The 72,089-nt window shown below is 38.6% G+C and overlaps 1 protein-coding gene and 1 pseudogene across 2 annotated transcripts; one reads left to right on the top strand and one right to left on the bottom strand.

Moving 5' to 3' along the window:
• Positions 1-37,437: 37,437 nt before the first annotated feature.
• On the top strand, positions 37,438-43,953 carry LOC116252445 (phosphoenolpyruvate carboxykinase (ATP)). Of its 2 annotated transcripts, none has more exons than XM_031626711.2 (13): positions 37,438-37,576; positions 38,722-39,033; positions 39,435-39,607; positions 39,722-39,875; positions 39,985-40,069; positions 40,694-40,794; positions 41,463-41,761; positions 41,952-42,125; positions 42,335-42,400; positions 42,498-42,676; positions 42,778-42,947; positions 43,040-43,208; positions 43,593-43,953. In XM_031626711.2, the coding sequence occupies exons 2-13, from the start codon at positions 38,756-38,758 to the stop codon at positions 43,734-43,736; spliced, it is 1,992 nt and encodes a 663-aa protein (XP_031482571.1). In that variant the 5' UTR covers positions 37,438-37,576; positions 38,722-38,755; the 3' UTR covers positions 43,737-43,953. The 2 variants fall into 2 exon arrangements, with proteins under 2 accessions (XP_031482571.1, XP_031482572.1); XM_031626712.2 differs by having other exon boundaries at positions 38,728-39,033.
• A 2,879-nt stretch (positions 43,954-46,832) lies between these two features.
• On the bottom strand, positions 46,833-46,943 carry LOC116253774 (U6 spliceosomal RNA; annotated as a pseudogene).
• Positions 46,944-72,089: the final 25,146 nt, after the last annotated feature.

Below are 72,089 nucleotides of genomic sequence, written 5' to 3' on the forward strand. Positions count from 1 at the left end.
CTACTTTTTTAATACAATAGAAAGATTTGCACATAAATGAAAATTTCCAAAAGGGTACCTCAAAGCGCAGTTGTTTAGAAACTCACGTGATACACAAGATTTCACGCTTTTCTTCTTCTATTTTGTGGAAAACGCCCGTGTAAACCCAGAATACAGAGCAACAGGTCCGTTTTAAGGAGAACTATAAAGAAACACACGCAAGTTAATGATGCATATGAAAAGACGTCTAAAGTGTTAAATACATGGCAACCGATGCTGCTTGACTTCTTGAAAGTGATGATATTAGTAGTCACTGTATGGACACGTTACATATTGCGTCAATGACACCTACACATAGGGGTGAACTCCAGCCGAGTCGAGCCCGAGGTTGGTCAGTTTGAACTCAGCTCAACTTCTATTTTGCACAGCTCAAGTTCGAATCGAGTTATATAATGTCAACTCGAGCTCAGCTCGATGAAGCATGTCAGAGCTTGAACTTGAGCTCGATGTCATTTAACTTGTTTAGACATGTTGTAGTGTGGCAACAGAAGAAGATTGCAGTGTGCTTGTTGCTGCAGTGCTGCTATGGAGGGAGACGAATCACTTTATGAGAAATGGGAAATTTGAAATCATGAAACGACAAATGAGAAATCTGAAATTTTGTCTGAGAAATCTGAATTTCATCTGAAACCCTCGCTGAACGAGTGAAGGTTTTGGAACCCTCCCACGCCGAGCAAGGGTTCCATCTGAGAAATCTGAAACCCTCAGTGTTTGAGCGTGGGTTTCATTCATCTGCTGAGACCTGCAAGTTTCAAAACATTCTCTCTTTCATTCATATGCTGAAACCCTCACTCTCCAGTAAGCAAGGGTTTCAGGTTATGAAAAACCTGAAACCCTCGCACCCTCGCTCCAGTGGCAGCAAGGGTTAGATGAAACCCTCACTCCCTGGAGCGAGGGAACAAGCGAGGGCTCCTTTGCTCCAGCGAGCAATTCTAGTTCAAGGGACTTGAACTCAGCTCGACTAAAACAAGTGAGTTGAAAAATCAGCTCGAGTTGCTCGGCTCGTTGTTCACCCCTAACTACACAAGAACTTGCAGTTAGAATTCCACAATCTCATGATTATATATATATATATGTATAGGGAGAGGATAGAGAGAGAGATTGAAATCAGTGGGCCAATGTGGCAATGTCCGTTGATGGATGAGTAAAATAAAATTTTGTGAAGCTAAAAGTTGCTCTAAACAGTACACTTGGCAATGACAAATCATTGACCAAGTTTATAGCCATGGAATGCACCATATGCGGCAGTTTTAGATGGCAAAATTTAAAAACTTAACCACAATGGACATTGGTTGGTTGATTTCAATATATATATATATATAAGCATCATGAACTATTGCAATAAAATTCTTGTGGCAACAGTTTTTTAGCAATACATTTTTTATTTTAACCATAATATTCCAGACAACGCCCAGTATTCTGAAGGTTTCAAAATGATCGCATGACTTTGTGTTGGTGCCTTTAAGTGAATCCACAAATATTTATATCATCCAACAATATAGTGAAAGGTAAAGATAGCTCATCTGTAGAGTAGAGGGATCTAAAAATCCTTATATACCCTATAGTTGGTGTAATGAATTGTATGTAATTAAATAAATTTGGCACAAAAGGCCAAGGCCTCTCTTCCTTCCCTTTGCTCTTGGCTAAAAAAGTCATTATCAAATTTCCTTGAGTCTCAAAAGTGTGCCATATTACACTTTCATTTTTTCCAGCTTTACTTTTAAATTCAAATTCAAAAGATACTCCAGCACTAGCAACTTGTCCTGGTCTTTTTCTCTATCAAATTGTCATTTTCGTCATACGCAGCTTTCATTGTGTGTACCTTGCGATTACTATTTTCATGTCGATCTTCATCCATGATGGACATATGTCAAAGAATCAACTTATTTTTATTCATTATGTCCTCCATCAATCATGTTAATGATGGTAACGTAATGTTTGCACTTTAGTACCATCATCATTATTGGTCACAATCATCTAACAGCACTCGCGCCATCATAACCGTCTATCATTTACATCATCACCATTCATATGTGCTATAATGTTCATTTTTGTTCCATATTTTCAACATGGTAATCGACGATGAACACCATTAATTCTATACATCACTATCCAGCATTATTATTTGTCATGGCATCCATTATGACCATCTTTCTTCACTGGCGTCATTACTATCATAATGTCCATCAATCATAATATTATCTGGTAACCCTTTTGTTGAACGAAAAATAAAGGAACAGGAATGGATGGGAACAAAAATGACCTCCATTAAACACAAGTATGACAAAAAACCTGCATAGAAGAGGAGGCCGGACTAGATCACCATTACATCATGTTCCCTGGGACAAATAGCCGCACCATATCAAGTGTGGGGTTGTACCAGAGCAAGAACATCATGTGAGCGTTTGTCATCAACAAAGAAAATTCTCTTCCTGTTTGTGTGTGTTTTCTAATAGATTTCTGCAAATGGGATTTCCATCAGTGAGGGGCAGTTGCTGTGACAATCCTGTCAGGATATCGCGGAATTGCAAGCAGGAGATCACAAGTAATTGTTCCGCTTCTCCAGATAAGTCCCTCGGCATCTGTTTCGTCCATCTGCTTACTATGTCACTATTGCTGCTCTTAAGTATGTAGTCAAGGGTGGAGCCATATCTCCCTGCGACAATTGTTTGCAGAGTGAAGTCATGTTCATCAAAAGAGGGCCACTGGTCTGGCCTGATCACAGTGACCATCCAAAAACGTATCTCTTTTTTGTATTTAGAGGCGCCTAAGTAGCCAGTGATAATATTTTTGACATCTGCCCGTTTGAAGTGAGGAAGGATCCCAAAGAATCAATCTTTCTTTTAGTTGTTGAATCTCTGTTTGATTGATCAATGTGTGATATTCCGAGCGAGTGATGCCACGGTTGATTCTATCCTCTATGTCATGGCTGACTCTATTCCTTAGTTTCCATAGATGCCACATTGACATAAGAAAACACATGCGCCAACTTTGCCTCATCCACTTTGCTTTAAAGGACCTCCACCACCTGAAAGAAATGAGAGCACTAGAGAATATTTCTCACGTTACATTTACAATGAGCTATTACAAGTATATATACAGAAGAGATTTACAAGATCCACTATTTTTGGAGTGGATGAAGGATTACTTAAAAGGAAGATTATATCAGAATAAATCTGCCATGTCTCCCTTTTAAGTAATTTCAGTAATTTCAATTTTATCAATCTCCACAATGCCTTCCTTAATTTTCGTCTTTCCATTGATATCAAGATCCTCAACGTCTTCAGTGATTTCTTTGATCTTCAACACGTTCTTATTTTGAACATCCTTAAAATCATGTTTTGCTGATTTACTCTTATCAAGCCCCCTCAAACTGGGTGGTGGGTGAACGACACCCAGTTTGCCTCTAAGATTTTCAGTGGCAGATCTAGATAAGGCTTTTGTAAAAATATCGGCAACCTGTTGAGATGAAGGAACATATTGAGTAACTAAGGTCCCAACACCTACTCTCAATATGAACAGTCCATTTCAGCTTGTTTTCAACAAGGGGCCCGATTATGGATGCATGAGAGTCTTTGGAAGCCGATGTTTCCCTTATCTTTGAGATTATGCCAAGAACAAGTTGGAGCCTAGATCCTTACCCTGCATTTTTATAGGGTATAGCTCAGCACATAAAGGATATAAATGCTTATACCCACCAACGAATCAGATTTTCATATCTAGAAATGTTGTTTTTGATGAAAATGTATTCCCTTTTTAACAACCTGGGAGTTTATTTTCACCAATCTCTCATTCTCAGGAAGGTGTCACCTACAGGGCATGGCTTGATGACAACCAGCCAGTTGATGAAGTTTCTAAGTTTGGCTCTGACAATGAACTTGAAAATGACTCCATTAGGACTCGTTGTCACAATGACAACTGTGACTCGTCTTCAAGTAGCAATCTCCCAATTGCTACGGGTGCTAACTCTTCTCACGTTGATACAAATTCTAGCTCTTCTCAAGATGTTATCACTGATTTCATGTCACATCCTCAATTGGGTCCACAGCTACCATCTCTTATCAATTCTCACTCCATGGTCACCAGGGCAAAAGATGGCATCGTTAAACCAAATCCAAAGTACTTCATTGCCCTTCTGGTTCCTTTGGAACCTAAAACAGTTAAGGAAGCACTCAAGCATCCAGGATGGGTAAAAGCAATGGTGGAAGAAATAGAAGCATTCAATTTGTGCAAAACATGGACCCTAATACCCCGATCTGCCGATATGAATGTCATCTCCACCAGATGGGTCTTCAAAACTAAGCTGAAAAGCAATGGAACCTTGGATCGTCTAAAGGCTCGACTAGTGGCTCATGGGTTCAATCAAATTCCTGGAATTGACTTTATGGAAACTTTTTCACCAGTCATCAAAGCAGCCACAATTCGCATTGTATTGACTATCGCCTTATCTCGAATTGGGATATTAGGCAACTTGATGTCAAAAATGCTTTTTTACATGAAGATTATGTAGAGCAGCCACAAAGGATTTGAAGATCTTACCAAACCAGACCATGTATGCCGACTTCATAAAGCTCTCTATGGACTTCGACAAGCTCCAAGGGCATGGTATAATAGGTTTGGATTTTTTCTACTCTCTCAAGGTTTCTTTTGCAGCATTTCAGATTCTTCTCTCTATATTTGTCATCATAAAAGGGGAACCATCATTCTATTATTGTATATGGATGATATCATCTTGACCGGTAGCAATAATCTTTTCATTCAAGAATTCATCACTGAGCTAATAATGAGTTATTGATGAAGGATTTAGGAAGCTTGCATCACTTCCTTGGTATTGAGGTTCTCAATCAAAAGAAATGGTGCCCAACAAAAATGGCCTCAGTGGTTCAACTGTGTCTTCTCACAACTTGGCACAGCGCGTTTCCCTTCTGATTTTTTCCTGGGGCAGGTGGAAAACATTAGATTTTGGCTTCTCTCGTGGGCTGGTCCTCGCATCTGGCCACACCTTATGGAAAGTCTCACGTGGGCTGGTTTTCACGTCCTGCTAAAAGTGTCCCGATTGAATGTGTGCAGCCATTCGTTTTTCTCCTCCACCATGCGGGCTAATTCAAAGCAGTCCACTAATGTTTGTGGCTTCATCGCTTGGACTTCTATGCGTATTTCATCCTTCAATACTGCTAAGAATGTGCCGATGAGGGCTGTAAGGAGCCATCCACGCACCATATTCGTCAACGCCTCGAAATGTTCCTAGTATTCCAACACTGTACCCGATCGTTTAATGCTCGACAACTCTACATTGTAGTCGAGATATGCCGGCGGCCCAAAGCGCGACGTGAGCTCTTTTACCAAGATCACCCAGTCTGGTCTTCCTTGCTGCGACACCAACCAACGGTACCAGCATATCGCCGCTTGACGTACTCTTTCGTTGCCCACGATTCCTTGGCAATCGAAGTACTGTTCGGCGTGGGATACCCATCTGACGGGGTCGTCTCTAGAGAACCATGGACAATCCATCTTCGTTGGGTGCCACGCAAGATATTCCAAGTCTTTTTCTCAATCAAAAGCAGTATGCTTACAGCCTCTTAGAACATGTTGATCTAACAACTTGTAAACCAGTTGTAACCTCTCTAGTTCAGAATTTTCGGCCACCTTCTGAAGATCCACTGTTTGTCGATCCTACACTCTATCGCAGCTTGGTAGGCGGACTGCAATATTTCATGTTCACCTGTCCTGACATCACCTATAGTGTCAACTATGTCAACCAATATATGCAGCAGCCTACTCAAAGTCAATTTATGCTTGTTAAAAGAATACTTCGATATGTTCATGGGACTATTGAACTCGGCTGTATAATTTCACCTCAGTCAGTTTTTCGCTTGCATGCTTACTCTAATTCAGATTGGGCTGGGTGTCAAGAAACACGACGATCCACAACTGGTTTTTGCACATTCATTGGCACAAATGTTATCTCCTGGACAGCTAAGAAACAGTCAATGGTGGCTCGATCTACAATTGAAGCAGAATATAGATCGATGGCCTCTGCAGCAGTCGAATTAACATGGCTTTCCTTCATTCTCAAAGATATCCGCAGCTATACTGTGACAATATGTCTGTCTTACAAGTCAGCATTAAACCAGTGTTTCATTCAAGAATGAAACATGTTGCCATTGATTATCATTTGGCAGTCGATTTATTAACCACACAGCTGTAGAGAATGCTTCAACCCAAAATTTTGTTGGCATGCTAGCGTGAAACATCATAGCAAGTCCAAGTTCAACTATGGTTCGATGTCAACGTTCAACCATTCCATTCTGAGGAGGGGTTTTAGGACATGCCTTTAAGTGTTGGATACCACATTCACGCAGAAGCAAGGGTGTTACTATTAAATTCTCCACCTTCATCGGTTTGAAAAAATTTTATTCCTTTCCCAAATTGATTTTTCACAAATTTGTGAAAAATCTCACAAAATTTTGACTTGAACTTCATTGGATAAAACCAAATGAAATGGGTAGATTCATCAACAAAAATTGCATAATACTTATATTGTTGAGAGCCGATGATGGTAGCAGGTCCCCATAAATCACAGTGCACACGACCAAGAAATTCATCACAATGTTCTTCAACAGGAAGATATGGAAGACGACATGACTTAGTTAATTGACAGCTAGAACATAAAATTCTGCTACTAGATGAGCCAAGAATTTTGATGGCCTTTTTATTAACCAAAAACTCTATTACCTACTGATTAATGTGGCCAAGACGATGATGCCACACTTCTTTAAATGCTCCTCAAAATTTGACTGAGAAAAAAGCCTTGTGATCTCCTTGAAATTTTAACACAGCTTTTATATTTTCCAGCATGTAGAGACCATCTGGTCTAGTTCTGGACGCCACAATCTGCCGATTCCTCTTATCCTTTACAAGAAAACTATTAGCCGAGAATTCAAAAATATATGGCATGTCTGCTGTTAATTGACTGACTGAAATTAAATTCTTTTTCATTTCTGAAACCACCAAAACATTCTTGAGAAGAACAGAATTTTGCCCTTCATTAACAGTAGCATTTCCTACATGCGTGATGTCAAGTTTCTGACCATTGCCTACCATTATTTTTTTCTGAACCATAATATTTAGTTGAGATTTTAAGATTACATGCTTCCACTGTGACGTGGGCAGATGCTTCAGTATCCGAGAACGGTTGTTGATCTTGACCATCCGCAATCTTCATTGCAGCTAATGCCTGAGGAATTTGTTTGGGCTGGAGTGTTTGATTGAAGCGATGCCAACAATTAAGTGCGGAATGGTTTTTTGTATGGCAGATTTGGCACACGACTCCCTTTTGAGAGGCATTGGGCTGGTTATTATTTTCTCTTTTGTCAATGTTGAATGAAATACCTTGGCTGGCTTGACAAAACTCACATCCCTTAGAATCAAACGACTGATTTTTATATCCCTTATATCTCTGATTTTGAACACACTGATTCTTAAAGGCCACCTGAGTACCTGAAATGTCTCCATACATCGTTCTTACCGTCTCATGATTTTCAAGCTGGGCAATGACTTCCAAGTATGGTGGAGTTGGAGGACGCATATAGGTTGTTCTAAAAGACTCATATTCTGGGCCGAGACCAGTCAACAACCAGAAAACTTTAGATTGATCTGAAACTAGTTTTCCAATGACAGCAAGTTCATCGCATATAATTTTGAAATTTCTGGTGTATTCAACAATACTTAGATTGCCTTCCCGATTCATCTGAAGTCTTTGCATAAGGAGCATTTCTCGCTCTTGCGACTCATAAGCAAATCTGCGGTTTAGAGTATTCCATACCTGTTTGGAGGTTTTTAGGCCAACGACTAACCCCAATATTTCTTCAAATAGGATTCCTATAATCGATCCATGTAGCAACCGATCTGATCTTTGCCAAGCATTGAAATCTGAATTCAAAACTTGTTCAGCTACAATGACTTCGCTTCCATTATGGCTGTTGTTGGGAAAATATCTATCAAGCATGGGAGTTTCTCCATTGACAAAACTTGTCATATCTTGACTTTCAATTAGTCCTAGCACCTGCGTCTGCCATAGAAGAAAATTGAATTGGGTCAATTTGATGGAAACAAAATTGGCGACGTTCAGGTTGAAAGGATATGGATATTTTGTGGAGGCAGTCTGCGAGCTTTGTGAGGCCATAGAGTCGTATGGCTCTGATACCATGAAAGAAATGAGAGCACTAAAGAATATTTCTCACGTTACATTTACAATGATCTATTACAAGTATATATACAGAAGAGATTTACAGGATCCACGATTTTTGGAGTGGATGAAAGATTACTTAAAAGGAAGATTATATCGGAACAAATCTGCCGTGTCTCCCTTTTAAGTAATTTCAGTAATTTCAATTTTATCAATCTCCACAACGCCTTCCTTAATTTTCGTCTTTCTATTGATATCAAGATCCTCAACATCCTCCTTAATTCTCATCTTTCCATTGATATCAAGATCCTCAACATCTTCAGTGATTTCCTTGATCTTCAGCACGTTCTTATTTTGAATATCCCTCATATCATGTTTTGCTGATTTACTCTTACCACCACCACCACTGGATGGATTCCTACAGACTATTATTCCATTTGGTAATGTGTACGTCAAATTTTCCTTTCAGAAATTTTCAGCATCGAGTTGCCCAGTTAATGAATATGTGATATGCTGACTCTTCCTTAGATTCACACAGGTGACATCGGTTGGCAAGGAAGAGTCCAAGTTTCTGTAATCTGTCCCAGGACACAAGACAATTTTCAAGTGTTAAGGCATTATTCTTCCACACTTTGAGAAAATTAGGAGAAGCTCGCCTACGAAGTTTGATCTTCTCATATATTTCATGGCGCCCAATTTCCTCTATCCTTCTAATATCCAGCATAAGTATGTCCTCATTTTGGGAGAGCTCTATGTGATGGATAACCTGCTTAATCCATGATGATTGCACCTCCTTCGTTCTTGGGGAAGCACAAGTTCTTCCAACCAATGGGTAAATTTTCTTTTGAGAATCTATGTCGCCCCTTAAGAACATGTTGCTGAGTCTTTCAAGCATATTGATAACCTCTATTGGTAAGCAAAAAGCCATCATCCAATATCCAATGGTGGCCTGAATAAGAGGGTAGCTTGCTTTCTATAAAGCAAGTTTCTTTTCAACGTTGGTAATGAGATTGGCACAAACCTCCATGGTTTATTTTCTTAGGAATAGTGGGGGCCCAACATAGGAGACGGGGAGCGTGGCATTTCTCCATTCAAGAATCTGAGCTATCTCAAAAACGTTGGCTTCATCCACATGGAATGGGAGGAAGACGGACTTTTGATTATTGATTAGCAAGCCCGTTTGCCTTTCAATGTCCTTTAGAAACATGTTGATTTCAGAGTGGTCTTCCTGGTAGCCCTGCATATAACTATTATATCATCAAACATAATACAACTCTAGAAAGTGATTATGTATGCCTCTGAATTTAGGTATCTTCACTTTCTTTTGCAAAACCAGCCAGCGTAGGAGTCACAAGAAGATATCCATCACTGTTGTAATGAGATGGGGGGACAATAGATTGAAAAAAATGATGGTTAACAGCACAACACATATGATAAGGATGCCAACATTATGGAAATGATCGTTTGCAAAAATATGGTGGCAAAGATCAAGACGATAGATTATGGAAACAATTAATAATGAGCACAAATTAAGAAACTGTTATGTCGATAATGAATATCTTGTAACAACTCCTTAAAATAAGGAGTTATCACAGCTATAATGCCTATATATAAGAGATTGGCATACTTGATCAATTCCAAGTCCGATGGCCTTCCGTGGATAAATAAAATTACTCCACGTTAAAAAATTTTTATCTTTTATACTTTCAACATGGTATCAAAACATGATGCTTGACAAAGAAGAATGAAGCCCAAAGATGGCTTGCAGACGACCAAAGAGGTTGCTACCTTCTTCGCCAAAGCGAAGACTCGATCCTGTTAACAAAATCTTCAGGAATCAAACTTGGGATTTTTGAATTGCTGCCAGAGCACTATCTGCCTTCACAAAATCTTCTTGGCAAATTTGGACTTTATGAAACACCATTCAATTTGAGAGAAGATGAAAGAATGATAGTTAACCATACAACACATATGATAAGGATGCCAACATTATGGAAAGGATTGTTGCAAATAGGGTGGCAAAGATCAAGACGATGGATTATGGAAACAGTTAATAACGAGCACAAATCAAGGAACCATTGTGTCGATAATGAATATCTTGTAACAACTCCTTAAAATAAGGAGTTAACTCAGCTGTAATGCCTATATATAAGAGATTGGCATACTTGATCGATTTCAAGGACAATGGCCTTCCGGGGAAAAATAAAATTACTCCACCTTAAAATTTCTTTATCTTTTATGTTTTCGACATGGATCCTCCTATCGAATACATCGGAGGCTCTCAAAAAATTTCCCCTCAGTGCCGTTAATCAACAGAATGTAGCTCAACATTTCCACACATTTCATAATCTTTCCAACCCACTCATCACAGAATCCCAAGTGGCGCATAGCATTCTTCAAGAATGTCCACTTAACTCTATGGTAGGCCTTTGACATATCTAGATTAAGTAAAACCGATTGGGTTTTGTGGTTATGGAGGCTATTAACTATCTCATGACAAAGAAGTACTTGATCATGGATATCGTTCAGGCAAGAAAGCTCTCTGATCCCGATTCATAATCCTCGATAGCATTCCTTTCATTCTAGAGACCATAATTTTAGATATGATCTTGTAAACATTATTGGATAAGGCGATAGGTCCAAAATTGGTGATATTAGATGCATCTTGGTGCTCAGGGATTAGGAAAATATGTGACTGGTTAATTTTTCTTATGATCCTGCCCGTAGTGAAAAAATTTCTAACCGCCTCGCCAACCTCCCTCCTCACAGTGGTCCAGTACTTGAAGAATTCACCACAAAACCCATCAGGGTCGGGTCCCTTGTTGTTCCCCATCTGGTGAATAGCCACAAAAAAATCATCGACCTCAACTGGTTTGCACAAAATAGAATTTTCTTAGGATGAGATCAAAGAGCTTCCAATGAGATTGATTGGAAGACTACCACCATCCAAGGAATCACCATAGAAACTCCTAAAATACTCCACGCAAATCTCATGAATCCTTTAAGGGTCATCAGTCCAGGATTCATTCACCTGTATTTTGTAGAATCTATTTTTTCGGGCCCTATGTTCAAACTAAGATTGGAAATATTTGGTGTTCCAGTCCCCTTCTTAAAGCTATTGAATCTGATGGGACCTCGACTAGGACCGCCTAAGCTCGCTACCGAGTGTCGGACTCCCTTCCCAAGATCTCTTTGGGTAGACTTGGATAGGCTAAATTATCAAGGGCTTTGCAACTCTTTTCCTGTCGGACAGCAACCCTGGCTAAATTTTTCTCAATATGACTGAGATACAAGAAGGTTCCCCATACCCAAAGGCCAATTCCTACTACGATAGTGCTAGGAGGTTTGAGGCTTAATGCAACCGTGACGATACAATCAAGCCCTCACCTCACTCAGCAAGCAAACACATCCATGCATTCATTCCAAACCATCCATGGTTGGTCGTACAAACCATGCCCACAACCCCTGGGTGGTCAAACAGCTCGTAGGTGTGTCTTCGGCATATGTGCCTAAGAGGACCCCGCCGGTTGCAATGCCTCTATGGTAGGCTCGAAAACAAGAACTCTCGCCTCGTTCTATAGGGGGACAACAAACTCACCTACCTGGAGCTAGTCCAAGGCAACGCCAAGGCTGGAAATTCCACTATAGCCCTGGTAATCAGCAAGTGAATCGCCTCCCACGCGTCGCAGCTGAAGGTTCACGTCTCCCACAGGCTGGGAAAGTCTCTACTGGTGCACCTCAACGCCAAGTAGAGAGACAGGTTACTGTGAAGAAGATTACAGCAACAACTAGCAGAGTTGGAGGAGGAAATAAGTCACTTGATCGATCATTAAACCCCTTGTTGAATGTAATGTGAAGGGGCAAGCAGTCACCGGACGGGTGCCGGTGGTCACCCTTCTCCTCCAAAGATTCTGCTTGCTCCAGCCACAACCAACGCAGCTGGTTCCAGATTCTCTGTCGTAACAGAGGGATACTCCTCCCAAATCCACAGAAACAACACACGAATCACTCACAAGGATGAGAAACTCATATCATAGAGGCTAGGGGAACTGAAATCACTCGGGTAGGTACTACCCCCAAACTGTAAACGAGTTCGGGGAAGCAATGAAGCTCTGCCTCTGTTCGGATCTCAGGCACAAGGCAGTCACAGGCCTGACAGGGTTGGCGTCGTTCCAAAAATCGTAGAAAATCATAGACGCCTCCAAAACTTCTGAGATTTGGTCAGTAGCTAGAGCACACTTCAAGGATGGGACGCTCCAAGTTGGAGAAGAATCTGTTCAGTATCCAGGCAACTCGTTGAGCTTGAAGGAGGCAGGCTCCTCAATGAAAATGGCCTGTCGCAGCCTGTTCTGAGCTCGTCTGGCTCCTCTTCGCTCACCGATTTTTACAAAATCGAGAGACCTCCAAAAATCGCCAAAATCGGTCCAGATCATGCCAACATCATCAGGAAGGGACGCCCCAAGTTTGAGAGGAAACCAAGCACCAGCTGAGCTCGTTGAGGATGACGTTGGCCGGAATTCTGCATTTCTTCAGAAAAGCGCCGCCCCCATTCTCAGCAGTTCTTGATCTTCTGAGCTCCAATCCGCCTCCAAACGATGAAATCTAACAATGAAACCGATTGCAATAGGAAGATAATCAACTAAAGCACAAGATCAAGCAGATATTTCACCCGGTTAGGTTGTAATCCTAATATTCTAGAAGAAGATTGTGTCCTTGCCGCCACAGGTGGAATAACAATCAATCTCACCGTCGATTTCCGCTAGATTCTGATCATCGCCTCCAGAAACGCCGTCCATGGTCCGATCGACATCAAATTTGGTGGAGATGATTGCCAAGATGTCAAGAAGAGAATGGCACTGGAATCGACAAGATCCAATGGCCCGATCATCGAAAAAGTCACCGGGAACAGGAACAGGTCGGAAGTAAAGCTTGACAGAACTTGTGTCGCCTTCTTTCGCTCTGATCTCACTCGATACAATGCCGTTTGCAGTTATTCAAAGCTTGGGTGGAAGCTAACACACTAAGGATGCAAAGGGAATATAAATCCCCAAAAGTTACCGCGATTGAGCTGTCGATCAAAGCTTAAACAAACTCAGGCTTAGTTAGGCCTGAATGCGTCTGAGTCGTCCGAATGAGGCTCTGATCGTCGACTAACGGTGGTCTTTGCATCTCCTGAGGAGGGAGCCGTTGCTTAGACACTGCTCTGCCACCAGCAACGCCTTCCATGTAGCATAATGTGCTCTTGATCCTGTTGTGGTCTTCAAAATCTGCACGCATCTATTGTTTCATTAAGTCGGGAGGAAATATAGACAGAGGAAGAACCCGTCGACCCTTCCTGTCGATCCACCTCCGGGTTGAGAAGAACCAGTGGAGAGTTGCAGATGGCTGCTTAGGCCGCCATTAATGGAGTCAGATGAGCTAGAGAAGATGCTCGCAGAGGGGAAAGCTTCAGACGAAGGAGGAAGAAGAAACAGAGACGCGGAAGAAGGGTTGTCATAAACCATGGTATTTCATTATCAAAAAGTTAGGTTTCTACAGTTCATTAGGATGATTTATACTATAGCGCATCCCGGGACGGTCTCCGTCTCGTCCCGAGTCTGTACAATAACCGATACAGTACTCAAAATAAAACGAGACATAAAGGAAAATTGGAAACCGGGTTCGGTGAACCGGTTCGATCAAAAACTTGACCCGTCTCGGTACGTGACATCTCTGACTCGGTTTCGCTGAACCGGGTGGGTATAGATCCACGGGTCTGTATCTACTGTTCCCAGACCCGATTGGCTCTGAATGGGTTTGGGTCTGCGGGTCACTGCTTCAGGATCTGAAATACCTCCTGAACTGTTCTGGATCTGCAGGTCTGAATCTGCTGGTCCGAACATGTCTGTCTTGTGTCCAAGTGGGTCTGGATCTTAGAATCGTGATGACTTTCGGACCTGATCCGCTGCGCTACTCTGACTGGACTGAACTGGGTGTGGCCCATCTGAATGTATGGCTCGGTCAGCCTGGGCTGCAAGGGCTCGGCTGGCTGGGTCTGGGTGTCCCGATTAGCCTCCCTAGGAAATAAGTCGCCCGCTGAAGGAATGTTGCGTCCGCCGTTAACCTCCGTGAAGATTTCATCATCTGGCCCACGCGTTGTTGTCCCTGTCGCTGCTGCGTTAGCCTCCTTACAAGTCTGAAGTTGCTCGCTACTCAGCCCCTCCCACGTGTTAGCCTCACATCGCTTAAAGGCTTCCTCGGCACTGTGACCCCCGTGTGCCTGGTGCTCCTCGGCAGTGGTGACCACTCCTGCTCGGCAGTGCTCATCCCGTCCGTGTGCGGGCGCTCGTCTATGCCTACGGCGTCGGCCTATATGCGATGACCCTCGGCAGCTTGCTCGACCACGCCCGGCTGTTGCGACGTGTCTGCGGCCGGCAGTGGCTGGTCCCAAATGGCTGCACGGCGTGTTGCTGCGCCTTGTTTGGCGTTGCCTATGCTTTGATCTGCATCCACTACGGTTAGTATAGTCTTTCTTCTTCCATCACATCGTGGCCAAGTCTCTCCCTCACGAAGCCCCTCTTGCTTTCCTGGCGACAAAGGTTTCGCACAGGCAAGCTCCACGCTATCGGCCTTAGGCAGTTGGTGGGATTCGGCAGCGGTCATACCCAGTCCTGGCCTAGTCCTAGGTAGTCCTGTATCAGAATCTGAGCCTTTTGCCTCCAGAATACCTCCTCCTCCTTCAAAAAAGCCTCCAATTCTTTACGTAGAAATCATTCGTTGTCACTCTACACAAGTGGAGATCCATCCTCACACCATTGCACCCTTTCAATTTCATCTTTCAAGGATGTTATTTTCGCATGAATGTCAACCATATAGATGTGAGTTCCACCATGCTAGTCTCTCCATTTTGGTTAGCAAGCAAGTCATTGCGCAGCCCTCGTCTCCATTTCTCAGCTTTCCTTGATGATAACCTCACAATCTGGTCAAAGAACCTACAGTTATACATTCAAAAGTTTTTTCTACCAAAAACCCCCTCATTCCAAAAAGCACATAATAGAATAATGACATCATGGTCAGACGTAGTTCTGGGTTATACTGTCACTGAAAGCTAGAACTGGTTGTTAAGGTACCACGAACCACTCACTAGAACCCAATCAAGTCTGCATTTCACTCTTCTACTCTCCTATCGTTACACCACTTAAATCTGTCTATCCAGGGGGCAGAGGGAGGGGGGCCCACCTAGGCCATGGCCCCACCCCGGCGAATTGAAAAATAAAATACATTGAAAAAATTGAATTTTTTTAGTTGCACCATATATTGTTTGGATTCGAGTCCAGTTTGGTCCCACTCGGATCCAGAGGTTGGACTGTTTGGCTCACCCTTGAAAATAACCTGGGGCGGCCCTGTGTCTACCAGCCCTGCAATGTTCAAGTTGTTATCCAAATTAAGTGAGTTAAAATCTTGGGCAGGAAGTCCTGCTAGGGGTTCGTCCAGTTTTACCTTGTGTTGCCAATGAATTCTATTGGATTTCTAGTCTTTTGGATAGCATTTGATAGCGCTCTGAAGTACAATATAGGAATAAGATAGTTTGGGTGAAGGTAAACCTCAAAGACGGAGAAAGTGAAACCATTTCTCTTGATTTTGCAATCTGTTTTCAGCCAAAAAGGGTCGACAGATCCCACAGGAACACTGACCACAGTAGGGTTCCATCCTAAAATTATTTGGACCTAACTTTCTGGAGTCTCTCTCCATTCATAAAGTGCATCGCCCTTAAGTTTATTCTCCAGCTGAGCCAAAGACTGTCGCCCGATCAAGGGATCAAAGATGAAGAAGATCATTGGATGCACCTCCTGAAGCGTAAGAACCAGATCTCTCTGTGCTGCCTTTCTCACCGACCCTCTGATATTTCTTGACATGATCTGCATAAATGATCACCAAGAAGAAGCGTCCAACCTGATAGATTGAGTCACTTGTTGGTGAGGTTGGCGAGGATGCTCGGTCCTCTGGTTCTGTTTCTGACGGTTCACCATGATCAACTAAATCGTCTGTTTCCCATATATTTAGTCATAATCTTATGATTATCGGTATACCTATCCATTACGAACACCACATCTCATGTGCCATGAATTATCATTATCTTCGTTTACTACTACATCTGCCATCACCATCGTCAACATTATGATAATTAATTGTAATTACCATCTGACATGACTACGCAAAATCATTGTAATAATTTCTGTCACAACTAGCATCCACCATGAGCATCATATTTATCAATGTTTTCCAGCAACTACAAGTGATTATTAAGCATCCAACCTGACCAACATTTTTCGAATGAGTGGAAGCTGTTGGAAGAAGGGATGAAGTGTCCCATCTTTCCTTTGTTCTCAGGACTTAGGGTTATTGTGGGACTTGGCTGGATCCATGGTACATCCACCATCAACTATAGTGTGGTACTGCTATTGTTTAGAATAATACCCACAAGAATCAAATTGGTGACCAGACTCTCACCAGCCCGTCGGCTCAACCAGCTATGGTATGGCCTTGAGGGTGAACATGATCAACACAATTATCATCATCTTGGTTCACACCCTTGAGGGTGAACATGATCAACACTATTATCATCATCATGGTTCTCAAGCATTCGCACAATTGCCATAATCATAACATCCTGACTAGCGTGGAATTTTGACTTAAAGTTAGTTTTATAGTTCTCGAGAGGTATATGTGTCCATTAATTAACCACGAAAAAATGGGGCAGTGTGTTTTCAGAAATATAAAAATTTTAGGACTGTATTTTATTATTTCTAATTCTTCAACTGTGTAATTTTGAACATTTGGCCACATAAAACAGTGAATATAATAATGAAGCTTCATGATTATCCCTCAAGGAAGCAACAAGGCCCATGTACACCGGAGACCAAAAATGAAGGAAAATGACATCCCATACACCACCCAATAGCTCTACTTTACTTGATTCAATTCTCCAACTTTCTGTAAACGAATGGGATTTGGAGGAAGCGTCATACCGACGAAAATGGAGTGATTCCTTGGCCTTCCCCAGATGAGACCCAAATTAAGGCTCCACCAACTTTACGACTCAACCCTAAGCCTTTCATTTCTTTGCCCATCTTCACATTATATACTATGTCACCAAGATGCGGTGTGCGGGTGCCGGCGCGGCACATCTCAAAAAATTTAGGTGCGACGGTGCGCGAGAGTATTTGTTATTATTATTAATTTATTATTATAATATATTAATAATATCAAATTTATTTAAAAAACCCAAAAAATGAACTGAAATGAACATGGTGCGGTTTGGGTGCAAATATGGGTCGCACCCATACACCCATCGCGTCGACACGAGCGCGTTTTCTTTTCTGCCGCACCTCGATGACTGTGATTATATATATATATACGGTCATGGCACGAGCCACACGTTCCTTACAAGAGAGAGACCCAGTCGAGGCAGCTTACTGCTTTGGCTTTCCCCACTAGCCCCCCTCCACCGGTTCTTCACTTGCCGTCTTTCGTTACATTAAAGTGATTAGGAATGTCAATATATCTGATTTGAATCAGGTACTTGGTCTAACTATTCTGAAAAATTGGATAACTTTAGGCCAGCCGAGGCAGCTTTCTACTTCAGCAGTTCAATTTTCCCCCACTAGCCCCCTCCACCAGTTTTTCCCTTCTCCTCCCGTCTTTTGTTACATTGAACCGAGTAGGAACGTCAACATATCTAACTTGGATTGGATATTTGGCCTAACCATTTTGAAAAATCGGATATGCAAAAGAATTTAATATCTGAGTAAGATTGGATTCAGATTCGTACTCGAATATACATGAACATCTGATTGGGTTTTGATTCAGTTTTAAACAGATGTCTTATATCCAATACGATTATATTTTGAAAGTTGGCTGGATTCGGTTTAAAATTTGGATTTGGATTCATATGTGAGTTCAAATATCAGATTCGATTGTGAAATCAGATTTCAGATATGACTTTCTTCATTCGCATTTGAATCTGAACGTGTGAACGTTTGAAAAAAAACAGCTATGGTCAAGAACACGTACATTCGATTCAAACCCAATTTGTTGACGTCCCTAGAACTGATCCAAAAATATGGTCCTAATATGTCAACAAGCTGAACAGTAGATAAAGAAAGAAAATGATGAAAAGAACAGTAGAATTGATAAGATTTTGAGATCTAAGATGCTGCTGTTTCCGATTCGTGGTGTTGGACAAGAATTATAGAACAGTTGTTTTGTTTTTTTCCTCTTCACTTTTTGCCCTGAACGAAATCATCCCATGTTGAGAAACTTTGTTGCTTGACCAAAGCATAAAATTATCATGCCCCTGTGGTCCAAGATAGGTCGGCATGCAAGGACGAAGCTAGAATTTTTCATGCCGAAGCTAGAATTTTTTCATAAAAGGAATAAGCTATAGTTTCAAAATTTTGACAATAAATTTCTCCAAATTTTATGGCTGAATTGCTTGTCAGAAAGATGTCTGAACTACACACAAAGGCGGAGCCATAGCTGATGTGGGCAATTGCTCACACCAGTTCATAAAATTTATTTTATTTACATATAAAAAATTTATTAGTTTTCAGTTTTTGACATATAAGTGCCCCTTAAAGTTTGAAATTTAAACCTAGAGTGCCTCTCGTAGAAATTTTTGGCTCGGCCACTGGATACACAAAAATTTGTTAACCCATAGAACCAAAATCAGATTCTCCTCCTCTGACTATAGATCCATGAATCAAAAGCATTAGATAACAAAGTTTGAAAATGAAAAATTAAATTTTGCTATTTATTTTTTCCAAAATTTTCAATGGGCCGCTGTACTTGAAAATTATATAGTGTCCCCTTTAAAAAAAACAAAAAAAAAAAAGTCTCTGGCTCCACCAGGGAAATTTGGAAGCATTACTGGGATTCTATATTTCTAAGGTTTAGCTATCTTGAGTTACAAATTAATCATATATTTGAGGTGGAGTCCCTGAGTCCCTCGGATCTGAGATTCCGCGTAATCAAATGTGCCTTTGAAGTCGTCATCCTTCCCTGGCTAATTCATGTCCACGTTTAAAGCAAGTTTGTCATAATCTCTTTTCAACTTTCTATCAGAATATTAACACAGTACCATTGAGGAGGAAAGGACATATGAAGCCCTGACATTATAAGTTGTAGAAGAAGAAAATCCTCTGGTCTTCCACAGCATACTGGCCGATGGAAAGCAGTATATATATATATATTCATGTGCTTATATTAATTCCAGGTATGTACTATTTAGCCAAATGATTTTGTGATTACAATTTTCTTTCTTACGTTATTTTATTAGTTATAATATGGTTTGGTAAGTTGCCTTTGAATAGTTTGGAGGATGGTAATTAATCAAAGGAGAGCTACCCCTAAGCAGTGATTATTCATTATCACCAAATCCGCACAGCGCTGGTGGGGGGCAGCTAATCGAATATATGCTTTCGATTCCCTCTCCAAAATGCTGCATGCCAACTTTGACTTCATTAACTTTGCAGCGGCCAAGATGAGAGAAGCTCCTTGCCTTGCCTTTTCCCTGCAGTAGCACTAAGAGGGAGACAGGGACGACTGAGTTGCTTTCATCAGGCATATATGCAACAGTTGCTGCCATGATTTTGTAAGGTCTAAGATAAGGGTATTAATTCCTCTTCCTCCTTTTCAACGAAAGAATAAATATAAGATGAATTGAATGAAGTGGGAAGCTGACGAACGATGCTAATCTTCATATTCGATACGTGATGAAGCATTAATCAATCAAGTCAACATTATATTTCAGATGCCCTGCATGTCACAACCGCCATCGCCCACCTCGACAGTTCTGCTGAAAGTGTGGAGCACCATCGTCAGCTTGCCTAGCTCAAACCCTTTTGCCCTCACTAAAGTAAGAACAATAATATCTATAGCACCCGATCACCAATTTTTACAAAACTAAGTTTCAACTTGGGAATAAGATATGAGACTTATGGCTTGCTTTTATTTGCTCATTTAATGCCCATTAATGACGCTTTTGACTTTGTACGCTACAGGTACGGGCATTCAATAAAATTTACTGATATATTATGATCTTAGTAATCTCTTTTGATAATATGAAGATCTTAAGTGGTTCATGGATTTCATTACTCCCTTTCGGGGTTTGTATGATCTTCCTTTTCCTTTTCTTTTTTTTTTTTGTTTAGGATGAGTAGTTATTTTTTCACTACCCTAAAGAGAGGTTGTACCCCCTCTTTGTCCCTTGCAATTGGAGTTCACAAAGCATGCTTTGAGAATTTTTTTATGGTCCAGAAGAGCAGCGCATTGGGTCTTGACAGTCGTTATGGGTTTCATAACACAAACCCCTTTGGAGCGAGAGCGAATCGCCTTGCAGCTCAGCACGCTGCAGCCCTCGGGAGTAGGGTTTGTATGAACTCATCAAGGTTTGGAAACATTCAAATTCAAGAGTTTGAAATTAACTAAACTTTTTTTTTATCACATTCAATGAGAAAACAATCTGGTCTTGTTATGAACTTGGTGGATTGCCTTTCACATCCTTAATGTGGTAGCCAAGTTTTTGGAATCTAATTAAGCTGGAAACTATGTTCAGTATCTCCATAACTTATCAAGAATGAGGCTTTCAAAAATCTAAAATAGGGTTAGTATTGAAGCCATCAATCTGAAAGAACTTGAAGACAAAAAAAATTATATCTTCATGATCATCAAATCCAATTGTATTTTAGGGTTTACATGAAGATTACGATTTTGCCCTCCTCAAAAAAGAAACCAAAAGAATAGCATATATTTGCTTCGCAACCCTGCCACTTGTGTGGGCTTTGTTTGTCGTCAACTTAAGATCAGTGTAGGCTTGCAGCAACGTGCCCTTCCTGCCAGTGCATTGCACCAAACATGTCAGCAAATGACGTGCACACATTGAAATCAAAATAAAGAGTGTTCAGGTTTGTACTTTGATGCGTTGTGAGCTGTTGACCTTTTGTGTTCTCGTTGTGTATTTTTAAGTAATGTGTTGCAAAGATTATTATTTACTAAAAAATTTATGTGGATCACATCCACCTAACATACGCTTAGAAGAAACACAAGCTTACACAGAATGGTGTAATTACCATGTTTATTGCCTATATATATATATAGTGTACGTGTGTGTGCAGGATTTGTAGATTTTTTTGTCCGAGTTTGGATGAAGAAATCTTTTGGCCTCTCACAGTACCCTATGCATTCCATTGGGTGGTATGTTTAATCACTTCCAGCCGATGCATTGAACAGGGCTGTCGAGATTAGACATGTTCATATATATATATATATATATATATATATATATATATATATATATATATATATATATATATAGTGGGTGTGAGTGTCTTTAAAATTCCAGTTATGTACTATTTGGACATATGATTTTGTGATTAATTGTTCTTTTGAACATTATTTTATTGGTTATGATATTGTTTGGTAGTCCCCTTTGAATAGCTTGGAGTATGCTAACTAATCAATTGAGAACTACCTCTAACTAGTGATTTTTTTTTATTACCAAATTTGAACCAGGAAGTCCTAAGGCTGCACAAGGAATCGAGCAAGCTTGAGCTCAATTTGAAGTTCCTCATCAATACTTGACTCGTTTAAAAACGACTTGAGCTCAAACTCAAACGTATGCTTGAAATGTTAAATTTGTCAAGTTCGAGTTCTAAGAACATGACTCGTTTAAACTGGATTAAGCTTGACAACGTCATGAATGATGAAATATAATGAGAGAATAGTTAAAAGAATAGCAACGAAACAAGTTAAAAAAAATGATACAGACTTAGCATAAACGAGTTAATCGAGCTCGAGTTCGACGTTGTTTCATCAAGTTGAACTCCAGCCTGTTTTATAGAGCGCAACTTAAGTTTAAGCCAAGTTCGAACTTTAAGTTTTTTGAGTCAGTCCAGCAATAGCAGCAATAGCTATAAGAGAGACAGAAATGACTGGATTACTTTTTTCAGGTATATATAAAACATTTGCTGCCATGATTATGTAGGTTCTATGACAAGGGATTAATTCCTTTTCATCCAAAGAATATATATGTGATAAATGAGTGAGTTGGAAGCTGACGACGATGCTAATCTTCGTATTCGATACGTGATGCCATCAATCAATGCACCACATTATATTTCAGATGCCCTGCATGTCACAATGGTCATCGTCCTCCTCGACAAGGCTGCTGAAAAGATGGAGCACCATCGTCAGCTCGCCTAATTCAACCTCCTTTGCCTCCTCTAAAGTGCACCCGATCATCGATTTTTACACAACTAAGTTTTAACTTGAGAGTAAGATCTGAGACTTATTGGCTTGGTTTTATTTTTCTTATTCAATGCCCATTAATTCACTTTTTGACTTTGTAGAGTACAAGTACAAAATTCAATAAAAGTACTAATATATTATGCTCTTAATAATCTCTTTTAATAATTTGAAGATTTTAACTGGTAGGATCCTTTCATTACTCCCCTTTGGGGTGTGTGTGAACTTTCTTCGCAAGTTGTTATTTTCTCACCACCTTAAAGAGAGGCAGGAGAGGGCTGCACATGAGCCGAGTGGAGCCCGAGCTTGGCCAGCTCGAACTTAAGTCAACCCAAAAAACTCGAGCTCGAGCTCGGCTCGAACTCGAGTCGAGCTCCTTATAGCAAGCTCGAGCTCGACTCGACTACACAAAATCGAGCTTGAACTCGACTTGTTTAACCCATTTAACTAGTTTGGCATTAACACATTTAGGTGTTAACTAGTTTAGATTTAACTCATGTAAGCATTAACTTGTTTAACTCATGTAAGCGTTAACTCATGTAACTCGCTTAACTCGTGTAACTTGTGAAAATTTGTTTTTACCCTAAAAGTCAAAATTAGTGATTTGGTGAACCGGTTTTGGCAATGTTATATATAATACCGGTTTGCGAGTCAAGTCGAATATAAACGAATCAAGTTCCTGAAACTCGAACTCGACTCGTTTGTCGTTTTGATTATCTTTGTAAGCTTGAACTCGACTCGTTTATAAACGAGTCGAGCATGAGCCAAGTTTTTTTGAGCGATTTCAAGTCAAGCCCGAGTTGGCTCGACTCATTGTGTAGCCCTAGGCAGCAGCAACAACCCAACCCCTAGTGCCCCTTGTATCCTGGGTTTATAGAACATACTTTGAGGGGCCTTTTTAAGATCTATGAGAATAATTCGTGAGGGCCGTGGCAGGAACTATGGGTTTCCTACCACTGGCACCTTTTGGAATGGACGTCTTGCTGCTCGGTACACTACATGTCTAGGAACCCCATATAAAAAGGAATAGCATGTATTTTCCTCTCAATGGTCCCACTAGTGTGGTCATTGTTTGTAGTCTACCTAAGATCAGTGTAGACTCGTGCCTGCCCTGCTCTAGTACATGGCACCACAGATGCTCAGCAAATGACGTCCGCACAAGGAAATCAAAATAAAGGGCGTTCAAGTCTCTACTTCGATACGTTGTGGACTGTTGACCTTTTGTGTTCTTGTTGTATACGTTAAAAATAATGTGCTCCAAAGATTATTACTTATTAAAAATTTCTCTGGATTACATCCATCAAACATATGCATGTAGGACACATAAGCCCATACATAGAAAATGGTGTAATTACCATGTTCTAGTGCACTCTAGACTAACAGACAAAAGATTATCTGAGGCTGGATAAAGATATCTTCTAGTCTCTCACAGCACACATGCAGGGGCAAAACTAGGATTTTTTTCATCATAGAGGAATAACTATAGCTTCAAAATTTTAACAAGGAAAGAAATATAATTTTCAAAATTTTTTATGCAGGTTAAATTAAAATTTTCAAAAACTTCAGCGGATAGAGCTCAAGATGGCCCGAGGATTTCAGTTTACAGCATACATGTCAGTCAGTGGCGGAGCCAGCGTGGGGCAGGTGTGGGCGCCTGCCCACGCCAGCTCAAGAAAACTCCATATGAAATGGAGTCTCAACCCAACTTCACCCCTGTGTTGCCCACGCCAATATTTGCTTTATTTTTAAAATAACAGAAAATTTTTTCACAAACTATGTACTAGTGCCCCATAGCCAAAAATTTCTGGCTCCGCCACTGATGTCAGTGTTTGTCATTGTGGTCAGAGAGAGAGAGAGAGAGAGAGAGAGAGAGAGGGAGGGTGGGAAGTCAACTTGAATTGCGTCATATATATAGTGTTCAAAACCGTTTGCTTCCATGGCCAATTCAAGTTTTGATGTATAATTGAAAAGGCCTTTTTTAGTTATTTCCTAAATATTCTCCCTTTTTTTTCAAATGACTGTTTTAACATTTTGCCTAAATCAAAATTGACCCACATGAATAAGTGAATAATAATACTAGAAAAGTAAATGATGAAAATCAAATAGTATGTAACAATCTGGCTCACTCTCACATCGGCCTCGGACTTACTGTTTGGCGAATCCCAACCTACCTTCTAATAAATTTGATTCCAACTTAAAAGAAAAAGTTGGAGGACAGGTTAAGATCGATCAATCGAGGAGTTCAAGCTCGTTGTGTGAGTGGGTCAGGAATCACAGTGATGTTAGAGATAGCTCAACACATAGACCTAGGGTTGCCATGTGTAGACATGTATGCACATGTATGCTTCAGATGAGTGGATTGAAATACCTCAAAGTTTAATCATGTCTTTAAAATTATGAAAAATCTTAAACAACATAAAAGGGGTCAGGTAAGTGATAAATTGCTCTGGTTCTTTACATTTTTAGGGTTAAAAGTAGGTTACTAGTACTACCACTTTCCATGCAACTAGTACTATATGTAAGAGTCAAACTAAATCAAAAAACTTATAATCAAAACACATAGTTTTAGTTCACACATAACGTGTAAAGTTTACCTGGAATACGTAAACTGAGCATATATGAGGAATATGCGGACATATTACTGTAAGGGATTTGATTAATTTGATTGATTATTAAAACGAGTTACATAATCATAGATGACAAGAAAGTAACTTTGCTTGTGCCATTTGTCATGCTAATCGTCCGCTCATAAATCAATTCGCATAGACCCCATTTTATACGTACCTGATTAAACCACCGTTTGTTTGTCTATATGCTGACCTGAAATTGATTGGGTGACTGTTCTCGTTGAGATATTCCGAAGTGGCCACTCTCTTTCTTTTTCCCTATCCTTAGGGTTCAAGTTTGCTTCAGGACATAGCTGGGGAGCGGAACACCCGACAAGTCGAATGTCACGCATTCATCATTTACAGTTTAAAAGTGTGACATATAAACCAGGTACCCTATGCTCCTAATTACTAGAGGGGCTGTGAAAAGATGGTGAAATAAAAACCTATTAAAAATAGTTAATTATTTGTAATCCCCATCAATTTACGACCGCCTGACTAATTTTACCCAATTTAACCATATGCAAGTGATCTCCTTGCTGATATACTTAAAATTGAGTAGCTGACTTAGAAATGTTTTAGGTAATAGTATATGAACTAAAAAGATATTTTTTTAGTTGATATTCATTTTAGAAAATTTATTTTATAAAATTATAAATAATTTGATGTCAACTCTTTAGGCCCTTCACCTTTGAACATGAAAAGTCACATTACAAAGCCATTTTTGTGAAATATGACCTCAAACTATGGCTTTGAATTCAAAATGTTTGACTCGCTATTCACAATAATAGCTTTCTCTAAATAAAATAAAGATTCTATTTAATTTTTCAAGATTGACAAAGATTTGTATAAAAATTATTGCTTCTCCTTAACAGGGAGAAAACCGTTGAAAAAACTCTAATAATATTCAAAAGAAAAAACGTCTTTTTTTTTCTCTTTTCTTCTTTTTTTTTTTTCTCCCTTTCATGTTAAAGGTGTTCACCCCTTACCACCTTGAGACACTGAAAATAAGTTTTCTACTTTAACGGGACAATGGGTTGGGTGGGCGCTTTGGCCTTTTGTCAAGCAGTGGGTCTTCTCTCTGCTGAACTCTCATTTGGGTAAATTCTTCTTCCTTTTTTAGGTCCTTTGTTCTACCATATTCTAAATAACACCCAGAAAAATGTCTTTACCCCCATACAAATTGGGTAGCTTTGAATCCATAACTCATCTGATTGCATGCTAAAATCAGACCTTAACGCTTGCATCCTTAAATCAGACCTTAACGCTGCAGGAAGATCTGGTTCATCAAGTGTGAGTTTGATTTCAACCTCAATAGGAGGTGTTTAATTACTTTGGATTAAAATCTGTGGATCTCATGTGGCATACTTTTGCTGACATAACAAAATATCTACAACAAAATCCTTGGTTAGTCAAACTAAGGATCTTAGGTCAGACCTAAGATCTACACTTGAAATCCTTATTTTGCCTTTTTGCATTGAAAAAATGTCAAATTTAAGATTGAAGGGTGAGGGTCTGATCTAGGAACCTAGATCAGGGGCAGCCAAATGCCAGTCAAAAAAAAAAATCAAATTATGTTGGATCTAACAAAGCATGAACTAAAAGCAGTCTGAATATACATCCCTAAGCTGTAAACCAATTGGTCCACTTCTTAGTAGAAGTACTAATATGCACTAAGATGAAATTTTCAGAACTGCAATATTATATAGGCCAGAGTTTATTTTGATTAAGTGAATGGATCCCAACACTTAAGCAAGAGGTGAAACCTCCCATTTTTCTCTTTGTCTTGAGGGTCCAGGGCTGCTATGGTGCCATAACGATGCACCTATGCTGCATGCCAACTAATGCATTGCCTCATTTGGAACATAAAAACAAAGGTGGAGGTAGGTGGGGGCTCCATGGGGCGTATACCCCATGGACTCCATTTTTTAAAAGCTTAATTTAATAGTTAAATTTTGGTCTATCCAGGTTCCTCTATATATGACAGACCCACGAGATCCAGGTTACTTTCTCATGGCTAATTGAAAATTAATTAATTGTATATTTAGTACGCTCCCCCCAAAAAAAAAAAAAAAAAAAAGGCTCCAACCCTGCATAAAACCAAGGGCATAGATTGCTGGAACTCTTGACGCCTTATGCAGCTCAATCTGAAACTTTGAATTTACATGTTAGATTTTAATTGACCTAGATCCAGCTATTTGGAGCAGCTTAACTGAAAATTTGTTAAATATATATTTAATGCCCTACGGATTGTAGGTTCCACCGTGGATGCTTTCACCTGTACGACGACCCATTGATCTGCCAACTTATTGACCAGTTCTACCCTAGCCAACAGCCCATTGATTAATAACTGACATGTTGGCCCAAGTCCTTTCAATCAAGTTGTTTTTATGAAAAATGTTGATTTTTTTATTATCAAAATATAAATGTTGTGGGAGCTGTTCATTTTTTTTTATTGTAAAAACACTATTAAAACTCAAAAAAACACCTCAAATATCATATTTAATGAGTTCAGTTTTTGTTCTTGTTGCTACCAATCACTCAATATATATATATATATATATATATATATATACCAAAAGATTAACATTTTTTCTAAAATACGATGTTGCAAAGACAGGATAATGTTTTTCCATGAAATGATGAAAGACCGATAAACTTTTTTGGTGGTGCAATGAGACCAAAGTTCCTTGTTAGAACATAACAGAGCAGGGCGCGTCAGGGGTAGAGGCAGTTGTGCAAAGTCCTATATATATATATATATATATATATATATATATATATATATTTTATTTATTTATTTATTTACTTATAATGATATCTTAAAGAAATATTAACTAAATAATATTAAAAAATAAATTATGAAATTGACTCGGATCAACTCGGAGCTGAGAATACCCAAGTGTAAATCTCAAACCCCAACCGGACTCAAACCAAGTACAAAAGTACCCATTGGTGTCCGACCCAATACCCAACCCTAGGCATTCATTGACCATTGACTCACGCACCAAAGCTTCATTTTCAACATCAGAGGAAGAGGAGACCAATTTGACAGCAGCTTTGGGCGTGGGACCCACGTGAGGGAATTTGCTCCTCTTCGAGGGCCTTTCCCCTTTCTTTGTTTGGATCCACGACGTGACCACATTGACGCCGTGTGTGTGTGTGTGTTTGGACGCATGCACGTTCCGATTGAACTGATCAAGAAGAAAATAGGAAAAATACAAATCTTACTTTTTATGCGACAGACTAAACTACCTTTAATAAATCATAAAATACTGTAAAATAAGAAGGAAAATGCCGACTTTAGTCTTTTGCACTAGTCTTGTTTACGAGAATACTTGTGTTTGTGCAGTGACAAACTTACATTTATGAAAATAATGCTAGTACGCACTATTTCATACAGGGAACTTAATTAAACAAATCTATTATATTGTTGGGTAGGTAAACTGCTCATCAAACCTGGTGGAGGAGTCCTTTATAAATTTTATTAATCCAATAGTGCTAAAAAGACAACATATATACAAGAGAACTAACAAAAAATGTTGCAACTTGTACAAGAGAAAACAATGAACCTCAAACTAAGGGCAGCAAGGAAAGAGTTTGCACATCTGGATTTTCGTTTGTAATGCGGAATAGTTGAACTTTGTTAGCCACGATTTGGGGAGCAGTTCTATTTCCCCTTCTACCTGTAATAAGAGAGCTAAGCCAGAATTTCCATTTCCAAATTTCTTGTAGTTAGCACTGATGATTATGATGGAGCAACCATTGAAGTCAAAGTGAAGAAGCGTCTAAGCTAACATCTCTATCTCAAGGAAAGGAGATACTGATATGCAGCAGAAAAGATTGTCCACATTAATAACATCTTTGGCTTCATTTACCTTAACCGCAACCCAACAAGCACCATTAGTTTTTCTAGATGCTATTTGAATAATTCCATGATTAGGATAAGTGGTTAACCATTTGCCCGGCAGAATGCCGAAACTGGTCCAAAACTACATTTTCAAAAGTTCCGCAGGCCGGCTATCAAGAACGGCAGCAAATTAAAAGGGTTTATTTTTTAAAGTACTTTTAATTAATTTAAAAACACGTAGGGGAAGGGGGTGACCTTTCAACCAATTTATAGCGAGTAGACAGTCTTTAAGGTGTGCTGAGTTCAACATGATGAATCATTTTGTGAAGGCCAGGTTTCATAATTTATAAAAAAAAAAACACTTTTTAACTAGACTTTCAAAAGGAATCATGTTATTCATACTTTTTTGAAAACATCATTTTCTCAAAATCGGGTCTTTACAAATTCAATTTTACTGTTAGCTATACATGCCTTGAAAGCTACTTTAGAGCCAAAACGGTATTTCTCTTCCAGACCAGCTTTTAGGAGTACTGTGGAAACATACCCTCAAAATATAGTCTAGTCTTTTAGGGGTCATTTGGCAACAAGAACATTTTGTGAGTGTTTTTTGAATTTGTCTCAATTTTTTTGACAGGTTCATTGAACCTAGGGCAACTCGTCCGAAAAACTAAAAGGGTTTGTTTGATTACTCCATAGTTGAAATCTATAAATTTGATGTAGAAGTGGCGTGACATGCTTTTGTTGATGTGGCAAAAGATCCATAGTAAAATATATGGTTCATCGAAACTAAAGATCATAGGTTAGACCTAATATCCATGCTTAAATCCTTATTTTACTTCTTTACATTGAGAACAAATCGGATTTAAAATCGAAGAGGGAATGATCTGATATTAAATCCACAATTATCAAATTATAAGGATCTTAAAATTAAGGTTAAACATCCCCTGAAAGAAAGTACCAACAAACTAAGAATGCTTTCTTTATTTACAGAAACAACTTTAATTTTATTAGCTTATTAAAATTAAGGGGTGGAAAGAGTTAAAGCAGCTAATTCATTCACTTACTTGCCATTTAAGTCAAGATGCAGCTGATTTTTTTTAAGTAATTGGATAATCCCTTAGAACTCATCTATTAAGGGATTATGGCAACTAGTGGTTGAAAGTTTGTAACAACTTCCTGGTTTCATTAAATACTCTACAAAAATAGCAACTGAAAAATTGTTTAAGTTGTACCTTATGGTAGGTAGTTATATTTACAAATGGTCAAGCACTTACATTTTAAGACTGAACTGTTCCCATTTTCTTTTCTCTCTTTTCTCTTTTTTTCCTTTTCTTTTTCTACAACCTTCCTCCTTAATACAGGACAAGTGGATCTAGAAAGACACTAAAAAAAACAAATCAACAGGAAAATTGAGATATGATATTTCACTCATCTACCATTAGTTAACGACTTTTTTTCTTGATACCTAAGAATCACCTACCTCTCTCTCTTTCTCTCTCTCTCTCTCTCTCTATATATATATATATATATATATATATATGTGTGTGTGTGTGTGTGTGTGTGTACACACAACCGGATCTATATATGCCAGATATGATGAGAATCACCCAAGTCATGGATTTCTAAGTGGATCAGATGACAGAGATTAAGTTGAAAATATGAAAACCAAGCTACTTTTTTAAGAGATAGAAAGGCACTTAGGTAGGAAACTGGTTTGTTTTCCCTTGTTTTTCACATACACACTTTCTCTCTGCCTTGAGGGATATTTGAGTCCCTTATGAAAAAAAACTTAGGTTTAATATTTTCAAATTAATCTCGACCATCTGATATATATATATATATATATAAGTCATCCATCCTGACATGGATGCTGTGAGAAATGAATGGCCGGAGGAATAAAAAAATGAATATATTATTGTTAGCTGAATGCTACAAAACAAAAAGCAGCCACTATGCATATAATAGAATGCACATAGAACCCACACAAAAATATAACGCATTTCCATCAAAAATTGGCATGTTGGGGGCTCCACAGCTTCTTTTATAGCCATTGGCTGTATGAGTCATGAAATGGATCAGTTTTTTTTTTCATTTTTTATTTTGTAATTATGCCTTTTTTTTTAAAGCTTGAGCATCAATGAGGAATTGCTTCCTCATCAGCCTGCTTTCCAAGTGGTTGGCAGCATATCAAGTGGCATAGTTTTTCTCTTGCTCTTTTATAGAATCTCACTAATTGCTGCACTGGTAGGTTGTTGGGATAAGGCTGTGTATGTAGTAGGGACAACAACAGCCTGCCCATGCACTATCTGTTTGAGATATCCAAATTAAGTTTCCCTTCTTTCCTTTGAGTTTGTTTAAAGCCCACCAATTTAACTACAGCCCAAGACGAGGAAAGGCCAACCACATTCAAAGGAGCTAAGAACAAAATATCAAACTTATTGAAAGTTATCGACGTCACTGGTTTCGGATTCGATCTTGTATTCATATCTTTTAAAAACCACACATTCATACAGCACAGTGGCATGGACCCTAGCTATCAATCAAAATTAAAATTGAGGCCATATAGCCCCCATAGTAGCCCACAAATGAAAGCCGGAGCACTGTCGGCAACCCCAACTCAAAAAAAAAAAAAAAAAAAAGTTTCTTATGAGGTCCCACTCAGAGGTAGAGCTAGAAACTTTTCATGAGGGGGGTTGAATTAAAGTTTTTAAATTTTAATTTAGGGTCAAAATATCATTTTTCAAAATTTTTATATAAGACAAGTAAAATTTTTTAAAATTTACATGTATTTTTTTTTTAAATGAAAAAAATTGAAGTTGGGCGAGGGCCTATGTAGACTCTACCTTGCCTCCGCCCCTGGTCCCATCTACTAAAGAAGATTCAATCCGACAGTCGGTCTATGGCCTAGCTGAGAGCTGAAGACCCCACCCTTCCCTCTATCCCCCTAAGGACCAAGCCCCGTCGGAGTGAACTTCATGAAAATGACAAAAGAAGCTCCCACATAAGGACAAGATCAAAAAATGAAAATGTATTTTCTGCAAAAGATAACTTTGCCCTTGACACAATGGAAAATACCACGAAATGAACACCAAAATATCCCTTTTGTATGGAGAAACCCTTGGATCGGTCTCTTGCAATTTTTCACCGTCGTGGTAACTTGATATATGGTTCATGCATGCTTCTAGTAAATCAAAAGTGGCCCAGGACCTTGGGAGAATGGAGAAAGGGGGTAGGCTTCAGCCTTTACTCGGGGGCAATGAGATTAGCCTCTTGCAAGAACAGAAGAACTAAGAGAGTAATTTGGTCCGCCAAAGTATATGAAAAGGTGTTCATATATGCCAAATTAAGAAGAACGTCGTGTTTGCACATGTTCCAAGATTATCATGTTCTTGCGGCATTTGGTTAATGAACAATATCCAATCACATAATTGTTTATAAAACACAAAACATGGTGCTACTAAAATATGCGTCCTTGGAAACAAATGTTATAAGAACATAACTTTCTTCTCACCAAATGCCTTGCTATGATCATGGGGCCATGAAAACCAAACATTTTAATACCCTAGGACCAAAACGGTAACATTTAACCCTAAGCTGGTAAAATGACCTTATACAACTCATTATATATATATATATATATATAATCAAATTTCTGTGGCGTTATCAATGTACTGCACATGCAGGCAAGTGAATAGTTGAAATCGATGGGTGACTCACCCATGATGCAACCTTATATCCCTATTCTGTTTTGTGAGTGCACCAAATTTGACCTGGGCTAAATTTAGCTTGACATTGAAGCTATTGTTTCTCAATTAACAAAGTAAAATGAGGACTACTTCGTAAGGAGGTCCGTATAAGGGATGGGATATGAGCCAGTACGTGGTCAGTTTTCGTCTTGAACACTTATAACGTTAACTTTCTATGTTATAAAAAAAAAAAAGCACCAATATACAAGTTCAATCATATTTAAGGCATCACCCTTAAGGCCGCACAACGAACCAAACCGACTCGGGTTCGACTCAAACTTGCTAGAAAAAACTCGGCTCGTGCTCGACTTGTTTATAAACGAACTGAGTTCGAGCTTATAAAGATACTCGAAACAATAAACAAGTCAAGTTCGAATTACAGGAACCCGACTCGACTATACTCACAAACCGACACTCTATATAATATTGCCAAAGCCAGTTCACTGAATCACTGGTTTTAACTTGTAGGGTAAAAACAAATTTTCACAAGTTACATGAGTTAACGCTTGTACGAGTTAATGCTTGCACGAGTTAAACGAGTCGAGTTCGAGTTGGATTATGTGTAGCCGAGTCGAGCTCAAGCTTACTATATGGAGCTCGAGTTTTTTGAGCCGAGTTAGCTTGTGTGTAGCCCTAATTACCCATCAGCAATGAAAACAGGCATAGTACCCTTGGAGAACGAAATGTGTAGGCAATAGAATGAAATATCCCTCCTACTCCTACTCACTCGAAACCAAAATAATGAGGATCCACCGTAAATTTACCTTCAAAGCTCCTCTTATTGTTCTCTTTTTTTAGATCTAAAGTCAATTACGGCTTTCAAAAGACAGCACACAATTTTAAATGCACACGTTGAAGTTCTTTATGATATAACAGAGAATCGCAATTCTTTACCTTTAGCTTATTATATTTAATGGCAGAGTCTACTAAACATTTGCCAAGAAATGGTAACCATTGAACATATACAAACCATTATATTTAACATATAGATATCTCTACGCTACCACGGAAGGGTACTTGGCTCAATTATTTATGAAATCAAAGGCCGAGACTTGCATGGTCAAAACCGCCTTGCAAAGATTCATTGATTGAATATGTTATATTTGATGCTGATGATATCAGCTTAAAAGAAAATCGTGTGGGCTCTCGGAGCTCTATTTCCGTGCAGGCTTCCTCTAAAAGTCACCAAGTTGACTCCGTGTACGGATGCAAACGGTTCGGACCGATCCGGCTAATCCAATTTAATTTGAAAACAGATCCGTGGAGCGACAAACGTTGAAGGCAGGGTTTTCGCATGACCTTGATCCAGATCTTTGTTTCGGATCCGATTGTTAATCAGATCGTCCTACTTCCGTTGCCAAATTCGTGTTCGGATCATTAGATAAGGATCCAACCCGTTTCGCATAACCTTGATCCAGATCTTGGTTTCAGATCCGATTGTTAATCAGATAATCCTACTTCCGATGCTAAATTCATGTTCGGAACATTCCGTAAAGATCCAACCCGTTTCACATAACCTAATTCGGATCTTGGTTTTGAATCCGACTGTTTGTCTTACTTCCGTTGTCAAATTTGTGTTCGGATCATTAGATAAAGATCCAACCCGTTGACCGGGACGTCAATGGCTTGGAAAAGTTGGGTGCTGATCTCTGCATTGAAGAAATGTGGTATGCTAAGCCAATTAACTTAGTCAAGCAGACATTTTTTTCATTTTTTCCCCTTTGGTCGTAGAGCCTTTAATAATAATAATTAAAAAAAAAGTTCAAAGAACCCACCATGTTCGATGACTTTGCGTACGAAGCCGATCTAGAACCATCTTCATTGTAATGGACGCCTGGGTTCGGGCTAGCTGTTGACCACGAGTCCGGGCCCTCCTTCAGTTGGCTTTGATCGGTTGACCAAGACCTAAAACCATGATTTAGCTTGGGTGGGGTTGGGTTCTTAAATGTTAATCGTCCTTGAATATTTAAAACTTATTACTAGTGCTCTTTAATCAAAAATTCCTATTACTGCTTTTGTCGTTTCATATTTATGTTTTTGAGAGTTAATACTTATAAGTTTATTTGGATGTTCTCAATCTCACTGTTTTCCCTTCTTTTCAAAGGGTAATTACAAGTTAGGGCATACCATTGATGATTCGTTTGTGCCATTTTACCATCGTTGGCATACACTAGGCATCGACGTAGTCCTTAATTTTAACGGTAAACGGAAAAAAGAGGTGCTTCCCTCATTATCAAGAGACACGCAACCTACCACTCGAAGAAGGCTCGAAAGCTCCCATTTTTTCTGCCTCTAAAGTTTATGTTATGTCGAGACTTAGTGGACAACGTTATATCTTTCAACTTGAATGTTAAGTTTTTACTTTTAACGGTTTAAGAGAGTACCATGTTCTCACTTTTAATGGTTTAAAAGGGTACCATCCACACTAATCAAACAAGTGATGCCAATACCAGTCTCTCTTCAAAAATTTAACGCAACATAGTTAGTTTATTTACATATTTAAAAATTATAAAACAGTGGACGCTTATAAAGTGCAAGCCATCATTTAAAAATGGTTAACAAGCAAAAAAAAATAAATCTCCAGGAGCATGACGGAGCTCCTAAAAGTTAGGTACTGTTAGAATAGGGACTTGTGCCCGGTCAGCGTCCATCGTAAGTTGCTGTGTCAGCATTGTTCCGGGACCGTCGCTCTAGGGCTTCAAACAGATCGGATCCACTTTCTGACCATTGGTTTCTGATCGCTCCGGTCCGCAAACTTGAACGTTTCAGCTCAACCAAATCCAAGTCAGACGACGCACCCGGGTCTTGGATATGGGTTCAGATCCGGATCCAAATCGTGATGTGATAAAGATTACGGATGCCTGCACGCACATGGAACCGAACCGCTATCGGTTGGTAGCCTTTTTTTTGGACGCCCTTCCAGATAACTATGTGATGTGGCAATGAGAGAGCAGTCTCCTCCTTTCCTTCCTTCTCATTTGTAACCTTTCCCCACAATTTGCGGCGTCTTCTTCCTCTATTTTTAAACACTTCTTTTCCGTCCAAACGGGGATGCTCACGTAATGGATCCAGCTTGTCTTGATCGCCCAGTTAGATCTCTATTGATTTTTAGATTGGAATTCAATTGCCGAGTTAGTAGCGCAGTGAGTCACCTCTTAATTGTTTAAATCTTAAAGTAATCACAGTCACGTCTAATGCGCTTTTTTGTTCGAAAAATGTTTTGTGAACCTTAGAAGTCGAGGGTACAGAAAGAGACGACGGTCTTTCAATAAATCACTCACCCTTAACAAAGAAAATTAAAAAAAAAAGTGCATAATAAAATCAGATTAGTAATGAATCCGAGTAAATGAATTTAAAATCCAAATTGTTACGTTAATGTATCCGAGTATTACTCCGATCCATTTGTTCCATTGGATATAAAAAACCACCAGATATGTTGTTGGCACGTTTTTAAACAAAGTTGTTGACAAGTCTTTTTAGTTTTTCATTACCTCCATCTCATCAGCTATGCTATGCTCCTTGAGGCTTATGACCTTTATTGGTATGAACAAAGTTTTTTTTTTTTGTCCTTCTTTGAAAAAATTATTCTAATTTAACCTTCTTGGCTCGACTTTTATAAGTTTGAATTCGGGTAGCTTGTCAAAGCATGCAGTTATTAGCCTTGTTTATGAAATAATGCACCTTTTTCCAAAATAATCAAGAAGATAATTAAATTAATTAAATTAAGAAGAATCACAATCTACACTGTGGGGCAACTTAAATTCAACCTTATGACAACATAGCTTCTTGAAACCAAGAATGTGGAGCCCTAGGGATTGAATTATTGAATTTAGTTGCGGGTTCAACTTTGTTTAGGGTTTAGACCCATTAGATAGATAAGCTTGTCATTCTAGCTCTCTTTCTCTGGTAACTCCAAACCCCAAACAACCCTGAGACTTAGGGAAAAGGGAAAGGAGCTTCGGCCTCTTTCGAGTTCTATATATGTATATATATACCATTTGGTTATGAAGATGTGGACTCAAAATAAGTAAGGAAAGCTTGATACTTGGTTAAAAGCGACAGCCAAAGCATGAACAAAAAGGAAAATGAAACATATAGAACTTAAAACATGCAAAGAAGAAAAAAAATACAAAAATAGTTTAGAATCTTGTTTTAGTCATGTTTTCTCGAAAAGAAGGTGAGGCCGACCATAAGAAGAAACAAAAAGCTAGATTCATCATTTCATGACATTTTCCCTCAAAATCATGAGGTTATTTATTTAACTAACGCCCAAGTAGTGTTTCACTTCTCATTAAAGTAAAGAAAAAAAAAAAACCCAACTTGAGATATTTTTCTTTCCTTGATAACGTTACTTTATATAATTAATTTGGTTGCAATTTGCCATTTTTGTTTACAGAATATTCTCAAATTACGATACTTTTTTTGCATGAACATTTAAATATTAGTACCCATCGGAGAATATGTCAACAAAGGATTAGACACGATCATATTTAATTCCCTTCAGAAATTTGCTTTTTTTTTTGTTTGTGCGAACCGGCGGACTCCAAATTAATGGTTAAATGGAGTTGAATGGGCTTTACGAATTCCGCGCAAGACGCCTCCCCGTGATGGCGATTGCGTTGGCGTGTGCGGACTCCAACTGGCTGATTAAGCGGATTGGATTCGCGACCTGAGGTTCACCACCGTGGTTAGGGGCTTGACCGCGGTTAAGTAGCCTTTAAAAGGCACTGCCTTGGCAGCTCCTTCTTCCCCATCCTTTTCCTCCCTTTCTTTATCAGGCTGTCTTCTGATTGGAACTCTGATTGTAGGGAGGCCCCTTCTTTTCGTTCTTTAGTAGCTCCTTTCTCTTATCCTTTTGTGTCAGGTTTCTCCCTCTTCCTCCTTCCTGTGATCCATTTTAAGATCTTCAGATTTTTGTTCTTTGTTCAAAAGAATTTTCTTCTGTTCCTGTAATGTGAGATGTGGGATCGCTTTGGTCGTTAAATTTTGGAGGTGCCGACCTTGTTTTGCTGTAATGGGTTTTCTTTTTCCTTTTTGGTTACCTTTTTTGCTTCGCTGGTTCTTCAATGGGGTTATTTCGGTGGTTACCAGCTTTTATCAATCAAGTATCTGCGTCCTTTTGAAAATCTCTTGGTGACTATTGAAGCAGTCGATCGAAACTGAGAAGGGCACGATGTTTCCAAGTTATGTGGAAAAGTTCACACAAGTTTTTTATTGCGATTAGTACAGTAAAGTCTAGTTTTTTATTGTTTTCGAGATTTTCATCCTCTCATTTATGGCTTTTTGTCCCGAAATTTTATCCTTTGTTTCCCTCCAAATATCGAGTGAATGTCGTGTGAATTGCACTCTTTTACATTTTATGTGTTTGTGTTAATTTTCTTGTTGACCTTTGGGGTTGTGTGGACGAGTCGCCGCATCTTTAGTTTTATGAAAAATGGGTTCGGCGTCCCTGACATTTCTGTGAACCTCTGATGGTTGCAGCTCCTTGATATTCTCTGTGTTAATCTTTTCGTCTGATCTTTTGACAAGTCTTCCATTGAATGACGTTTAAAATAGCAAACATGTTAATAAACAATCTAAAACTTAGAAAAGCTTCATAATATTTCTGCCATGTGGAATATGAGGTCGCTCATAGTCGGAAAATGGCGAACGATGAGAGAGAGGAACCATGTAAAGAAAGATCGCTTACGACTCTATAAATCTAACCGATGATGGCATTGATGGCATCAGCGTTTCACAGTAATAATGCTCCCCGTAAACGAAGCGTGTCGAATCCCAAAACTTTCTCGCCTAAAAAATGGTTTTTTTTTTCGAGAAGGGCGACTGGTTCAGCCTGTGAACCAAGGCAAGGATGGATGAAGATTTGTTGTTTATTTTTCATTTTTTTGGGGGGAATCTCTCTTTTTTGGTTTTCTATAGAACTTATGTAGATATTTATATTTCTACCTAGATTTGGCTTAGTTAAGTGGTGCGATTTTTTTATATCTTTCTACATTTCGCTTTGTTAAGTAACAGGGAAGACAAGGGAGAGGGAAGGAGGACGATGGCAGACAATGGAGATTTCAGCTTCGCCAATGGTGGAGCGCCGCAGTCGCCAGTCGGGCGCAACGGCCTGGCGAGGATCCAGACGAACAAGAGAGAGAACGGCATCTGCCACGACGATAGCACCCCTCCCGTGAAGGCGCAGACCCTCCACGAACTCCACTCGCTCCAGAAGAAGAGGTCGGCCCCGACCACGCCGATCAAGGGTGCGCAGAGCGCCTTGGCTCCTTCGGTCGTCTCCGACGAAGAACGCCAAAAGCAACAGCTCCAGTCCATCAGGTATATATTACCAGTCCTGATAAGAAAAAAGAAAAAAGAACAGTAAAGCAGTCATAAATAAATCTACTCCAGAAAGATGAGACAAAAAAGCAAGAGAGAATATAGACCACGGAAGAATCTCAGAGTCCAACAAAGATTAGCATTCTTCTCCATTAAATTACTAGCCTTTCTGCGCTCGGAGGAATGGAAAATATCTTCACTGATCTTACCATTATAACCTTTGTTGTTGTTATGGGAGGCCTCCAGGCTCCAGAGTACCAAAAGTTCTCCTGCCAAAACTCAAGATAAAATCATTTGATCGTTTCGTAGATGAAATCTCTAAACCCATTATAAGTTGCTCGATATATGTTTAAAGGTCGGATCATTTTGCCTTTTCTTGATTGTTGGTGGGTCTTCTACAGCGCCTCTCTAGCATCATTGACAAGGGAAACGGGCCCAAAGGTGGTGAAGGGGGACCCCGCCAAGAGCGTGCCAGCACCAAAAGTCGAGCACCACCATCTCACAACCCCTACCATCTGCGTCAGCGACAGCTCCCTCAAGTTCACCCATGTCCTCTACAATCTCTCCCCCGCCGGTGAGTCTCTTACCTTAAGGCGATGTCGATTTCTCAGGATTTGGGATGCTTGCAGTGGTTAATGGTTTACGTGTTGATTTTGCTAACGTTTTTGGGTTTTAATGTCGTCGACAGAACTGTACGAGCAAGCCATCAAGCACGAAAGGGGCTCTTTCATCACGTCGACAGGTGCCCTGGCGACGCTGTCCGGCGCGAAGACGGGCCGTTCTCCCAGAGACAAGCGCGTCGTCATGGATGAGACCACGACAGAAGAGTTGTGGTGGGGAAAGTGAGTGCCTTGTCTAGTTGCTCCGATGCTGGTCGCCTCTCCTGCTTTTCAGTTCCCACTTCCGTTCTTTTCTCTAACTTGAGAGTCGGCTTCCCTTTGGTTATGTTAGGGGCTCCCCAAATATTGAGATCGACGATCACACCTTTATGGTCAACAGAGAGAGAGCCGTCGACTATCTGAATTCGCTTGATAAGGTATACACTGCAAACCTTCAAAATATCTCCTTTGTGAAAAAGAAACCAGTAATTGCAGTAGAGATGCTTTATGTGGGTGAGATCCTGAACTAAGTCCAGTTTTATACCATCTTTCTAAGTGGTAGTTTGTGCATACTGGAGGAAAATGAACGGCGTCATTTCAAACGCTAAGTGACTCATTCCAACAAACGAAACCAACCTTTTTCGTTTAGATCAGTCATGTGGTTGTAGACGAACGACCCGAGCTTTGTTTTGTCTCCCTTTACATCTCTCCATTCTGGTTTTCTTAACTATTTATTTCCTTCCCCATGACTCTTGGAAGGCAGTGCGTTCTTTGATTTTTTTATTTTTCTTTGGGGAAAGCGTCCGTTTCCGTAAGAATTATTTTATTGTACATTTTTGGGTCCTACTGAGCCTGATGGTGGAGTTTGGCGTCGGTTTTGACGAAATGCATTGCTGGTGGGTCATAGGTCCTTTCCAGTGAAAAGGAAAACATAAATGATTTCCTCCAACAACCCCACCCTCTTCCCCAAAACAACCCCCACCACTCCTCTCTCTGTCTCTCTGACTCTCTCTCTCTCTCTCTCTGCTTTCCATCTAACTAGAATTTGTTCATGGTTTCAGGTCTTCGTGAATGATCAATTTCTCAACTGGGACCCTGAGCACAGGCTTAAAGTAAGGATCGTGTCAGCAAGAGCTTACCATGCCCTATTCATGCATAACATGTAAGTAGAATGATAGATATTACCCTTCTCCGTCTTTCTCCTTCAAGCGACCTTCAAGCTGCAAGATAAGTCCTCGCCAACGTTCTTCATGCCCCTTTTCAAATGACTGCTTCTACTCTGACTTCTTTGCTTTTGGTGCTCAAGTGTATCAACAACGAGAGACCCTGAGTTTCAAAGTTCTGTTTTGAGTTTCTTCTCTTTTCTGCTAATTGCGAAAAATTGTCAGCTGGAATCTTCGGCAGAACCGTTGAAATTTTATTCTTTTGCATTTGCCGTTGTCAGTGATGGAAATGCTTATCGTTTCTTTTCCGAAGATTGATTGCAATTTTCTTTCTTAAAGCTGTTGCGCGCCTTCTTTCGCTTGAAAATTGGAAAGTACAGTTAAATGGTCGGTTTTGTGCTATGCACCCTAGGTACTGAACGAAGAAGCTGACGTTTTAGAAGCTACTTGAATCCCTTTCGCTCAAATAAATGATAATGTCTTTATACGTCTGAAAACCTACTGGGTCTCTCTTATTTATATTTTTTCTCTTCACTTCTATAAGAAATTAATAATAAATAGGGGTATTGTTGGTGAATATTCCAGGAATGCAGAAAAGGTGAGTTAAAAGTTTTTTGAATGAGATCATAATAAGAGGAAAATAGTGGTAGTAACATATGGGTGGCAGGTGCATACGGCCCACCCTTGAAGAATTGGAGGAATTTGGTACCCCGGATTTCACAATTTACAATGCCGGGCAGTTCCCCTGTAATCGATACACTCATTATATGACATCATCGACTAGCGTAGACATTAATCTTGCTAGAAGAGAAATGGTGATCCTTGGTACCCAGTATGCCGGTGAGATGAAGAAGGGTTTGTTCAGCGTGATGCACTACCTTATGCCCAAGAAACAAATCCTTTCTCTGCATTCCGGCTGCAATATGGGAAAAGATGGCGATGTTGCCCTCTTCTTTGGATTATCAGGTATGGTGGGAGGAGACCAATCCTTTTGCAGGCTCTCCCACCCTCGTCAGAATTGCAGGCCTATTTTATTTTATTTTGTTTTTGCTGTCCGTTAGAATGCATGCTTAGGTTTCGCTTTACTCTCTTTTGGTTGCAGAATTTTGTCCCATTAGTCATCCATCACTCACGTGGCTTTGCTTCTGATCAACAGGAACAGGTAAGACCACCCTTTCCACCGACCATAACCGCTACCTGATTGGAGATGATGAGCATTGCTGGAGTGACAATGGTGTCTCAAACATCGAAGGTGGCTGCTATGCCAAATGTATTGATCTGTCTCGGGAAAAGGAGCCTGACATCTGGAATGCCATTAAATTTGGAACTGGTAAGGATGAACCCTTGGAAGGCAAACAACAATATATAGCGAATCATTTGATTTACCCACAGTTTGGAGCTCTTCTGGGCTCGTATTTGCTTCTCATCGAATCAATTAACATTTATGTTAGCTGGATGGTTTTCAACTTGCATCTGGCTCTGTTGAAGTTAATGTTGGGACGCTGTTAAAATTACATATTGATTGTTTTCATTTTGCAGTGCTGGAAAATATAGTTTTTGACGAGCACACCAGGGAGGTTGATTATGCAGACAAATCAGTCACAGGTGTTGCTCCTTGCGACCTTTTTGTCTTTCAACGTGGAATTGGACTATTAGTTCTCAATTTGTTAAGGCTGGATGCTTATTGATGTTGTCTGTTCAGAGAACACAAGAGCTGCTTATCCTATTGAGTACATCCCAAATGCAAAGATTCCCTGTGTTGGCCCTCATCCCAAGAATGTGATATTGTTGGCTTGTGATGCATTTGGTGTGCTCCCGCCAGTTAGCAAACTCACTTTGCCTCAGACCATGTACCATTTCATCAGCGGCTACACTGCCCTGGTATGATTAAGCTAGTTCTATTTTAGAGTATGGATTTGACAAATTAATTCTGACCCTTCTCGTCTGAGTCATAAGGTTCTAATCCATGCCATCTGAACTAGGTGGCGGGTACAGAAGAAGGAGTGAAAGAACCTCAGGCTACATTTTCTGCCTGCTTTGGAGCTGCTTTTATAATGCTTCATCCCACTAAGTATGCAGCCATGCTAGCTGATAAGATGCAGAAACATGGTGCAACTGGCTGGCTTGTCAACACAGGGTGGTCTGGTGGCAGGTAAAATGATAATGCCATCAAGGGTGGAAGGTTCATTCGAGATGAATAAGATTTCTGGTTTATGATGCAGAGCTAACAGTATTTGCTTGCAGGTATGGTGTTGGCAGCCGAATAAAACTAGCATACACTCGGAAAATTATCAATGCTATTCATTCAGGCAGTCTTTTGGATGCTAAGTACTCCAAGACTGAAGTATTTGGGCTTGAGATACCTGACCAAGTCGAAGGCGTGCCTGCAGACATTCTGAATCCCATTAACACTGTTAGTGGACTTAATTTCTGTCTTTTCACCGTAATTTTATCATTAGCACCTCCCACATGAGCTCTATCACAGTCAAATTCATGTCAAAATATGCAGGCTGGAAATGGCCTTTGCCGAGTCCAATAAGGCAGACAGCTCTAGCTAATTGCAGCCAGAGATATGCATATAATATGCTCCACTGCCCTAGCTACGTGGTTTTTTGTTTTTCACTCGGGATTGAATCTAATGTAAAAAAACTGCACTGAAAATTTTTAGCGTTTCAAACCATATGGTGAAACAGAGATGGTATTCCTCTCTCTTTCGGCATTTGGAATGGCTTGGCATTTAGCAGCCTAGAAAAGTTTGAAATGCTATACTTTGTCTAATTCCTTCACTTTATTGCAGTGGGCGGACAAGGATGCATATAGGGAGACCCTCTTGAAGTTGGCGGGTTTGTTCCAGAAGAACTTTGAGGTCTTCTTGAACTATAAGATTGGGAAAGACAACAGCTTGACTGAAGATATTTTGGCAGCAGGACCCATCTTTTGATTGACTGATACAACCTGATAAAGTATGGTGGCCGAAAGAGCAGGGTGATGAGACAAGTTAATGAATAAATGGGATCATCTTAACGTTAAGTGGGGAATAGACGGTCTTTGCTTCTTCGTCCGTCATATATGTGGAAGTGATCTGATTTGTGGTTCTGTTCATGTTTCATGTATGTGTTGTTTGCTAATATCAAGCTATGCATGTCTTTCTTCTGTAAGTAGTATTTCTAGCCCCTCCAATATCTCCTATACCTTGAACTCTTCGCTGGGGAAGTCTTCGTGATGGTGTTTGTCTATGCAATAATCGTACACCACTCTGTTAAATTGGATCTCGACCAACTCTTTGGTAAATTAGGTCTATGTGATATGTCTGTTGAATTATGACCCGTGCACATCTCAAGCAGGTTCTGGGGCCAGGGACTGCCAAACTTTTGCAACTAAATTGGTGTAAAAACCATCATAGGTGGTGAGCAGGTGCTATAAGGGGCGAATATGAGTTTGTGGAGTGGTCAGTCTTTGCCATTTTGTTGTTTTGTCATCTCTATAGTGTCATTGTCATCTGGTGCTGCCTGACTTTTGCCATACTGTTGCGCTGGTAAGGATACATATCAACTAAGGTGGGCACCTTTATCCAACTTAGCCGTTGGCCGCACTGGTTTAAACTACCACATCACTAACAGTGTTAAAAGCCGCTTGAGCCATAGCAACCTTCATTGGAGGGAGCCTCGCAAGACTCTGCACCGCAAGAAAAACGCCAAAACATGTTTTGAACCCATAACCAGCCGTCTACTGTCTTCGCGCTCACCAATTTCACGATGAAAAAGGACTTCCAGTATATTTAATGGCAGATTTGGAAAGAGAAGAGACACAACTTCCATTCCATAGGTTACTAAGAGAAGACAGATGTTCATCTCGTGTTATGTATCGAGCCTGACTAGCTCTCTCTCTCTCTCTCCCTTTTCTTTTGCCCTTGTGTACCCTTTCTTTTTGTATTATTTCTTTCTTAGTTTTGACCTTGTTTTTTGTACACTTGATGACAACTTGTCACCCTACTTTGTTATAAAAATTTTCATTTCATCGGCTCCCCTTCTCTCTCTCTCAACAACAAAGTCATATATCATGATTCTTTCAAGTAAAACTCATCTCATGTTCGAGTAATTCTAGCTTTACTTTTCAGAATATCAGTTAACTTTCCATTTAAAAACTTGGAAACTTGCTCGTGCACACGCAATTGAGTGGTGTTGTCCGTAGCAAGTTTTGTGTCTACAACATGGATGGGATTTTAGTAGTCAAAATATTATCAAATTGAAAATATGTGGTGATTTTGAATCAAAGTTCTTGACACGATGTAACACCGCATTGAAAAGTTTAGTCTCATATTTAAAATTGTGAAAAATCTTGAGAAACTTATAAGATGGTTGGCTACATTGATAAATTGTCCTGTGCCATAACCTTTTTGGGACGAAATCAGTGCTATTAGGGAGCAAGTTAGGATAGTGGTTTGATTCGTTAGGCAAGAAGCATTAAAAATCTAAATGAGTTCCCAAAATTTAACAACTATGTGAAACATACTTGTTCAAACAAAACAATAGGAATTTGACCGACACAACGGCCACTTGGATTAGTGATTTATGTGAAAGTACATCACATTCTACGATTTTTTTAAATAAAAGAAATCCAAGCTTAAATTTCATTGAAATTGATGAAATTTATGGATCACGTGGAGAAAGGTGGATCAGATACATGATACAATAGCACGTCGTAATGAGATCCTATTAGAAATCAAATTTTAAGTCTTTTTAAAATGGCATGTATCAAACGAACAAGTATCTTCATAACAAACACATTGTATGGATCATGTAGAACAAGTAGAATCAAATACCAATTCTGACCCTCTCTCCCTTCATTCCCCTAGGGTTTCTCGACTCTCGAGTCCTAGCTTCATTTGTGCGGTTGCCCTCTTGCCCCAAACTCGGGGAGTCAACAAATAGAGGAGTTTCCCAAGTTGGTAGAAAAGAGGGGACATGAGTGATGGAAATGAGGCTGACAGGTGTGAACTAGGAAGCCCTCTGGATCCCTCTCAATCATGAGCAGCAGTAGCGGAGCTAGTGTGACTGGCATGGGCAACTGCCCACGCCGGCCCCCGAAATCTTGCATTGTGATTAAGTTGGACCTATGTTCAGCTAGGTCCAGCCGCATGTGGTGCCCACAGCAAACCTGAGTCTGTGCCCTAAAATCACTGATTCTCCTAAGCAAGAGATCGGTTAGTGCTCCTCAACCAAAACTTTCTAGCTCTGCCACTGGTGGGCAGCTATGGTTTCTTATGGGGGGAGCTTCTATAGAGTTCAAATATCACCCATTTATTGTGGAAAAGCAGGATGGACAAATTAAAATCTTCATTTCTGAGGAAGATTATGAAGAATGAACCACTCCTTCAAGTGGGTAGCAGTGGCTTGCCTTGTTGGTGCCTCGCCGTATCATCTACTCGGTGGCATTTTTGGATCTCATCCATCAGTGGGTAGGCACGTAAGGCCAATCCCAAGTTCACCATTAGTGGGAACAGACGTTTTCCGATTCTAGTGAAGAGCAGTTTTGGATGCATCCTTCAAAAAAGAGCTGCCCATCCATTCGGCTCCTCTATGGATTTGTCTCCCATATTTTCTGTTGAACAGAAAGGTTATGGAGCCTTCTCTCCTGTGAGCTTGTTGCGGCCAAATACCAATTCTGATTATCATATTTCAATTGAACTTAGGTTAAAGCAACAAAATAGATAAGTAGACTAAGTAAGATATACGAGATGCACAACATGTGAGGTGTACTAGAATATCTTCTCATATGCCAATGATCCCAATTAGTATATGGGGGCACTTGTTACTTTTGGGAATAAGAATGCGAAGAGTACACTAATGCAAAGGAGCAAAAGAAGTCAAGGTAGAACCAATTTTGGATTTTGCCTATAGACCAGGTGGTTTCAAATACTTTTATGGATCAGAACTAATGTGTGGTAATCCATAAGAAAGAATATGTGAATCTTCTAAAGGTAGTGAGATGGCAATAGTAGTAGGCTTTCTATAGAAGATATATGTTGATGCAACCCAAAATTGTCCCTTGTACTCTCGCTTTGTTAATGTCATCCTTGTGCAGGGGCGGTGTCAATCTTCTTTGTGTTATTCCCCAGTGAGACAAATTTCTTACAACCAACTTTAAATTGTACCAAAAGGCTAACGAGAAAACAAACTTAATTGCATAGTCGCAGATATTGCTAACAGATTTTAAAAGTCAGTTTTTCTCAAGCATTTTTTAGCAAAGCTGAAAATCTCAATAACTTTTTAGAAAAGAAAAATGCTAAATAGGAAAAAGTGAAACAGATGAGAAACTAACAAGGAAACATAAAAAATAATTTGATCAAATGATAAAAATAATGTTGTGGTAATGACAAACTGAAAATAAACATGAACTTCAAAGCAAAAATTATAACGAGGCCTATCCATTACCATATATTTCATACAAATATAGTGCAACACATGTAATGTATGCATTTGGCGAATAACACGACTTGTCCCTATGACAAAATATAAAAACAGCCAGCATGATTGGCGCATGGCTCAACCTGTCCTGTTCAGATATGTGCTCTACTCTATCAAAGTGACGGGTTAGTGGGTGTAATGTGCAAAACACATGTAGTGTGTGTAATAATAGCCCATAGCCCTAGCATAGTAACTATACAAAGAGCAACACTCTACAAGATGATATGCACATAACACAATCAAAATGGGCAACGATTAGCATCAGTCACACTACCCAAGGATCACCCTCTATTCTAACAGCTTCACGGTCACGAGACGCCACCCTCTTCAAGGTGAGTACTTGAAACCAAATAACAATAAGAGTCAGAGACAACTCTAAGTATGGCATATCCCTGAGACCTACACATACATCGTCCGTTCATACGTAAATAGCATAGGTAGAACAATAGAGACGCCAACGTGCCAAGCATTCCCTCTTAGCAATAAATGGTAAACACAACATTCAAATGCATAACTTTAAGCACTGAGTGAAAACTTAGCTTTTGAATGGAATGTAGGGGCTCCACAAGACTGTTGCATAGCTTACAGTCATCACACACAATAGTTGAGTCACTGGGAATTCGTAGAACGTAGGGTAACCCTACCCTGCCGTGACTCTCAACAAGGTTGGCCTTAACTATAGCTACTGCAGCAACACGCGACTTACTCTATGTGGGGATGGGCTCCTTGCTAGTAGGCTGGGTAATGACCACTTCACAATATAGTCCATTCTCGGCAAGTCCGTTCTCAGAACCCAGCCCCCTACGCCGCCCACCTAAACCCTTTTACATTAGGCTCGACTGATATTCAGTCGGTATGGTCCATTCACATTAAATCCGACCCTAGGCCGTTGCCTCATGCTCAGACCCTCAATATCATATCATTAACAACAAACTAGCAATAAGACAACACATATTCAAAACACACACACACACATATATATATATATATATATTATCATCTTAGGCCTTTTTGTTCTTCACCAAAATTATGAAGAAAACTGACATATGCAATAAAATATCAAATCAGTCGTGCAAAAGTTGAAATTTGAAACATTTATTGTCAAATATGAATCAGCAAAAACATTGACTGATTTATTGTCAAAGATAATCATTTGATTATTAGAAAACCTTAATAAAGAAAAAACAATTAGGCACTGTTTGGGTGGCACCTCAAAACGGGGTCTCTTAGCCGAAACCAAAACCAGGTTTTGGCTCCCAAAACCCCATTTTAGGGACGTTTGGACGACAGCAAAACTCAGTTTCGCTCAAAACCTAGTTTAAAAGTATTCGCAAACTAATAACATAAAGAATATTTCAATCAATTTGCCGCCAATTTGATTCCAATTGACCGACTTAGCCTGATTTTTTTCCAACACTAATCAAACTAAGTGTGTCATTATAAGGGACATAAAGCCAAAAAGATGTGCCAACCGGCTGCTTTAGCAACAGATTTTCTTGTAACATGAGAACAAAGATAAAGTGGTAGCAGGGCAAAAGATTCAGCTGCTTTTCTTCCTTCAAAGTTCATTCCCTGTGGTTGACGAAGTGGGTCAAGAATCACGAGCTCATTGATCACTTGACCAAACCAAGCAGGAGCAGCTACTTGATTTTGATTCCCATGGACCCCAATTAGGCCCACTTTTGGATTGTTTGATTCACGTGAACCCATAACAGGGCACCTAATGGCCTGATACTGCTGAGAATTAATAGGTATCATTATCATACCAGTAGTCTTTGTGTGCTTAGCTTGGGATCCATAGACCTAGTCTGGGCCATGAAAATGACCCAATATTCCTTTGTTTCTTCTAGCCCTTCATTTGGTACTAGACCCATCACTAGGCCCGGCGCCCTGGTACCGGGTCAATCGGCCCGGTCGATGTCATGATGATGGAAAGCTTAACAATCGATCTCATGTTTGATTTCTCTTCTCTCTAGATCTGAAGTTTTGAATAGACTTGAAATAGTGTTCAAATTTCTTTTGTCATAAGCCTGCCATAAACCTTTTTTTTTTTCTTTTGTAGACAGAGATGAGATCAAAGTTGGCTAGTGGACAGACATTAGATCTGTTTACATGAGGTGTTCGGGCCAATTTTGGGTTGGGTCGTTACAGTTGATATCGAAGTCAATTCGGTATCTCCTGATTTGCTGTTATAGGGAGGAAAGTCCAGTATGGATTTGAGTTTAACTCCTAACTTTTCTCCACTGTGAGAATACATCTTTGGACTTTCAGTCTTTCAGCATTACAAGAGGCAAGAATAGTGAAGTTTCAACCTATAGAATGCCTCTAAAGTAACTGATAAACTTTCACTTTGTCTTGAATACATGTGTTTTGAAGACTGGGTGCAGTCCCCAGCTCAGGCTTGGGCTCAGCCCGCTCAATCTAAAATCCGGGTTCGAATTGCTTGGCTCGGCTCGGCTCGGCTGGGCTCAAGCGCAGCCAATGTGTGCAGGGTCCCAACGATCAGATTGGTGGGATATGATATAATTAATGGTAACAAGTGGACCATTCGGCTTTTGCAAATGGGAAACTAATTAAATGCTCAAGTAGTCCAAGCCGGGCGAGCACTTTTTGTATGGGAGAATGTTGTCCTCCTTGCAATAATGATATTGGATGCAAGCTTTTATTCCTGCAATTTGATCTTATTTGACAATAAATGAAGACATGTTCGTTTATATAGGGTTCGAGATCCAAGGTGATCTGAGATCATTGAGAACCTTAGATATCAGAAACTGAGGTTCGGCCCACTTCCTCTCTCGGTTGGACCCTGGATCTGAGGATTTTTCTTTTCAATATAAATTAGACCCGAAATCTACTATTTGTTTAAGGAGTGGGTTCCACAAACAGTGGATTTGAAATCACTCGCAGATCTTAGATCCGAGGCTATGAAAGATACCTTAAGAATGTTTAACAGCCCTGAAGTTGCATGGAGATCACAGATCTTATATACTAAAGCTTGAGATTCCTGAAACTATATGCTGCCAACGTGCGCGTATGTGGACGCATGCACATACACATATATTAATCATTTAGACATATGGCTGTCACTCTAGCATGATCCATGCCAACCTTATTAGGGTAATACTTAATTGGAATAAATTACTCTCATGATAATATACTAAGATTATCTTGATTGCCAAAGCAACTGCAGATCTATCAATAGGATACTTAGCCTATAAAAATATTTAGGGTGTGTTTGATATGTAGCCTTGGATTTGAGATCTGAGGATGATCTAAAATCACTTTTATGTGGGATCCATAATGTAAGCAAACACTGGATTTTATCATTATATATAAAAAAAGAGGATTTGAGTTCTTTAGTTTATAGCCAAAACCTCATATTTGAACTCGAATGAAAGAGTGGTTTAACCTTAAATCTATGGACCTCATATTCCTAATGATCTCAAATCACCTTGGATCTCCGATCCGACGCTACCAAATGTCTCTGAAGAAACATGTAACAGAGAGAAGGTGGTGCTTGATGGTTCCTAGAATTGAAGTGAACAAGGGACAAAATGTCACAGAGGCGAATGTACTGTGTCTGTGTGCGCATCTTTGTTACCAAGACAGTCATCCCTAGGTTTTGGCTTGTCTCATGGGCCTAGGTCTGTGACTCACCAGGAATATATTTTTTGGAACCATTTGTTCTTTGTCAAAAAGTCATCCTCTAGGGCCGAGGGCAACCGTTTCTTCTTAGGCGTGACAAGACCAAGAAGAATCAAACGTACGATTTTATCATTATTCCATGGCATTGTCTCTCAACATCTGCCTCATTCTAGAAAAACAAATCAGAAAAGGCTCCTAATAATTTATTGAAATTGTAAAATTAGTTCACTAGTCCTGAAATGACTTTATATCTTACCTAGTTGGAAGCCAGTAATTCATTAAGGCTGCGTTTGCATCCCCTCGGATTTGGGATCTCAAATCCATGATGTGCATGAAATCTGCGGTTTAAACAAACAAACAGTAGATTTCAGCTTCTCAAAGAGCCTAGTGGGGTTTGGTCGTCAAGCTAAGAAGAAATTAACTCTGAGTCTTAACTCAAAGGTAAACAAATGTGGCCTAAACTTCATCTCATGTAAAAAGTAGGACGCAGAGCAGCTGAAATAATCTGAAGAAGACAAAAGACATTTTCAAAATCATCTTCTTCACTTATGTTCATGGCGGAGCCAAAAAAAAAAAACTCTAGAGGGCCACACATTCACAGGTTTCGATATATATATATAACAGATTAAATATTTGAAGATGTTATCGTGAAAATGAAAAAACATTGAGGAGCTGGTGTGTACAACTAGGTGTCTCTGCCACTGACTTACCATATCCAAAACTTACCACTCTTGTTCAAATACGCTTAACTTTAACATTTTACTAACGAGACATTTCTTAATGATGACTCAAACATGCTTAACCTTGAGGTTTTTATAATGAGACACGTCTTAATGCTGGCAGAATCTTATCTTATTCCGGATTAATTGTCTCGTATTGACTTAAAGAGATGCCGAACTTTCACATGACTCGATAACAATGTGTCAAACATTTGATATCATTCCTTGTCGACGTTTAAGTTTCAAAAATAAGATATCGTAAGGAAATCTCTTACCATTAATTTGGAGCCATCGAAGTGGAAAAAATAGTCGCTGAATTGGCAGGAGAGTTCAATCCATATTCCCACAATTGATCAAACAAGGAAGCTGAAAATAATTGAGAGTGACAAAAAATCCACGCTAGCTAGCTAGTAAGGATATCTGCTAGTTGTTCTCCACCCTGCCTTAACTTTTCGTCTAGTCGGCGACAAACTCTCTCGCTTTTCCCTTCACTCACCGATTTGGGCAGCATCAGCTGGCCAATTATATTACTCCATCGAGGCGTTACCGTTTGCTTTCACGCATCAAACAAGTGCGCAGTCTGCTTCATGAGAAAGGATGGTAAATTTTTTCCCACTCACAAACAACAAACAATCCCCCGATTGAGTTTTTATAGTAAATTTTGTACGCATGCCCTTGAAAGTCGTGCCATGCATGCATTTTATATCTTAACTTACCTTTCAAATCCACAAAGCAAGATCTAACTAAAGTAACTTCTTGAGCCATAAGATGCGCCGGTGCCCCAGGGTCCTTTCACAAGTGTCACTTGTTTCTTGAAGCGCGTACATGAAAAGAGTTATCATCAGTATTACACGTAACATGAAAAGCATTCCAATTGGTCTATATATATATATATATATATATATCACACTATTTAGGCCCGTATGCCGGAAATCATAATCATGTAGCCACAAGCTAAACCTGTCTATATGCCCGCCTCTTCTAGAGGACCAACCCACCTTCTGGCATGCACAACAAAACCCCAAATGAAACAAGGTGCACCTTAGGAAGTGAAAACATGGTGAGCTTACAGCCAGTGGTGGTGCTTGACCACTGTGGTCTAACCGTTCCTGGGCCATGGCCGACCAACGCTGGCCGGCAGCGGGCAGCCACTGGCCACCGACAAAATGGCTTGTGCACTACAGAAACTACTCGGGCTATGTATCTTTTGACATGCAGAACGCATTCGTGAGGTCAATTCCTCAAAAAAACAAGCCCCCAAAAGGTTATTTCACAAACTGGTTGACCATGGGTTTGTAAAATATCACAATCCAGGCCGTTTTTCGTCAAACCGAAGATGACAGTACGTAAAGCACTAGACAAGGCCCAATTCCTAGAATAATATGACACAAAATTACGTGCTAAACGATTCAAAATCAATTCCAAAAACAAAATGGAAAACCCCAAGGCACCATTCTTGAATTAAACTCTGATTTTTAACGATTTGGCCATTCAAAACGTTAGATCACCACTCCTGAAGTCACTGGCTTCTCCTCTTCTCTTGGCCAACACCCCTTCCTAACTCTCTCTCCCCCCTCTCTTTTCTCTCTCTCTTCTCTTCCTTTCTCTCCCTCTTTCTCATGGTGGACAATGGAGACTCGACCTCCCCTTGATTTTTTTTCCAATTTTATGCAATTTTTTTAGCTTTTACATTCAAACTAAAAAATTTTAGTAAATTCTAACCATGGTGTGGTTGTATTTAAATGCAATTTAATTAAGGTTAATCCATACTTAAGTCATATTAAATCTTAAGATCGCTAATCTCTTGATTAACCAATTTACTAATTCACTCACTATTTGTTAAGAGTACCTAAAATTTAAAAAATAAGCAGCTCACCAATTCTTAAAAACTGCATTTACATTTTTCAAAATTTTCTAAAGAACTCGAACTTCTGCAGACCAATTCTTCACCACATAATCTAATTTCAGCATAGTTTACAACATTGAAAAGCTAATCATGTGCTCTATTCACTTGTACTAGTCTCATCTGGAGACTCCAATCCATGAGAAAGTTGACCACTAAAATTAGCAACGTATACGAAAGGTACCTACAGTCTAGGGCATTACAAAGATAATGAAAAAAATTAAAAAGAAATACGATAAAACTGAAAAAAAAAATCTTTTTGGAGATTCGTTAAGAAAAAGACAAAGGCAGGTTTTTTTTTTTCATTTTCGTTTTCATTGCCATACAAAAAAAGATGTGTTTTATATTATTATGCTTGGCACGTTAATATAGCCGCTCAAGATATCTCAAACATGTTCAATTTAGCCTTTTATTAAGATCTTCACACATATAGCGTGTTTTAGGCTAATAGGAAGCATATGGAGTTTGTTCTATTTTGAGTCTCCAAAATTATGGACGTATCTTTAAGATTTGAGATTTAAATAGAGAGGAAAGTTCTGCTCCTGATTAGATCAATACTTTAATCTCATTCTCGAAATATGGGAGATGGAGGGTAGCAGACATGTACTCATTGGGCACAAGGAGCGAGGAATTAAAGAGGAAAAATTGGAGGTTTTATCAATATTAGTGCCTCAACAGTTCACCTTCTCATTCCAACACATGATTTTTGAGTTGCCAGACATAGCAAGTCATTTTAGTGGCTCGTTGTTGGAAGTAATCAGTACATGAACTCAAGCTATAGGGATAATGTTGTTTTCTAGAATCTGGTAGCTTCCTCAAGTAATTAATTTCATTAGGGAGGAGAAACTCCAAGCGAAAGAAGAGATATGTTGCTGTATAAACTAGAGTATGAAATATCGATTATGTTTTGTGTTATTGCACTTAGGGCTGTTTGGCAACAGTAATAAGCTGACAATTATCCATGAACCTGCCTAGAAATCAAGGTAGATTCACGGAACACCATAATCCTGGGTAGGTTAATGGAATAGTAACAGTTTTTTATTGTTAACAAAGAAACCCTTAATGTAATGTTATGTATTGTCTTCATTGTTAACAAAATAAAACATCTAAATTAGCTGGAGATAAAAGGAGAAAAGGGTGAGAAAGGCAAAGATGTAAATGACCATTCATCAATTAATCCGTTGATCTAAATGAAGACGACAAGTGGTCAAGAATGGTCGTTCATAAAAATCAAAGTAAAAGAAGTGCATGAAGCAACCACGATGAATGGCATTGACCAGTCCAGTTTGTTTCATGACCAAGAATGGCCATTGATTATGAAATACTTTTGAGTAAAATGTTTCACATGCATGAAGCTCATACGACATCAACTAAAAGGATTAATCATTAAATTAACAAGATGTTGGAACTGTAGAAAGAAAGGAGATCAAGGAAGATACAAGATTTAACGTGGTTTGGTCTACTCAGACCTACATCCATGGCAAAAGCTTGACACCTCGTTGTGTTGTTTTTCATTATTTCGGGCCAAAGATAATACACATTATATGAGAACTTCCACCAGAATATGTAACGAACAAAGAAGGCTCTCTAATCTCTAACAAAGCAATACAATTAATAATGGAAGGATGAAGAAAGAAACTATGATAGTTTTTAAAACATACACACAGGGCTGAATGGCTATATGCCCAATGGGTGAAAAAAGGAATGGCAACTCCATTCATCAACACGCCCCCTCAAGTGGGGTGTAAATATTCGTACAGCCCCACTTGATGAGGTTCTTGCAATGTTGATCTCGATTTAAGCCTTTAGTAAGACCATTGCTAGTTGATCTGTGTGTAGACAGTTCTCCTTTTTGCACTTTCTCGTGAATATAATGACAATCAATTTCTATATGTTTAGTCATTTCATGAAAAACAGGACTCGCCACAATGAAAATTGCAGCTTGATTGCCACAATGCAAGAGAATAATATCAACTTGTAATTCAATTTCTGACACAAGAGTTTTAATCCATGTAAGCTCACTTGTTGCTGTAGCCATAGCCCGATATTCTGCCTCAGCACTGGATCTGAACACTACACTCTATTTTTTACTTTTCCAAGACACAATATTTTCTCCAACAAACACATAATAACCAATTGTGGATTTTCTGTCTGAATTACTAGCCCAATCAGCATCAGTGTAACTATACATTTGATGATGACATTACTTTTGTACCATATACCTTGTCATGGAGTCTTCTTTAGATATTGCAATATACGATTAACGATTTTTCAATGGTGCTCAGTAGGAGCATGCATGCACTAACTAGCAACACTGACTGCATATGTTATGTTAGGCCTCGTAATAGTCAAACAAATAAGCTTTTGTTCGCATCCCCAAAATTTCTTTTTTATTGGAGAAAAGGACTCGTCCGTCGATATGAGGATCAACCGTTCCCGGCGCCTTTAGCGAGGAAAATCAACCCAATGGCTATGTTTATCATTGATGTATTTTGTTTAACTCAAACATCTTTTTGATTCTATATGCGGTGTAGAAAAATATTGAAAGTTTGATGTTTCAAACTTTTGAAAAGACTCTTGAAGAGTTGCTTGAGAATGTAAAACTTTTTGGGGACACTAAAATTGAAAAATATCATTTGAAAAGTTGAAGAAACCATTTTGAAATCATTTTAGTGTTCTCTTAAGACTTTAAGTAGTTTTGAGATTTTGCTCTAATTCGGTTACCACCTGTTAAGAGTTTCATCTCGTCCTGCTTAAGTTCTTTTAAAGATGTGTTTATGATCATAAGTGATATTGAGTGAAGGTGAAGGTATGGATGCATTCATCCTATATGATTAGAAGAATGTAAAGCATTCCTACCATAACATTCATCTAAATTCATTCCTACCACAACATACATCTAATAGTTTTCTTTTGTTAGTTATTGTATATAAGAAGGAAAAGTTTTTGAAAATAGATTGGGGTTGTAAACCATCGAGCATGATTCCAATATTGAAACATTACTTGGTTTATGGTCTTAGAGAAGTTGGTAAATAAAAAGATCACGAGAAGAAAATATTAAAAAAATACAAGAGATAAAACACTCTTATGAAAAGAAAGAGAGAGCGATAGAAAAAACATTCATATATGTGTATATACCATCACATATACACATATATGAAAGCTTAAGAGAAAAAGATGTATTGATTTGAAGAGAAATAGATGATTTAGAGGAAAAGAAAAATATAAACACGTATGTATGATTGTGTATAAGAAATTTCATAAAGGAAGATATTTGTCTTGAAAAGATGAATAAATTATTCGAAAGAGAGAAAATAGAACACATGTGCATACACATTCATGCGCATATGAAAATTTGTAAAATGAAAAGTGAAAACATAAAGAGAGAAAGATGAGGAGATCATCATGTGTGTATAGATGTATATAACATGTATATACATACATGCCTTCACAAGATTAGAAATCAATGAATAACTTAAAATTACCAACTTAAAGTTTAATGTGGGCCAAAGGGGAGCTTGGACTCATGCAAGAGTCTAAGCTAAGTCTCCAAGGCCGCGTTAGAAAGTTTCTTCTGAAAATGTTTTGGAAAATATTATTTACATATAAACATTGAATGTTATTACTTAGTTTATTACAAGGAAAAATCTTCCACCGTTGGGTATGAAAGAAAATCAATCATAACGAGGCACTCGTTAGGGTTTCTCATTGGGTGATTAAGAAGGAAATTAATATATATGATAATGCATTTTTAACATGTACATATTTGTAAAGGTTTCCCCGGGTTGGACAAGTCCCAACCTCAAAAATTAATATGAAGATAAAAAATGAAAAACCCCAAGCCACACTCTCATTCTCATCATACATTCACATATAAACAGAAAACCAAACAACTACGCATGGGTGATACATAGACAATATTCAAACAAGGAGAGAGAGAGAGAGAGAGAGAGAGAGAGGATAATGGAAAGAAAAAGATTTAACTAGGAAGGATCATCTCATCTTTCCATGTTCCCGGTGCACTTGAGCATAGCCTCTTGTCTCTAAAAAAGAGATTGAGCACTATCTCCTTTGGCCATGGGGAGATGAAGATGAGAAGAGAAAGAAGAAAGAAAAGCAATGATACATGCAATAAAAGAAAAAAAATCATTAAATGAAAGATCATCTCATCTTTCCATGCTCCCGGTGCACTTGAGCATAGCCTCTTGCCTCTAAAAAGAGATTGAGTGCTATCTCTTTTGACCATAGGGAGATGAAAATGATAAGAGAATGAAGAAAGAAAAGCAATAATATATTCAATAAAAACATGATTCAATCATAAAATAGAAGATCATCTCATCTTTCCATGCTCCAGGTGCACTTGAGCATGACATCTTATCTTTAAAAAGAGATTAAGTGATATCTCCTTTGATGAAGATGATAAGAGAATGAAGAAAGAAAAATAATGATATATTCAATAAAAACATGATTCAATCATGAAATAAAATATCATCTCATCTTTTCATCCTCCCGATGCACTTGAGCATAGCCTCTTGTCTCTAAAAAGAGGTTGAGTGTTATCTCATTTGGTCATGGGGAGATGAAAATGAGAGAAAATAAAGAAAGAAACAATGTTATATTTAATAAAGAGAAAACATGATTTAATTATGAAATGAAAGATCATTTCATCTTTCCATGCTCCCGGTGCACTTGAGCATAGCCTCTTGTCTCTAAAAAAAGGTTGAATGCTATTTCCTTTGGCTATGGGGAGATGAAGATGAGAAGAAAATGAAGAAAGAAAGAATGATATATTCAATAAAGAGAAAACATGCTCTTGGTGCACTTGAGCATAGCCTTTTGTCTTTAAAAGAGGTTGAGTGTTATCTCCTTTGGCCATGGGGAAGTGAAGATGAGAGAAAAAATGAAGAGAGAAATGAGAGGGATGATGATTATATACCTCCAAGGAGAAATGACCTAAGGAAGATGAACACATTCACTTGAAGATCTCATTGAGTGGAGCTCCAAGATGATGCCTCCAAGAGAGTTGTAGCTTGCTCCAAGTTGGAAAGGAAAATGAAAAGAAGAATAGGGAGAGAGAGAGAGAGCTCTTAAGATAAATCGTAAGTTTTCAAGTGAGAATACTCTAAGGTTTTTCCCAAGGGTCACTCTTACCCAAGAGGGAGGGGGGAGAGAGTGGGGGGTATTTATAGAAGATTTTGGAGCCAAAACCCAAAATTTGATTTTTTTTGAATTTTATAACATTTTCATCTAAATTTCACATAATTTTGCATTATTTCGAAAAAGAAATGCTTTAAAATGAGTATTGATTGGCCATTAGGCCTGTAAAAACATTTTCTGAAGTGGGTTGGGCTTGTAAAAATGAGCGCTCGACTCCATTTCAAGACGCACCGGACTCGTTTTAAATTCAATTTTGGTTCAGTCGCTCGCCACCGTGTTCTAGCACGCGACAAAGATTCAAAAACATATTTTGGCGTGAGAATGAGACCTTAAAAAAAAGGAAAGGTCCACGCACGCACGATGCTCAAATTTTGTGGTATCGAACACGATTCGAATTTTGGATCTGAAATGCTCAATTTGGATTTGAACTTGAATCTATTTTAGATCTTCAATAATTTAAAAAAAAATTGCGGTGATTACAGCTTCCCTATAAGGCATTGGTAGCCTTCTTTGTTAATGACAGGTTCACCTTGAGTAATTTCAATCTTTTGACCGACTTCAATAGGTGTCTCTACCGACTTGCACCCGATCTTTCCTGCTGTCTTGAGCAAATTCATCATGTATTTCTATTGAGATAGGAAAAGACCTTTGTGTGAGTGAACTATCTCAATTCCAAAAGAATAATGAAATCTTCTCAAATCTTTTATGTTAAAAGAAGGAGCTTTTTACTCTTTAGGATAATAATAAGATGATTATCCTTTCTTTTGACAAAAGTGTGTTGTTTTAAAAAATTACTCAGATGCTAGTGTCACGCCCTGGGAGATTGTTTCAAACCAAAGATAGTTTTGTGCAACCTGCACACAAGCTTACCATTTGGTTCTTTTGGATGCCCATGAAGAAGTTTCATATCCACTTTTTCCTTCAACTCTCCTTGCAAAAAGGCCTAATTGGTACAAAGGCCAATTATAATTACAAGCAATAGAAAGAATTACTCTAACGATGTTAATTTTTGCTAGAGGGCAAATGCTTCCTCATAATCTAAGTCTTGTGTTTGTCTGTATCCTTTTGCTACCAGTTTGGCCTTATGTCTTTCAACACTTCCATCACTTTGTGTTTTATCTTGAACACCGATCGACATCCCACAACTTTTTTTGTGTGGTAAGGTTACAATATCCCAAGTCATATTTTTGTATAATGCATTAAGCTCTTCATCCATGACTTTTACGCATAACAAGTCTTTTTTTGCTTGCTCATATGTAGACGGTTCAGAAGAGCTAGAAACTTGAGACAAATAAGCTTTACATGAATTGTTTATTCTCTCATACCTAATATAATGCTCTATCGGGTAGTTGGTGGAAGTGAGCTTGACATAATCAAATAGATGAGTAGGAGGCCTAGTTTGACGTTCTGATCTTCTCAAGAAAAATTGAATGTCATTTTGATCATCTATATTTTAATTGTCAATCTATTTCTCTGATGTGGCATTTTCTGTGTTGACCTCTTGAAAAGTTTCTAGTGAATCTTAATTTCTTCTTATGATTGTGAACACATCTTTCACATTGGTGGTTGGTAATATAATCTCTCCCTGGGAACAATTCTTGTAAAATACATTAGAAGTTGATAATGAATTCTCCTCCTAAATATGTTTTTCCTACACTGGTTGAAAGAAATAGGGTGTATTTTCATTAAATACAACATCCTTAGATATTTTAAGACGCTTTTCTTCTACACTATAGCATTTGTACTCCTTTTGCAAGATAGAATGTCCTAAGAACATGTATTTAAGAGCTCGACTACTAAGTGTTATCACCCCAAATTTTTCAAAAAGAACTACTATTTTATTATTTGAATTTAAATTTTACCAAAAAAAAAGAATTGTGACTATTCGATCCAAAACGAATTTCTAAACCGTTTTCCAAACCCAAAACAAAATTCAAATTCAAAACCCAACCTTAGAAGTGAGATTCAAATCCAAACTCCAATTATCAAATCCGAATTAGATCTAAAATCCAAGTTTAGATCCAAATGGGGAATTCCAAAACTCTTCCCTCTTGAATTCAAATCTTGAATTCGAATTTTGAATTTTGGCTCAAAAACTCTTACCTCTTGAATTCGAATTTTGAATTTTGGCTTCAAAACTTTTTCCTCTTGAATTCAAATTTTAAAATTTAGCTCCAAAATATCTATAAATACCCCCAACAATTCTCCCTCGTGAGCATGAGCCAACCATGGTGGAACCTCTCATATTTCTTCACTTGAAATTTTTTATTTTCCTTATATCTCTCTTTTCATTTCTCTTTTCTTCTCCAACCTTGTCAGCAAACATTCTTCAAGTTCAAACTCTTCAAAAGAGCACAAAGAGGCCTATTGGTGGTTCATCATCTTGGAGCTTCATCTTAAGCGACTCCAAGATCAGTCAAAAGAGAGGGCTCATTTCCTCTTATTTTCATCCACCTCCCCATGGCCGTGCAAGAAAGCTCAAATGATTTTCTATCCGGAATCAAGTGCTACTCTTGAGTGCACCGGGAGTATGAGCAACGCGGAATAAATTCCATTTCTTCGTTTATCTCCAAAAATATGCTTGCTATATTATCTTCATTCATCATTCATGCTTCAAATGATGTTCATACATGATATTCTAATCTTTCCTTAATCAATGAATAAATGCACGGTAAGAACGAGTGCTTGGGGTTGGGATTTCTTCATTCTTGGGTTGATTTTTTGAGGTTGGGACTTGTCCAACCTGGGAAAGCCCTTCACGGATTTGTATATGTTAAAATGCATCTTCATGTCATTTTTACTCTTAGTTTATTTTTTAATCACCCGATTAGGAACCCCAATGAGTGCCTCGTCATTCTTCATTTCATGTATTTGTGATTTTCTTCCATACCCAATGGTGGGAGAAATCAATTTTCTTGTAATAGTTGTGGTTTTTATTCGCACACAAAAATATTTAGAATTATATTTTTTAAAAGATTTTCAAAACCAAATACCCTCTCTAATGCGGTCTTGGAGACTTAGCTTAGGTTCTTGCATGAGCCCAAGTTCCCCTCTTGTCTATATCAAAAATCAAAGTCGGCTATTTTCAAGTCATTTCTTGATTTTAGTACTCATGAAAACATATGCATATATACATGTTATATACGTATACGTGTACATGAATATCTTGCTTTGTCATTCTCTCTTTATGATTCAACATGTTTTTACAAACTCTCGTATATATATATATAAATATATATATGTGTATTCCATTTTAAAATATCTTTCTCTCTTTCTAAAAATCTTATTTTATTTATTTGATTTAAACCTCATTTTTCACAAGGTTTCATATACGTATCTATACGTGTGTGTGTTTGTATATATATACATATACATGAATACGTATCTTTTTTTATAAATCTTTGATTTTATGATTTTAAAGATCTCTTTCTCTCTCTCTTCCATATTTTTATCTTATGATTTAAGATTTTAATTTATCATTTGCTGACTTCAGCAAGACCAAAACTCAAAGTAATGACCTAATATTGAAATCATGCTTGAGGGTCTACAACCACATTCCATTTCCAAAAATTTTTCTCTTCAATCAAAGATATTTATTACAAAAATCTAGATGTATGTGATTGTAGGAATGAATGATTTTCTTTTCTAATCATATAGGATCAATGCATTCATGTATTCACACTCACTTGATATCACTTATGACCAGAAGCACCACTCCAAAGAACTTAAGCAAGATGAGATGAAGCTCTAACTAGGCAGTAACCGAATTAGAGCAAAATCTCAAACCTACTTAAAATCTTAAGAGAATACTAAAGTGACTTCAAAAATGATTTCTCAAGTTTTTCAAATGATATTTATAAAGATTTCTCAGCTCTAATTTTCTCTAAAATATTTCACATTCTCAAATAATTTTTCAAAAATATTTTCAAAAGTTGGAAACCTTGAACTTTCAATATTTTTTTCTACATCGCATATAGAATGAAAGGGATGTTTGAGCCAAAATGAAATGCATCAACAATAAACATAGCGCTTGGATTGATCCCCCCCCGTAAAGGCGCTGAGAATGGTCGATCCTTATACTGACTAGTGAGTCCCTTTTTCTCTCATTTTCATAACAAAACATCATTTTTCTGGAACACTCCAAAATCAAAAATAAAAATTATGAGGATGCGAACACTAAGTTTATTTAAATTTCGTTTTTGTTTAGCAACAAAGACAATACAGTGAAAGGTTCGCATGCGGTTTAAATTGAGTTTTAGTCCATTTAGAATTTCAAGAGGAGCATGATCCTGAAATTACTTGCTGGCAAGGCGGTTAATAATATAACATGTATTCAAAAGAGCATCACTCCAATAAATTTGAGAAACATTCATTTGGTATTTTTTCTTTCGGCTACTCTGTTTTGTTGAGGAGTGCTTACACATGTAAACTAATGATCAATACCATATTGTTTTTCAAAACATTTGAACAGAGAATTTTTAAACTCAGTGTCGTTATCAGTTCTTAGAGCTTTAATTCGTGTTCGGTAGTTATTTTTAATCATATTAAAAAAGATTTGAAATTTGTTGAAAAGTTCATTTTTAGTTTTAAGCAGATAAATCCAAGTGATTTTTGAAAAATCATCTATAAATGCAACATAATATCTAAAGCCAGAATATGAACTCACAGGGGCTAGTCCCCACACATCGAAATGCATCAAATCAAAAAGATGTTCAACAACACTATTAGACTTAGAAAAAGAAGGTCTACTCATTTTAGCATAACGGCACATATCACACGAATGTCAATCATAGTAACATGTAGGAAATAAAACATTTAACTTGTAACTGGAAGGGTGGCCGAGTCCTTTATGCCACAAAGAGCTATCAAATCTAGCAGTCAAAACTTTATTTTCATGTTTCAGCACATACAGTTCATTGGTAATTCTTCTCTTACCAATTATCTTCTTCGTCAACCTATCCTGAAAGATCATATCATATGGTGAGAATATAATATCACAGTTCAAATCCTTGGTAAGTTTGGAAACAGACAATAAATTTATAGATAGCTTAAGAACAACTAAGGTATTAATTTTTTTGTCACTATGAAAGAAACTAACACTACTAATACCTTCAACTCTCACCTTGGATCCATCTGCAATAGCGACAAAATTGTTTCCATATACATCATTAATATTAGAGTAATTTATAGTATATAAACATATGTGTTCATTTGCTCCATAATCTATAATCCAATTATAGTAAGTTGAGGGAGTACCTGGAAGATTCTGACTAGATGTCGAGGCAACCATGACAGTCTTCTCCTTTTGTATGTATACATTTCGAAGAAGCTCGGTGATAGTCTATTGAGGAGCTACATCAATGGTTTTTGTGGTAGCAACTTGAGCAGACCCAATCGACTCATTTGGACACCGACCCTGAGGTGCCCCTGGTCTCCCATGCAATGTCCAACACCTATCACGAGTGTGCCCATCCTTCTTACAATAAGTGTGGGTAAACTTGCAGTTTTGATTTCTTGATTTATAACCATATGACCCTTGTCTATCCCTTTTGTTCATTGTAGCAGCATAGGCAGTAGTATTGGCATGAAACGCTAATTTGTCAAAACCCTCGCTTGATGGTTTTTTTGGTTGAGTATCTGGGTTCATAACTTGTCTGCATGTTTCTTCTCTCATAAGAGTAGATAAAATATTATTAACAGAATGTAATTCTGCTAAGAGCAATAGTTGACTTCAAATATATTCGAAATCATTTTCAAGACCTGCTAGGAATTGAAAGACCTTCTCACGTTGTCTGAGTTTTCTTGATGGATCATTATCGCTATATGATGTAGTGTAATAAGCAATACACATGTTCCTTTTTTTTTTGAAGTTATGAATTTGGCATAGTAATCAGCAATATACATGTTCCCTTTTTTCGAAGCTATGAATTTGACAAGAGGGTGATATATGTAGGTGACGTTTTTTTGCTCACTATACATTTCCTTTGCATTGACCCATACATCATGAGCATTAGTAAGAAACATAAAGTTTCGAGCAATTTTTAGCTCCATGGAATTGAAAAGTTATGACATAACCATGTCATTGATGGATTTCCATTTCTTAAAATGTGCACCATTCTCATGTGGGCAAGTAATTTCGTCATCAATATAACCCAATTTTGATCTACCACTGATATATAATGTAACAAATATAGACCAAGATAAATAATTTCTTCCATCTAGTAAAGTAGATGTTATTTTAGTATTAGGTAGAACAACTATTCTCTCCATCATAGAGTTTGACCACTGGTTTGGTGTAGGCAAACCATTATTTCCAGCCCTGAAAATGCAGAAGCAAAGCACCCTCTTTGATACCATGTAGAAAGAAAGGAGAGCAAGGAAGATACAATATTTAACGTGGTTCGGTCTGCTCAGACCTACATCCACGACAAAAGCTCCACACCTCATTGTGTTGTTTTTCATTATTTTGGGCCAAAGATAATACACATTATATGGGAACTTCTACACGAATGTGTAACGAACATGGAAGGCTCTCTAACAAGGCAATACAATTAATAATGGAAGGATGAAGAAAGAAACTATTATAGTTTCTAAAACACATGCATAGGGCTGAATGACTCAACGGGTGTTAAAAGAAAAGGCAACTCCATTCTTCAACAGGAACTATTTCATGCAAGATGTCGTGAACAAAAACATGTTAGCGACAACAATATTGGCAGATTTTCACATGAATATATATAGATGTCAACTGTTGCTAAAAAGAAACCCCAAGAGATTTTTGTACATGGGCCATCAAAATGCTAATTTGCTAGACGAAGAATTAGTGGATATTCGAAACAAACTACGTAAATCTCTAAATTTTACATGGATGAACTATTTTTCGAGTGGAGATGATCCGATAAGAGGGAGGGAAAGAGTCAATTAATTGTTATCCATTGCGAATTGTCAAATTATGTCTGACATCGACTCGTTCTCTACAGATAGAAATGTCTGGCTTCAGCTGAGAATGATGACATGCATGACTAGCTAGGGATCCAACTCATTCTTGCTGATGATCAGTTTGACGGTGCAATCAATATCAAAAGGAAATAATAGCTTGTTGGCTGCTCTAAATAATTAAACTAGTGAGGATTCATCTGCCAAGAAATGAGAATGATCATAGAAGGTGATAACTGCTACAAGAGAATTGGCTAAGAAAGTTTCTTTTCCATCATATTAGGATCAGCTCGAACTGATTGCTTTCTACTCCTAAGATTGATGATGCATGGCTGGCATGAATGGTGTGAGTTGAGAGGTCTGATGCTCAGAATGGCAGGAGACAAGAAATACTATATATATATATATATATATTGTTGATGTTGTGGTCTGATGCTCAGAATGGCAGGAGACGAGAGCTACAATATCTTGACGAATACATACACACACGCACACACACACACACACACACACACACACATATATATATATATATATATATATATATATATATATATATATATATATATATATATATGGCGTAATGACACAATCCTAATTTATTTGAAGCAAATTAAATTATGATATAACCAGGCATGTCAGAGTATTTAAAATGTTATACTGGGACTCGTTTAGCAGCACATCCATATAAGTGGTCGCATGCACTTTCCCACATGAGTGAACGAAATTATAGGCACCATTTTGCTATCACAAGTATTGGTGACAAGGTGTTGGGGAAAGATCTACTTTGTTTTTGTAGATCAGAAAATAGAGAACATGTATGTTGTGACAACTAAGTTAAATTCTGGCAATGCATGACAAATTGGTTCCTTTGTTACAATGTTTTTGAAATGATATAGGCTACAAAGAATCAAATGTCACTAAGACAAGTAACTTCGAAGATGCCTTTTTGAGCTTGAGTTCTCATCTTGTGGGTTTGTGATGAAGGATAAAATGGCTCCCAAAAATAGTGGCAGTGGTTAGAGAGTTTCATAGACTTCGGCCTAAGGAGAATGGGGACTTCATAACAAGCTTCAGGCCAGGAATTGAAGAAATGTGGCCCTCAGCGGTTAGGTCACATTTACTACCAGGTGGTCGAGCAAGCTGAACTGTGTTCTAAAAGAACTTAAGCAAGACAACATGTTGAACGGTGGCACGTGCTATTGAACTATAGATTTCCATGAGCACACTCGAGCATGGTCTATTTTTGAAGGAATCTACAACCTCGTTGCTTATATCTAGTACAGCTCTAAATTTGGACTAAAATGATCAATGCTGGAACTAATAATTTGCATAAACCAATCACAGATAAATTTCATTGTACCCTGGATCCTTGCCATGTGTTTCAGTTTAAACTAATGTAACACATGTAAATGCTATTTACAAGTTGATCCCCATTCCAACAGTATGGTATTTGATGAGTCATTTGCCCATGTAAGAAATTCAATAGCTGGTCAGGTGGAATTGTAAGATAATTGGAAAGCACTTAATGGCAAACAAGATACAACTGACTGGGGGACAGCATTACTACAAGATATAGCTTGATCAGAGATCAAAAAATAAATCAGGTACTGTAAATCACTTACGTGTCCAAGTATCCATGACCCAACTTGATTCCATCCAAGTTAGTTCATGTAGTAATATTGTTTCATCTGCAATTTTTATTGATGAAACCCATGTTCTAGACAGGGATCATCAACTTGAAACTCAGGAACTGACACTTCTCAACTTTGGTCATCATTATTCATCTAGAGCCTCACATGTGGATGACGCCTAAAAAATCTCTCACAAAGAATTAGCATTCATGCTTAGACGGTTGCCGCTCTAAAGGTAATGCAATTCAGGGAAGCTTAATACCACGGGAAATAAGTACTGCAAGAAGCAAAGGGGTCTAAATACTAAATTAAAACATGATGGTGGTGAACTTGAAAGGTGCAGGCAGGCCCGACTAGAACGATTTTATCAAATTTTGAGAATTGATTTCATGTGTAGAGTTGCTTCATCTTTATTCAGAGTGCCAAAATCAGCTTCAGACAACACATTGTTACATTCATATGGCATCATGTTCGTTATTAGTAATTGATTTCTTGGATTCTTCGTATCCGAGTTGGAATAAGTCGTGTTTTTTTCTGAATCAGTGTAAATATGTGAAATTGACACAACCACCGAAGCCATAGAAGTTTACTTCTGGCCAAAAAGTTGCTTGATCAGCTGCACAATTCTTCATGCAGACTTGGAAGGGCTCCCTCTGAGATATTCACAGCCAACCTTAGCACCTTATTGCGATTATGTGCATCTCTGCATGGTCCAATTCAAGAACCGATTATCCAGCTGTGCTAATTATTCCTACCATTAAATGCATTTTGTACTCTCGTGAGATATGAGGCTGTTCTATCTCGTGCCCTCAGACTCTAGCCATGATTCATTACAATCTTTCAGCCCGTCAACTTAGTTCGAAACCAGATTTTGAATTGTGGATGACATATTGCTTACCATTTTATTCATGAAAAAGTTGCATTTCAACACTCAAAACGTAACATCTAACATTAAACAAGTAGCACGTATTCTTTCGAAGAACTGATGCTGGGGGGTTGCCCCGAAATTTATTGACAAAAAATGGAAGAGTATTTACAACAAAAATGGGATCTGTGAGATCGTAACCATTTACAAAATATCCTTGTATGGCCTCCAGTCTGGAGACGGCTGATGCCATACCTTGCAAATAGTGGCACTATCACCTCTTTTAAGAAGATGAAACACCTCGGGAGCAAGGTCATCTCTAATGAAAACCAGATTGTTACACAGTCGACTTACAACACCCCTCAAAATCTGCTGTAATGAATCATCTCTGAAGCACTTGCAGCAGCGGCTGATGAAAAACCCATTATTGCAAATGACTTTGATGTTGTCTGCATTCCTATCAATTTCCTGGACAGTTAGAAGACTTTGCTGAAGAACCCAAGCTTCATCAGTGGCTCTGGCTGCATCACTCCAGCAAGTGATACCAAAGATATAGCACCCACTACTCTCTCTTACAAGAGCAGCCACATCCCTGCTATCCTTGTTTTGGGAAACTGCAATGTGAATATTATAGGAAGTTCGATGTTCCCACCTCCAACCTCCCCAAGGGAGCCCAACCTGTAACCACATTTGGATAGCTTGTTTATCACCCAACTTCCAATCTCTATAGATCATAAAGTCGCTGCAGTAGCTCCATAGCACCTTACCACTGTAGTTCATAGCAGCTTTTTCCCCATGCTTGCAGTTATTGCGTCATTTCCAAATGTGCGAAAGGATTATGTGCAGCAAATTCTTTCAGCACTTGAAGAGGACTTTATTTTTAAATTTGTGAGAGGTCCACCATACGAGAGCGTCTATAACCATTAGTGGATGGAAATTACTTTGTCTGAACTTCTTAAAAACTAAGTCCCATAGGCTTTTAGCTTCTTTGCAATGGAGGAAGACATGGTTGATATCTTCTTGAGCCCTTTTGCAAATATAACATCTGAAGGCAAGGTAGAGTCCATGCTTCTGAGCTCTAGCATCAACATGAAGGTGACCTTCAACTGCCAGGTAGGTCGTCCATGCAGCACAGGGAGGGGCTCCAACATTCCAAATGGCATTCCTCCACTGCTGAGTGGGACTACTATCTCGCAGCATGTCCTAGATATGATGTCTTGAAAGCAGCCGGGAACTGCAGTCCACCCATTCAAGTGTATCCTATCGACTATCCTCAACCATCAGGAGGTGAATGGGAATGCTCATAGAGTCAAGGAAGATGTGGACATAGGTTGCCTGATCGGCAAACAACTCCTTAATAGTGCAGTTCATGGTATCCTGAATTAGAGGTCAACTAGTAGGTGAAATCATATTGGAGATGATGACACCATTCCACCGGTCATGCCAAAATTTGACTCTAGAGCCATTGTTGACTCTCCAATGAACTTGAGATTCAATTATCTGCCAACATTTGATCACCCGCTTCCATAAGCTAGATGTCACTCCCACTGAGTTTGTACTGCCACAGACTCTTTTTGGTTAGATACTTGGCCCTGACGAGATCAACCCAGAGTGAGTCCTGCGTGATAGCTTTGACCCCGAGAAAACAGAAATTAGCCCTATTGATATTCACCATGTGTCGAAGCCCTACTCCACCCTCCACTTTTGGTTTACAAAGAGCATTCCAACTGATAAGGTGTGCCCCTTTGACCTCCAGATCATCCCCTCAAATGAAACCTGAACACAACTTTTCGATTTGGTGGCACGTAGACAGAGGAATCCACAAGACCATCATCCAATAGCTAGGGATAGATGTCAAAATATGTTTAACCAAGCATAGTCTTCCAGCATAAGAAAGCAGCTTCTGCTTCCAACCTGCCAATTTCTGATTAACTTTCATCACTATGTGCTGACATTGGCTCTCTTTGATGGCTTGTTATTGAAGAGGCAGACCCAGATGCATAACTGGCAAAAAACCTCTTTTCCAGCCCATGATTAAGCAAAGGTTTAATTAAGCATCGTCACTTATAAGTGCACCTCGTGGCAGGCACCATTCTCGAAGGCTAGCAGGACACGTTTTAGTCCTCTGCACTTGAGATGTTCACGAGATCATCTTGCTCGGAAATATTCAATCGTTCCTTTTCACTGAGATAGGTGCATAAGGTTGGATTCTATTGGATAGACAATATTCTAGTCTTATCAATGTTCTTTTTCGGCGGAATACAATAGTTGGGAAGCTCAACTTTTTATCAACATGAATAAAGTCAATAAGATGTACAATTAGCTGATGTCGTGTCCTCCTAATTAGAGTGGAAAAGTTCAATCGGTGCGGTGAGTCTGCTCCAGACAGATAAATGTACGACAATCTTGTTGATCATTTTGTAAATACATGCGCTGCTTGTTGGTGCCGAGCATGGCGGTCGGATCCCAACAAATGCGCTGGTAGGTTGTGTGCGCCGCCGTTGTGCTATGCGTGCACAGCTTTCGTACACAGCAGTAATAATTTCTTTTTTATTTTCATTTTCATCTTACCAATTTTTTTTTTTGTGAACGAGAATACTTTTGTCATCAACCAACGTAATTTCATGCACTAGTATTAGTGCATATAACCAGCTTTGGTCTAAGATGACAACTGCGTTCCATGTTGCGTCTAGCAACGAGGTTTCTCTTCAATCATCTTCTTACATTCAGGAGGAAGTTTCTAATAAAGTAAGAGATGACACATGTTCTGTTTGCTTTATTGAGGTTTCAGGTGCTTCTCTTTTCTATCTTTGTCAGCCAAGTAAATCGTCTCTTGTTTGCTTGAGTTTACATTATATATATATATATATATATATATATATATATATATATATATATATATATATATATAAATTGTTTGTATATATGATACTTAAATAAAATTAGTGTCAATGCTTCATTAACTCAACTTACTTAGCCAGCCACGTGTCTGAAGAGCTATTTTTTCCGATTTTATGAGAGAGGCTGGACAACGTGACTGCCATTAACAAATAACAATGTAATATGAAGTTTAACAAATTGAACAAAAAAAGATCAAGGTAGTGCTGAATTAATAGAGAATTAATAATCATCGTCCAAGGTGCATCTCCTTGTACGTGATTTAATGTAGCTATCCATATTATTTTATGAAATATTTTCTCAAACCTATATCTAAACTCATTTTTTCATTTTTTTTTTAATTTTAGGGTGAAATGTTCTTTCTACCATCCTAAAGAGAGGCCAACCTCTTTCTCTTGTGTCTCTTACCTTTATGGTTCACAAAGCATACTTCATAACCTTTAATAGTCCGAAAGAGCAGTGGGCTGAGTTGTGATAGCAACCATGGTATTTGTAACTTAGATAGCAACCATGGTATTTGTAACTTAGATCGATCGATGAACTTGCCACCTAGTTCATTTCAACCCCTTGGAGAAACCTATACCTAAATTCTGTCATGGGCATTTGATATATTTAAAATCATAGGATTTTAGAATCAAAATACTTGATTTTTTAAGAAATTAGAATTATTAAACAAACTGAGTATTTTTGTTTATGAAATTAGGAAACTGAAACCTAGAATTTTGATTTCATTCTAATTTAAGGAGGAAATACTATTCTAGAATTTTTTATTTTTGAATCAAAATTCTAAACCATTAAACAACCCTTAAAAGAACAGGTATAATATTTAAATATTTGATTATGTTCAAGTTTTTTTGAGGCATATTTTTGTCCTTCTAGCCTGGATTATCTTAAATTCATCCTAAACTACTAAATCAAAATAAACAAAAATACCCTTAAAATAGATTTTCCCTTTTCGTCAATTGAGCTTTCGTGTTCAATATTTTCTTCATATCTTTCATTTTCGAAGCTTTATAGTGACTCCGAAAAGACATTTTTAAAAAGCAGTTTTTCTTAGCTTTTTCGTGTGA

This window comes from Nymphaea colorata, chromosome 4 (assembly GCF_008831285.2).
Source record: "Nymphaea colorata isolate Beijing-Zhang1983 chromosome 4, ASM883128v2, whole genome shotgun sequence".
NCBI classification, from domain to species: domain Eukaryota; kingdom Viridiplantae; phylum Streptophyta; class Magnoliopsida; order Nymphaeales; family Nymphaeaceae; genus Nymphaea; species Nymphaea colorata.

What these genes read in the sequence shown, in the direction of transcription:
- LOC116252445 (XM_031626711.2), top strand. Translation starts at nt 38,756, where the DNA reads ATGGCAGACAATGGAGATTTCAGCTTCGCCAATGGTGGAGCGCCGCAG. An exon ending in GCCCTATTCATGCATAACAT is followed by an intron (nt 40,795 to 41,462) that starts GTAAGTAGAATG and finishes TATGGGTGGCAG; the next exon opens with GTGCATACGGCCCACCCTTG. An exon ending in TTCTGAATCCCATTAACACT is followed by an intron (nt 43,209 to 43,592) that starts GTTAGTGGACTT and finishes ACTTTATTGCAG; the next exon opens with TGGGCGGACAAGGATGCATA.